Raw genomic sequence first — 71,603 nt, 5'->3', positions numbered from 1 at the left:
GCCAGGGGGGCTGTAAGGTGCCACAGACAGTCACTATTTATTGGGCTGGGGGGGGCTGTTTGTGCCTCTGGGTACTGGGAATGCCAGGGGGGCTGTAAGGTGCCACAGACAGTCACTATTTATTGGGCTGGGGGGGGGCTGTTTGTGCCTCTGGGTACTGGGAATGCCAGGGGGGCTGTAAGGTGCCACAGACAGTCACTATTTATTGGGCTGGGGGGGCTGTTTGTGCCTCTGGGTACTGGGAATGCCAGGGGGCTGTAAGGTGCCACAGACAGTCACTATTTATTGGGCTGGGGGGGGGGCTGTTTGTGCCTCTGGGTACTGGGAATGCCAGGGGGGCTGTAAGGTGCCACAGACAGTCACTATTTATTGGGCTGGGGGGGGGCTGTTTGTGCCTCTGGGTACTGGGAATGCCAGGGGGGCTGTAAGGTGCCACAGACAGTCACTATTTATTGGGCTGGGGGGGCTGTTTGTTGCTCTGGGTACTGGGAAAGCCGGGGGCTATATACACACACAGGTACTGTACATCCGGAAGCTGGGGGGGGGGCCGGGGGCAGTTAGGGGATGAATGGCCCAAACACAGAATGTGACAGAAGGAGGGAAGTACCGTATATACTCGAGTATAAGCCCAGGGTGGGAAATGACAGTAATTGGGGCATCAGTGGGGTATATGTTTTTAAACATTTATTTCAAAGAAAAACAGTAACCTAGCTCTGTAAGTGGAGGAGACAATATGGGTACTACCCCACGCTCACTGCACATTGGCACACTGGCAGCAGACCCGCTCCCGGAGGACACGTAAGGGGGAATAAGTATTGCTAGTGGGAGTGGGCCAGGGCACTGGGGGGTCTGGGTGCGGGGGGCCTAATTTGCACACAAAGTACAGAGGGTGCTAGTCTGGAGGGACCCATGGCCGAGGGTGAGTTTTTCAGCACATTTTGGGTGCTGAAAAACTAGGCTTATACTCGAGTATATACAGTATTTGCCCCTGGGATCTGCTCATCCCATGCCCTGTGCCCCTTATGTGGGGGGGGGGGTTGGACTGCAGCGAGGCCTCCTATACTGGCATTCAGTACTGGGTATAAGACCTCCCTATATCCTATGGCTGTGCCCCCTGCCCCACCCACCTCTTCTGCTTCATGCCCCGCCTCCTGCCACACTGTAAGGTCACTGCCCCCGGGGTGCATTTTGGGGCAAACTGCTCTGTGTGTTGCCCCCAGGCCGACACAATGACTCCGAGCGCAGACGCAGCAGTCGGATTTCCAGATTCTCAGCCTGCGGGTAAACACGTGGCAGTGCCCTCAGCTCTGTGCCACTTACTGACTGGCGGGGGGTGTGCAGTCTGTATGTTCAGTGTATTGTACAGCACTGCAGCCCCCCAGCCCCTCTGGGAGTTCCTCACACAGACAGGCAGCCCCCCAGCCCCTCTGGGAGTTCCTCACACAGACAGGCAGCCCCCCCCAGCCCCTCTGGGAGTTCCTCACACAGACAGGCAGCCCCCCCAGCCCCTCTGGGAGTTCCTCACACAGACAGGCAGCCCCCCCAGCCCCCTCTGGGAGTTCCTCACACAGACAGGCAGCCCCCCCAGCCCCTCTGGGAGTTCCTCACACAGACAGGCAGCCCCCCAGCCCCTCTGGGAGTTCCTCACACAGACAGGCAGCCCCAGCCCCCGGCCCCCCAGCCCCCCCTCTGGGAGTTCCTCACACAGACAGGCAGCCCCCCAGCCCCTCTGGGAGTTCCTCACACAGACAGGCAGCCCCCCAGCCCCTCTGGGAGTTCCTCACACAGACAGGCAGCCCCCCAGCCCCTCTGGGAGTTCCTCACACAGACAGCAGCCCCCCCAGCCCCTCTGGGAGTTCCTCACACAGACAGCAGCCCCCCAGCCCCTCTGGAGTTCCTCACACAGACAGGCAGCCCCCCAGCCCCTCTGGGAGTTCCTCACACAGACAGCAGGCCCCCCCCAGCCCCTCTGGGAGTTCCTCACACAGACAGGCAGCCCCCCAGCCCCTCTGGGAGTTCCTCACACAGACAGGCAGCCCCCCCAGCCCCTCTGGGAGTTTCCTCACACAGACAGGCAGCCCCCCAGCCCCTCTGGGAGTTCCTCACACAGACAGCAGCCCCCCAGCCCCTCTGGGAGTTCCTCACACAGACAGGCAGCCCCCCAGCCCCTCTGGGAGTTCCTCACACAGACAGCAGCCCCCCAGCCCCTGGGAGTTCTCACACAGACAGGCAGCCCCCCAGCCCTCTGGGAGTTCCTCACACAGACAGGCAGCCCCCCCAGCCCCTCTGGGAGTTCCTCACACAGACAGGCAGCCCCCCCCAGCCCCTCTGGGAGTTCCTCACACAGACAGGCAGCCCCCCCAGCCCTCTGGGAGTTCCTCACACAGACAGGCAGCCCCCCCCCAGCCCCTCTGGGAGTTCCTCACACAGACAGGCGCCCCCCAGCCCCCTGGGAGTTCCTCACACAGACAGGCAGCCCCCCAGCCCCTCTGGGAGTTCCTCACACAGACAGGCAGCCCCCCAGCCCCTCTGGGAGTTCCTCACACAGACAGGCAGCCCCCCCCAGCCCCTCTGGAGTTCCTCACACAGACAGGCAGCCCCCCAGCCCCTCTGGGAGTTCCTCACACAGACAGGCAGCCCCCCAGCCCCTCTGGGAGTTCCTCACACAGACAGGCAGCCCCCCAGCCCCTCTGGGAGTTCCTCACACAGACAGGCAGCCCCCCCAGCCCCTCTGGGAGTTCCTCACACAGACAGGCAGCCCCCCCCCAGCCCCTCTGGGAGTTCCTCACACAGACAGGCAGCCCCCCCCAGCCCCTCTGGGAGTTCCTCACACAGACAGGCAGCCCCCCCCCAGCCCCTCTGGGAGTTCCTCACACAGACAGGCAGCCCCCCAGCCCCTCTGGGAGTTCCTCACACAGACAGGCAGCCCCCCAGCCCCTCTGGGAGTTCCTCACACAGACAGGCAGCCCCCCAGCCCCTCTGGGAGTTCCTCACACAGACAAGCCAGCCCCCCAGCCCTCTGGGAGTTCCTCACACAGACAGGCAGCCCCCCAGCCCCTCTGGGAGTTCCTCACACAGACAGGCAGCGCCCCCCAGCCCCTCTGGGAGTTCCTCACACAGACAGGCAGCCCCCCAGCCCCTCTGGGAGTTCCTCACACAGACAGGCAGCCCCCCAGCCCCTCTGGGAGTTCCTCACACAGACAGGCAGCCCCCCGGCCCCTCTGGGAGTTCCTCACACAGACAGGCAGCCCCCCAGCCCCTCTGGGAGTTCCTCACACAGGACAGGCACCCCCCAGCCCCTCTGGGAGTTCCTCACACAGACAGGCAGCCCCCCCAGCCCCTCTCGGGAGTTCCTCACACAGACAGGCAGCCCCCCAGCCCCTCTGGGAGTTCCTCACACAGACGGCAGCCCCCCAGCCCCTCTGGGAGTTCCTCACACAGACAGGCAGCCCCCCAGCCCTCTGGGAGTTCCTCACACAGACAGGCAGCCCCCCCAGCCCCTCTGGAGTTCTACACAGACAGGCAGCCCCCCCAGCCCCTCTGGGAGTTCCTCACACAGACAGGCAGCCCCCCAGCCCTCTGGGAGTTCCTCACACAGACAGGCAGCCCCCCAGCCCCTCTGGGAGTTCCTCACACAGACAGGCAGCCCCCCCCAGCCCCTCTGGGAGTTCCTCACACAGACAGGCAGCCCCCAGCCCCTCTGGGAGTTCCTCACACAGACAGGCAGCCCCCCCAGCCCCTCTGGGAGTTCCTCACACAGACAGGCAGCCCCCCCAGCCCCTCTGGGAGTTCCTCACACAGACAGGCAGCCCCCCAGCCCCTCTGGGAGTTCCTCACACAGACAGGCAGCCCCCCAGCCCCTCTGGGAGTTCCTCACACAGACAGGCAGCCCCCAGCCCCTCTGGGAGTTCCTCACACAGACAGGCAGCCCCCCAGCCCCTCTGGGAGTTCCTCACACAGACAGGCAGGCCCCCCAGCCCTCTGGAGTTCCTCACACAGACAGGCAGCCCCCAGCCCCTCTGGGAGTTCCTCACACAGACAGGCAGCCCCCAGCCCCTCTGGGAGTTCCTCACACAGACAGGCAGCCCCCCAGCCCCTCTGGGAGTTCCTCACACAGACAGGCAGCCCCCCCCAGCCCCTCTGGGAGTTCCTCACACAGACAGGCAGCCCCCCAGCCCCTCTGGGAGTTCCTCACACAGACAGGCAGCCCCCCAGCCCCTCTGGGAGTTCCTCACACAGACAGGCAGCCCCCCCAGCCCCTCTGGGAGTTCCTCACACAGACAGGCAGCCCCCAGCCCCTCTGGGAGTTCCTCACACAGACAGGCAGCCCAGCCCCTCTGGGAGTTCCTCACACAGACAGGCAGCCCCCCCCCTCTGGGAGTTCCTCACACAGACAGCAGCCCCCCAAGCCCCTCTGGGAGTTCCTCACACAGACAGGCAGCCCCCAGCCCCTCTGGGAGTTCCTCACACAGACAGGCAGCCCCCCCAGCCTCTGGGAGTTCCTCACACAGACAGGCAGCCCCCCACCCCTCTGGGAGTTCCTCACACAGACAGGCAGCCCCCCAGCCCCTCTGGGAGTTCCTCACACAGACAGGCAGCCCCCAGCCCCTCTGGGAGTTCCTCACACAGACAGGCAGCCCCCAAGCCCCTCTGGGAGTTCCTCACACAGACAGGCACCCCCCCAGCCCCTCTGGGAGTTCCTCACACAGAGAGGCAGCCCCCCAGCCCCTCTGGGAGGCCAGGCAGCCCCCCAGCCCCTCTGGGAGTTCCTCACACAGAGAGGCAGCCCCCCAGCCCCTCTGGGAGTTCCTCACACAGACAGGCAGCCCCCCCAGCCCCTCTGGGAGTTCCTCACACAGACAGGCAGCCCAGCCCCCTCCTCACACAGACAGACAGCCCCCAGCCCCTCTGGAGTTCCTCACACAGACAGGCAGCCCCCCAGCCCCTCTGGGAGTTCCTCACACAGACAGGCAGCCCCCAGCCCCTCTGGGAGTTCCTCACACAGACAGGCAGCCTTCTTGCCCTGTGCCCCACTCTGAGAGTGACCATCTGAGTTATTGGGAGCCATCTTTATCCTGGGCAGGCGCCAATTCTGCCAGTAAGCTCGCCTCTGTAGTTTCAGGCTTATTTTCCACTTTATTACCATTAATGGAAAATGGTGGGTCACCTTTGAAAGAACCCTTTAAGGCAGCCTTATTGCCTATATCACTGGGATCTAACACATGTGTATCTATGGGAGTAGCCACACACACGTTCTCCTGCTTCTCATCCAATGGCCAGACTTGTACCCACACTGCCAGACACACACGCCGCACCTTCCTTGTCACAATCACACACACCCTGCATTTAACACTTAACCTCGGGTTCAAACCCTACCGCGTGCTTCTCCTCACCCTGCTACACTGGGTTGTTTAGCAAACGTTTGTGTTTAACTTAACAAGCTGTTGCTCCCCAGACGCCCCCCCCTGCCCTCGGGTAGCATTTGTCACTCGCACCCTGTGGCACTCGCACCCTGTTTCACACACTCAGTGTTCCTATCAGATACACATTTAGTCTCCCCGGTGTCCCCTTACTCTCCCAACTGCAGGCATTTGCCTCTCGAAGCTGGGCCGCTGCCTGCGCAACTGTCTGCAGTGTGACCTGGGGCATAGCCACAGCTGCACAGGTTCCCTTCCACACACAGTCTCCGACCAGACATACATGGTGCAGGGCTTGCCTTTCCCCTCACCTTTAAGGCCTGCCCTGTTTGAATCACAGTGACACCACAGGGAGACATTGTCACTTTGCATTAACCCTTTCCAGTCAGGACATTTTGCTCTCCAGCACATTATGGTCCCACTTGCACACAATTCCGCTCACAGGAGCCCAGTTCTGGGGCCGCCACATCCTCACCCACAGAATCAGGAGGCAGTTTTACCTTCTCCTCAGACACACCGTCTGGCTTACCCCCATTCACTGCCATGTTACCATTTTCCACGTCAGCATCTGTGTGCCTTACTGCCCCAGCACTCCCTATAGGCTTCTAGTGGCCCTTGTATTGCCCCATATACAGGGCAATTAGCAGTAACATGCCCGGTACCATAACAGTGGGTGCACCTTTCCCTTTAATTAGCTCAGCCAATCTAGCTATAGCAGTTGACAGAGATTGCTCATTAGTACACTCAGCCCCTTTAAGACCTTCAGGAGATGAGCTGCAGCCAGGCAACAAAGAGTTACTCTCAACGCATGGCTTTAACCCCTTGTTCACTGAAGAACTTGCACACACTCTGCTCAGCAGTTCTACATGCAGACTCTCACTTGCATCAGTTGCAACAAAGCTGCACAATCATTACCAGTCACACAGGTTACATTCTGTTCTGGTTTATCAGACTCCGAGCAGTTTACACTCCCTGCGTCAGTCACACCTGCTGGGGGCACAATTACACTGGGGGGCCCCCCTACTCCCTGTACCTCAGGTATAACGATCTCTAGGGGAACACTAATACCAGGGGTCACCCCTAAACTTTGTACCATGGGCGTTACCCCCCAGTCACACTCTCTAGGGGAACATTAATACCAGGGGTCACCCCTAAACTTTGTACCATGGGCATTACCCCACCCCCCCCAGTCACACTCTCTAGGGGAACACTAATACCAGGGGTCACCCCTAAACTTTGTACCATGGGTGTTACCCCCCAGTCACACTCTCTAGGGGAACACTAATACCAGGGGTCACCCCTAAACTTTGTACCATGGGCATTACCCCACCCCCCCAGTCACACTCTCTAGGGGAACACTAATACCAGGGGTCACCCCTAAACTTTGTACCATGGGCATTACCCCACCCCCCCAGTCACACTCTCTAGGGGAACACTAATACCAGGGGTCACCCCTAAACTTTGTACCATGGGCATTACCCCACCCCCCCCAGTCACACTCTCTAGGGGAACACTAATACCAGGGGTCACCCCTAAACTTTGTACCATGGGTGTTACCCCCAGTCACACTCTCTAGGGGAACACTAATACCAGGGGTCACCCCTAAACTTTGTACCATGGGCATTACCCCACCCCCCCAGTCACACTCTCTAGGGGAACACTAATACCAGGGGTCACCCCTAAACTTTGTACCATGGGCATTACCCCACCCCTCCAGTCACACTCTCTAGGGGAACATTAATACCAGGGGTCACCCCTACACTTTGTACCATGGGTGTTACCCCCCAGTCACACTCTCTAGGGGAACACTAATACCAGGGGTCACCCCTAAACTTTGTACCATGGGTGTTACCCCCCAGTCACACTCTCTCGGGGAACACTAATACCAGGGGTCACCCCTAAACTTTGTACCATGGGCGTTACCCCAAACCCCCCCAGTCACACTCTCTAGGGGAACACTAATACCAGGGGTCACCCCTAAACTTTGTACCATGGGCGTCACCCCACACCCCACAGTCACACTCTCTAGGGGAACACTAATACCAGGGGTCACCCCTACACTTTGTACCATGGGCGTTACCCCACACCCCCCAGTCACACTCTCTAGGGGAACATTAATACCAGGGGTCACCCCTACACTTTGTACCATGGGCGTTACCCCACCCCCCCAGTCACACTCTCTAGGGGAACACTAATACCAGGGGTCACCCCTACACTTTGTACCATGGGCGTTACCCCAAACCCCCCAGTCACACTCTCTAGGGGAACACTAATACCAGGGGTCACCCCTACACTTTGTACCATGGGCGTTACCCCAAACCCCCCAGTCACACTCTCTAGGGGAACACTAATACCAGGGGTCACCCCTACACTTTGTACCATGGGCGTTACCCCAAACCCCCCAGTCACACTCTCTAGGGGAACACTAATACCAGGGGTCACCCCTACACTTTGTACCATGGGCGTTACCCCACACCCCCCAGTCACACTCTCTAGGGGAACACTAATACCAGGGGTCACCCCCACACTTTGTACCATGGGCGTTACCCCACACCCCCCAGTCACACTCTCTAGGGGAACATTAATACCAGGGGTCACCCCTACACTTTGTACCATGGGCGTTACCCCACCCCCCCAGTCACACTCTCTAGGGGAACATTAATACCAGGGGTCACCCCTACACTTTGTACCATGGGCGTTACCCCACCCCCCCAGTCACACTCTCTAGGGGAACATTAATACCAGGGGTCACCCCTACACTTTGTACCATGGGAGTTACCCCACCCCCCCAGTCACACTCTCTAGGGGAACATTAATACCAGGGGTCACCCCTAAACTTTGTACCATGGGCGTTACCCCACCCCCCCAGTCACACTCTCTAGGGGAACATTAATACCAGGGGTCACCCCTACACTTTGTACCATGGGCGTTACCCCACCCCCCCAGTCACACTCTCTAGGGGAACATTAATACCAGGGGTCACCCCTACACTTTGTACCATGGGAGTTACCCCACACCCCCCAGTCACACTCTCTAGGGGAACATTAATACCAGGGGTCACCCCTACACTTTGTACCATGGGCGTTACCCCACCCCCCCAGTCACACTCTCTAGGGGAACATTAATACCAGGGGTCACCCCTACACTTTGTACCATGGGAGTTACCCCACCCCCCCAGTCACACTCTCTAGGGGAACATTAATACCAGGGGTCACCCCTAAACTTTGTACCATGGGCGTTACCCCACCCCCCCAGTCACACTCTCTAGGGGAACATTAATACCAGGGGTCACCCCTACACTTTGTACCATGGGCGTTACCCCACCCCCCCAGTCACACTCTCTAGGGGAACATTAATACCAGGGGTCACCCCTACACTTTGTACCATGGGAGTTACCCCACACCCCCCAGTCACACTCTCTAGGGGAACATTAATACCAGGGGTCACCCCTAAACTTTGTACCATGGGCGTTACCCCACCCCCCCAGTCACACTCTCTAGGGGAACACTAATACCAGGGGTCACCCCTACACTTTGTACCATGGGCGTTACCCCACCCCCACAGTCACACTCTCTAGGGGAACATTAATACCAGGGGTCACCCCTACACTTTGTACCATGGGCGTTACCCCACCCCCCAGTCACACTCTCTAGGGGAACATTAATACCAGGGGTCACCCCTACACTTTGTACCATGGGAGTTACCCCACACCCCCCAGTCACACTCTCTAGGGGAACATTAATACCAGGGGTCACCCCTACACTTTGTACCATGGGCGTTACCCCACCCCCCCAGTCACACTCTCTAGGGGAACACTAATACCAGGGGTCACCCCTACACTTTGTACCATGGGCGTTACCCCACCCCCCCAGTCACACTCTCTAGGGGAACACTAATACCAGGGGTCACCCCTACACTTTGTACCATGGGCGTTACCCCAAACCCCCCAGTCACACTCTCTAGGGGAACACTAATACCAGGGGTCACCCCTACACTTTGTACCATGGGCGTTACCCCAAACCCCCCAGTCACACTCTCTAGGGGAACACTAATACCAGGGGTCACCCCTACACTTTGTACCATGGGCGTTACCCCAAACCCCCCAGTCACACTCTCTAGGGGAACACTAATACCAGGGGTCACCCCTACACTTTGTACCATGGGCGTTACCCCAAACCCCCCAGTCACACTCTCTAGGGGAACACTAATACCAGGGGTCACCCCTACACTTTGTACCATGGGCGTTACCCCACACCCCCAGTCACACTCTCTAGGGGAACACTAATACCAGGGGTCACCCCCACACTTTGTACCATGGGCGTTACCCACACCCCCCAGTCACACTCTCTAGGGGAACATTAATACCAGGGGTCACCCCTACACTTTGTACCATGGGCGTTACCCCACCCCCCCAGTCACACTCTCTAGGGGAACATTAATACCAGGGGTCACCCCTACACTTTGTACCATGGGCGTTACCCCACCCCCCAGTCACACTCTCTAGGGGAACATTAATACCAGGGGTCACCCCTACACTTTGTACCATGGGCGTTACCCCACACCCCCCCAGTCACACTCTCTAGGGGAACACTAATACCAGGGGTCACCCCTACACTTTGTACCATGGGTTACCAACCCCCAGTACCGTGTTACCCCCACCCCAGTCACACTCTCTAGGGGAACACTAATACCAGGGGTCACCCCTACACTTTGTACCATGGGTGTTACCCCAAACCCCCCAGTCACACTCTCTAGGGGAACACTAATACCAGGGGTCACCCCTACACTTTGTACCATGGGCGTTACCCCAAACCCCCCAGTCACACTCTCTAGGGGAACACTAATACCAGGGGTCACCCCTACACTTTGTACCATGGGCGTTACCCCACACCCCCAGTCACACTCTCTAGGGGAACACTAATACCAGGGGTCACCCCTACACTTTGTACCATGGGCGTTACCCCACACCCCCAGTCACACTCTCTAGGGGAACACTAATACCAGGGGTCACCCCTACACTTTGTACCATGGGCATTACCCCACCCCCCCAGTCACACTCTCTAGGGGAACACTAATACCAGGGGTCATCCCTACACTTTGTACCATGGGTGTCACCCCCCAGTCACACTCTCTAGGGGAACACTAATACCAGGGGTCACCCCTACACTTTGTACCATGGGCGTTACCCCAAACCCCCCAGTCACACTCTCTAGGGGAACATTAATACCAGGGGTCACCCCTACACTTTGTACCATGGGCGTTACCCCAAACCCCCCCAGTCACACTCTCTAGGGGAACACTAATACCAGGGGTCACCCCTACACTTTGTACCATGGGCGTTACCCCACCCCCCAGTCACACTCTCTAGGGGAACATTAATACCAGGGGTCTCCCCTACACTTTGTACCATGGGCGTTACCCCACACCCCCCAGTCACACTCTCTAGGGGAACATTAATACCAGGGGTCACCCCTACACTTTGTACCATGGGCGTTACCCCACACCCCCCAGTCACACTCTCTAGGGGAACATTAATACCAGGGGTCTCCCCTACACTTTGTACCATGGGAGTTACCCCACACCCCCCAGTCACACTCTCTAGGGGAACATTAATACCAGGGGTCACCCCTACACTTTGTACCATGGGTGTTACCCCAAACCCCCCAGTCACACTCTCTAGGGGAACACTAATACCAGGGGTCACCCCTACACTTTGTACCATGGGAGTTACCCCACACCCCCCAGTCACACTCTCTAGGGGAACACTAATACCAGGGGTCACCCCTACACTTTGTACCATGGGTGTTACCCCACACCCCCCAGTCACACTCTCTAGGGGAACATTAATACCAGGGGTCACCCCTACACTTTGTACCATGGGCGTTACCCCAAACCCCCCAGTCACACTCTCTAGGGGAACACTAATACCAGGGGTCACCCCTACACTTTGTACCATGGGTGTTACCCCAAACCCCCCAGTCACACTCTCTAGGGGAACACTAATACCAGGGGTCACCCCTACACTTTGTACCATGGGCGTTACCCCAAACCCCCCAGTCACACTCTCTAGGGGAACATTAATACCAGGGGTCACCCCTACACTTTGTACCATGGGTGTTACCCCACACCCCCCAGTCACACTCTCATTACTCACAACAATTTCACAGCAAAATCGCCATTAACACTTTGCATGGAACAAACAGAATTAACCCATTGGTTTGATTGCCCCCCACGCAAAGCTTTGTCGCTCCCCCATAACTCCCAGAATAGGGGAAAGTCCATTCCCAGAATCATTTCCACATCAATAGTCACCCACAACCCCAAGTGAGCGGCCGACTGTCTCTTTTGTAGTTCCAGACGTCACACAGACAGTGGGTTGAGTAGAGACCTCTCGTATCTCTGGGACCTCCTGCCGGGGGGGGGGGACAAACACCAGCAGTTCCTGCAGCAGATACAGTTACCCCAATGCCCAGTGTGACCCTTAATGAGACCCCATTCACTTTTACTTCTATTAACTTTTCCACCGTCCCTTTAAGAGACACAGCGCACTCTGCCCAGGCATTTAACTCTCGCTGTACCTCAGCTCCCTGGACCTTGCCTTTAATTAAAGTGTCCCAGGCTTTTACCCCACCAGCATAATGTTCCCTTTCCACTGCCCCTTTAAGAACAGTCTTACCATCCCTGTAGGGTTACACTCTGGCCAACCTTCCTGCCCTGTGCCCCACTCTGAGAGACCCTCACTCAGTCACGGATCCAACTCTACCCCCCCCCCCCATGGGATCCCACAGCCCTTTTATTGCTCCCCTGCAGCCCAATCAGGCAGCTCCCTACAGCCGGCCAACTGACAATACTACATGGAATATGGAATGGGGGGGCCTAACCAATTAACCCTTCATTCACCCCAGGCACCTATTCATTTGGCTTCTCCTAAGCCAGTAATATAAACACATCATCACCTGCTTTTTACCTGGTGCTCCTTGTATCAAACAATGATCTTTCCCATTGTACCTCTCACACTCTCACTAAATATGGATTATTAAAGGACAAGGAAAGGCTAAGTCACTCGGGGGCGCCAAAATGTTAGGCACCCCCAAGTAACTTTTTTATTTTTTATAGTTTATCCTTTTATTGTTCTATATAACATACATAAAACAAAAACAACAATTAATAGGAAGGGAGATTATATACCACTGGTTACGGTATTGCGGTAACATATTAAACATGTTTCAGTTCTGTTATGACAAAAGTAATATAATCAAATAGACCCGGTTGGTACGACAAAGATTACAGTTGGACAGCGCCGGTCCGTTCAGTTATATTATACAGGTATAGGACCCATTATCCAGAATGCTTGGGACCAAGGGTATTCCGGATAAGGTGTCTTTCCGTAATTTGGATCTCAATACCTTAAGTCTACTAAAAAATCAATAAAACATTAAATAAACCCAATAGGGCTGTTCTGCCCCCAATAAGGGGTAATTATATCTTAGTTGGGATCAAGTACAGGTACTGTTTTATTATTACAGAGAAAAGGGAATCATTTAACCATGAAATAAACCCAATAGGGCTGTTCTGCCCCAATAAGGGGTAATTATATCTTAGTTGGGATCAAGTACAGGTACTGTTTTATTATTACAGAGAAAAGGGAATCATTTAACCATGAAATAAACCCAATAGGGCTGTTCTGCCCCAATAAGGGGTAATTATATCTTAGTTGGGATCAAGTACAGGTACTGTTTTATTATTACAGAGAAAAGGGAATCATTTAACCATGAAATAAACCCAATAGGGCTGTTCTGCCCCAATAAGGGGTAATTATATCTTAGTTGGGATCAAGTACAGGTACTGTTTTATTATTACAGAGAAAAGGGAATCATTTAACCATCAAATAAACCCAATAGGGCTGTTCTGCCCCAATAAGGGGTAATTATATCTTAGTTGGGATCAAGTACAGGTACTGTTTTATTATTACAGAGAAAAGGGAATCATTTAACCATTAAATAAACCCAATAGGCCTGTTCTGCCCCAATAAGGGGTAATTATATCTTAGTTGGGATCAAGTACAGGTACTGTTTTATTATTACAGAGAAAAGGGAATCATTTAACCATTAAATAAACCCAATAGGGCTGTTCTGCCCCAATAAGGGGTAATTATATCTTAGTTGGGATCAAGTACAGGTACTGTTTTATTATTACAGAGAAAAGGGAATCATTTAACCATTAAATAAACCCAATAGGGCTGTTCTGCCCCAATAAGGGGTAATTATATCTTAGTTGGGATCAAGTACAGGTACTGTTTTATTATTACAGAGAAAAGGGAATCATTTAACCATTAAATAAACCCAATAGGCCTGTTCTGCCCCAATAAGGGGTAATTATATCTTAGTTGGGATCAAGTACAGGTACTGTTTTATTATTACAGAGAAAAGGGAATCATTTAACCATTAAATAAACCCAATAGGGCTGTTCTGCCCCCAATAAGGGGTAATTATATCTTAGTTGGGATCAAGTACAGGTACTGTTTTATTATTACAGAGAAAAGGGAATCATTTAACCATTAAATAAACCCAATAGGGCTGTTCTGCCCCAATAAGGGGTAATTATATCTTAGTTGGGATCAAGTACAGGTACTGTTTTATTATTACAGAGAAAAGGGAATCATTTAACCATTAAATAAACCCAATAGGCCTGTTCTGCCCCAATAAGGGGTAATTATATCTTAGTTGGGATCAAGTACAGGTACTGTTTTATTATTACAGAGAAAAGGGAATCATTTAACCATGAAATAAACCCAATAGGGCTGTTCTGCCCCAATAAGGGGTAATTATATCTTAGTTGGGATCAAGTACAGGTACTGTTTTATTATTACAGAGAAAAGGGAATCATTTAACCATTAAATAAACCCAATAGGACTGTTCTGCCCCAATAAGGGGTAATTATATCTTAGTTGGGATCAAGTACAGGTACTGTTTTATTATTACAGAGAAAAGGGAATCATTTAACCATGAAATAAACCCAATAGGGCTGTTCTGCCCCAATAAGGGGTAATTATATCTTAGTTGGGATCAAGTACAGGTACTGTTTTATTATTACAGAGAAAAGGGAATCATTTAACCATGAAATAAACCCAATAGGGCTGTTCTGCCCCCAATAAGGGGTAATTATATCTTAGTTGGGATCAAGTACAGGTACTGTTTTATTATTACAGAGAAAAGGGAATCATTTAACCATGAAATAAACCCAATAGGGCTGTTCTGCCCCAATAAGGGGTAATTATATCTTAGTTGGAATCAATTACAAGGTTCTGTTTTATTATTACAGAGAAAAAGGAAATCAGTTTTAAAATTCTGAATTATTTGATTAAAATGGAGTCTATGGGAGAGGGGCATTCCGTAATTCGGAGCTTTCTGGATAATGGGTTTCCGGATAAGGGGTCCGATACCTGTACTATATATATATATGGGTTTTGCAGGTAGTGCGGACGTTTTTAAAGTGATTGTTGCATGAGGAGTTTAGTAGGGAATTAGGGTGGTCTGTAGGTGCAGATTGGGGTGTTGCATTTTATGTCAAGGTACCTTGTCCCCCTAGGCCCCCCTCCCACCATGGGCTCCAGATTTTCTCAAATTTCTTTTTGGAAGCTCTGGCTAGCAAAGTAATGAGGGGTAAAACTTGATTTACCAGGGTGATCCAGTAGGGATTCAGGTCCCATCCAGGCCATTGCAATGATTTTCCTTGCGTAGTGTAGGAGTGTCCTATATCTGGTTGTAGCATGGTTGGTGGTTATTAATTCATCCAGGATTCCCAGTATACACACCTGGGGGGGCCAGCATTTTGGGGAATTCTAGTTTGCCTGCTAGGACACACATAACCTCAGACCAAAATTTGGCTACCTGCGGGCACGACCAGGCCATGTGTAGGAAATTTGCCTCCTCCATCCCACATCTATGGCATCGTGCGTTGGGGTTGCGTCCCATGGACCTCAGTCGTGTAGGCGTGAGATAGAATTGGTGCAGCCATTTCAATTGGACAAGTTTGTCTCTTACTGAAAATAAATAATAATACCCTCTGTCTGCTGCTTCTCCCCAGTCTTCCTCTGTCAGGACTGGGACGTTGGACAACCATTTGCGGGGTGCTGTTTTGAACGGGGAGGGAGTTGTTTGTAGCAGAGTTTTATACAATGTTGATGTAGGTTTGGTTACAGTGGGGGACCAGAGTGCAGTTTCAAACTGTGGTTGGGAGGTTTGTATGTCAATTCCACCAGACTGTGGAATACCTGCCTAAACTGGAAGTATCGGAATTGGGAGAGAGTGGGTTCTGCAAGTTTCTCTTTAAAGAACTCATATGTTCCCACCCCCAAGTAACTTTAATCACTTACCTTGTACCCCAGGCTGGTGCCCCTGTTAGGAGAAAACTGCACCAGCCCGGGGTACCTGAAGCGAGCGCTTCCTCCTTCCATGTTTCTTCTGCCGGAGAAATCCCTGGGCTGGCACATGCGCACTAGAGTGAAAAGCCAACTTTGTTACTCTGCCTGCCCAACGCTGCCTGTGTGTGCCATACTCTACCTGCCCTATGCTGCCCGTGTGTGCCATACTCTGCCTGCCCTATGATGCCTGTGTGTGCCATACTCTGCCTGCCCTATGCTGCCTGTGTGTGCCATACTCTGCCTGCCCTATGCTGCCAGGCAGGGTAGACAGACAGGCACACACAGGCAGCATAGGGCAGGCAGAGTATGGCACACACAGGCATCATAGGGCAGGCAGAGTATGGCACACACAGGCATCATAGGGCAGGCAGAGTATGGCACACACAGGCAGGGTAGGGCAGGCAGAGTATGGCACACACAGGCAGCATAGGCAGGCAGAGTATGGCACACACAGGCAGCATAGGGCAGGCAGAGTATGGCACACACAGGCAGCATAGGGCACACAGAGTATGGAACACACAGGCAGCATAGGGCAGGCAGAGTATGGCACACACAGGCAGCATAGGGCAGACAGAGTATGGAACACACAGGCAGCATAGGGCAGGCAGAGTATGGCACACACAGGCAGCATAGGTCAGGCAGAGTATGGCACACACAGGCAGCATAGGGCAGGCAGAGTATGGCACACACAGGCAGCATAGGGCAGGCAGAGTATGGCACACACAGGCAGGGTAGGGCAGGCAGAGTATGGCACACACAGGCAGCATATATCAGGCAGAGTATGGCACACACAGGCAGCATAGGGCAGGCAGAGTATGGCACACACAGGCAGGGTAGGGCAGGCAGAGTATGGCACATACAGGCAGCATATGTCAGGCAGAGTATGGCACACACAGGCAGCATAGGGCAGGCAGAGTATGGCACACACAGGCAGCATAGGTCAGGCAGAGTATGGCACACAGAGGCAGCATAGGGCAGGCAGAGTATGGCACACACAGGCAGCATAGGCAGGCAGAGTATGGCACACACAGGCAGCATAGGGCAGGCAGAGTATGGCACACAGAGCACTCAGAGCAGGCAGGGAGTTTGTTAGCATTTGGAAATAGTCATTATATGGTCCCTAAGGTGTGTAATTATATGCTGGGGGTTGCTATCCACAGGGGAGGAGCATCCATATGGTGCAATTGGTCATTTGCAGTTGGTCATCATTTTTTTTATTATCTGTATTTTTCCAGTTATTTATCTTTTTGCTGAGCAGCTCTCCAGTTTGAAATTGCAGCAGCTACCTGGTTGCTAGGGTCTTGTTTACATAAGCAACCAGGCGGTGGTTTGAATGAGAGATTGGAATATAGTCCATCACTGATTGCCACGTCATAACCCCACCCACATGATGTCACAACTCCCAACCCTGTGACATCACTGCCCCTCCCCGTGACATCACTCCCAGTCTGGAGATAGGAACAGCCGAAGGTGGTGACCCTATATCCCCTCCAGACAGTGGCTTATCTGCCGTGTGAGTCATGTGACAGAATTGACATCACTAAGCTCCAATTATAACTGATGACATCACTAAGCACTGTTTATAAGGATCATTGGCTGATACTTGACACAACTCATCCCAATTTGCTATTGGTCTTCATTTTTTTATTTTTTGTGGTTTTTCAATTATTTAACTTTGTGTTCAGCAGCTCTCCAGTTTGGCATTTTCCTAGCTATCTCGTTGCTAGGGTCTTGTTTACCTTAGCAACCAGACAGTGGGTTACATGAAAGGCTGGCATATGAATAGGGGCTGAATATTAATATAAGTAATAAGAAGTAACAATAACAATAAAACTGAAGCCTCACAGAGCAATAGGGTTTGGCTGCCGGGGTCACAGAGCCCCTCAGTGACTGCTAATATCCTTATCATTTACAGTAGGGGGTACATTATCCCTTATAATACATGAGTGATACTCAGAGTTCCCTGTATAACTCAGCCTGCAGCCTTGTGCCTTTATATGGGGGGCACAGAACCCCTCAGTGACTGCTAATATCCTTATCATTTACAGTAGGGGGTACATTATCCCTTATAATACATGAGTGATACTCAGAGTTCCCTGTATAACTCAGCCTGCAGCCTTGTGCCTTTATATGGGGGGCACAGAACCCCTCAGTGACTGCTAATATCCTTATCATTTACAGTAGGGGGTACATTATCCCTTATAATACATGAGTGATACTCAGAGTTCCCTGTATAACTCAGCCTGCAGCCTTGTGCCTTTATATGGGGGGCACAGAACCCCTCAGTGACTGCTAATATCCTTATCATTTACAGTAGGGGGTACATTATCCCTTATAATACATGAGTGATACTCAGAGTTCCCTGTATAACTCAGCCTGCAGCCTTGTGCCTTTATATGGGGGGCACAGAACCCCTCAGTGACTGCTAATATCCTTATCATTTACAGTAGGGGGTACATTATCCCTTATAATACATGAGTGATACTCAGAGTTCCCTGTATAACTCAGCCTGCAGCCTTGTGCCTTTATATGGGGGGCACAGAACCCCTCAGTGACTGCTAATATCCTTATCATTTACAGTAGGGGGTACATTATCCCTTATAATACATGAGTGATACTCAGAGTTCCCTGTATAACTCAGCCTGCAGCCTTGTGCCTTTATATGGGGGGCACAGAACCCCTCAGTGACTGCTAATATCCTTATCATTTACAGTAGGGGGTACATTATCCCTTATAATACATGAGTGATACTCAGAGTTCCCTGTATAACTCAGCCTGCAGCCTTGTGCCTTTATATGGGGGGCACAGAACCCCTCAGTGACTGCTAATATCCTTATCATTTACAGTAGGGGGTACATTATCCCTTATAATACATGAGTGATACTCAGAGTTCCCTGTATAACTCAGCCTGCAGCCTTGTGCCTTTATATGGGGGGCACAGAACCCCTCAGTGACTGCTAATATCCTTATCATTTACAGTAGGGGGTACATTATCCCTTATAATACATGAGTGATACTCAGAGTTCCCTGTATAACTCAGCCTGCAGCCTTGTGCCTTTATATGGGGGGCACAGAACCCCTCAGTGACTGCTAATATCCTTATCATTTACAGTAGGGGGTACATAATCCCGTATAATACATGAGTGATACTGTATAAGAGACTGCTTTTCCCTGACTGTCTATTCTTTATTTTCAGGAATCTCTCAGTGAGTAGAGAAACACACAAACCCCGGGAATGGGTCGATTCTGAGTTGATTTTGCGGCTGCGGAACCGTCGCTGAGTTCCAGATATGAATATTTTCCTGCCGTTACGGGGTCCCGGCGCCGTTTCCTTGCCCGGCCGGTACATTGGCCAATACCCTGAGGGGCACATTGGCGGCCATTGAAGGTTTCAGGCTTTACATGGCGCAAGAAAGGGGGAAAATGCCAAAATCTTTTGGGGGGGCAGCAGAGTCGGGGAGAATGTGGCGCGGTTCTTGCTGCTCTACAATGTAATTTCTGCCAATAACCCCCCCACACACACTGACAAGGATTTGCTGACAATGGGACTGGCCCATGATAGAGACCCCCCCTATTCATAGGTTTCCCAGCGCTGAATGAGCCCCTCACAAAACCCCCCGTTGCCGGAGATGCTTTTTACTTCCATTTCGGGCTGAGAAGCCAATAAATATCTCAGAAGATTCTTTCGGATCATTTGGATTGTTCGGAAAACTTGGAAATTTACAAATCAAGGACAAACATGTCAGAAGGGGTTCCGCGTCTGCGGTTCTGGATCCAAACTCAGCTTGGAACCTTGTACTGAGAACTTTCTCCTGTAGTAACTGCTGCCCGGGGGCAAAACTCGCTTCGAGAATGGAAACCTACGGTCAGGATTTCTGCTCTTCCACTAATGTGGCCCCCCCTGTTGGACCCCATTAGAACTCCTCTCCATGATGTGCGGATGACAGGATCCAACATCTGCCGGAGTGGATTTATAGAAAGTTCTGGGGGGTAAAAAGGGGATAAAAGAACTGAAGGACTGAAAATTCCATTAAATGCTGATGCCGCACAGAAAGGGAAAGTCTGGGGGAGAAGCCACTCCAGTGAGTGCTGTAAAGGTGAGGGGCTGTGTACCCCTGAACTACAGCGGGGTGACTGTTACCCCAATGTTTCTATATATCTGTAACCTTGTTATGGGCTAAGGGGGCCCAGCCTGAAGGCCAGTTAGGGGGGGATTTGGGGTGAGTGCTTATTTGTGCCCTGGGTACCCCTGGAACTATAGCGGGGTGACTGTTACCCCAATGTTTCTATATATCTGTAACCTTGTTATGGGCTAAGGGGGCCCAGCCTGAAGGGCAGTTAGGGGGGATTTGGGGTGAGTGCTTATTTGTGCCCTGGGTACCCCTGGAACTATAGCGGGGTGACTGTTACCCCAATGTTCCTATATATCTGTAACCTTGTTATGGGCTAAGGGGGCCCAGCCTGAAGGCCAGTTAGGGGGGGATTTGGGGTGAGTGCTTATTTGTGCCCTGGGTACCCCTGGAACTATAGCGGGGTGACTGTTACCCCAATGTTTCTATATATCTGTAACCTTGTTATGGGCTAAGGGGGCCCAGCCTGAAGGCCAGTTAGGGGGGGATTTGGGGTGAGTGCTTATTTGTGCCCTGGGTACCCCTGGAACTATAGCGGGGTGACTGTTACCCCAATGTTTCTATATATCTGTAACCTTGTTATGGGCTAAGGGGGCCCAGCCTGAAGGCCAGTTAGGGGGGGATTTGGGGTGAGTGCTTATTTGTGCCCTGGGTACCCCTGGAACTATAGCGGGGTGACTGTTACCCCAATGTTTCTATATATCTGTAACCTTGTTATGGGCTAAGGGGGCCCAGCCTGAAGGCCAGTTAGGGGGGGATTTGGGGTGCTTATTTGTGCCCTGGGTACCCCTGGAACTATAGCGGGGTGACTGTTACCCCAATGTTTCTATATATCTGTAACCTTGTTATGGGCTAAGGGGGCCCAGCCTGAAGGCCAGTTAGGGGGGGATTTGGGGTCAATGTTAGAGCAAGGTGGGGGGTAGATGAAGTTTGAACCTAAAAATTCTAAAAACATTTGTTAAATATGTCACTGTCATTATATTTAACATTTTGTCCTTTATTGGAATGTTCCTTTTACTCCCATATTGTTCTATTTACTGTGCAGTACCCACTTCAAAGGGGGTCTAGTGTTGAGACTCCAGAAGATGACCTCTGGTTCCTCTGACCTGGTAACCATTCTTGGGGTTGAGAAGAACGGAGCCATGAATCTCCTGTATAGAAAGAGTAGAGTGGAGTGGAGGCAGAAAGACGAGGAGACAAAAAAGAGGTGAAAGGGAATGATTTGGGGTTCATCTGAGTTACATAAAGGAGGATCATGGGATTGAAATGAAGAGGGAAATGTGGGATCCAAGATGGGGCAAGATATAGGGGTTGGGTCTATACCAGTTATGGCAGACATAGAGACCTATGGGATGGGAAACAGGAGAAAATATAGAATGGGAGAAATCGAGGGAGATACAGTGGGTGTAGGTGGAAGAGTTTGGATGGGACAGAGGAATATGGAAGACAGAGGGGACATATAGGATTGGAGACATGGAGGTGGGACAGATGGAGATTTTCAGCTGGGTATATAGTGAAAACATTGCATGGGAAACCATAGTCACTTGGGCCGAGATACCTGGAGATCATTGTTGGGACCTGTGTTTTGACCCCTGTTCTCCTTTTGTCCTCAGCAATACAGGGAAGGTCCGGGACATGGCCTCGTTCCGCCGCCACTTCCGAATGGGATTCATGACCATGCCGGCCTCGCAGGAACGAGACCCTCTACCATGTGGGAACGCCATGGCCCCACGCTCCCTGTCCTGCCATTCTGTTGGCAGCGCTCCAGAAGAGAGTGGAGGAGAAGGTGGACCCACGGGGAGGAGACCCCCAGCCAAGCCGAAGAGGAATCCCAGCACCAAACTCAGCTTTGCCGGGGAGGGGAGAGTTCAGGATGAACGAAGGATACGGAAGGAAGGAGGTGAGAGCCCCAATGTCTCTTGGTTCCCCTGGAGGTTCCTCTCACTGATGAACCTGCCTGGAGGTTCCAGAGACGGTGCCCTATGCGTATATACTATACTGTGTTGCTTGAGATTCCCATAGACCTGGATTAGCCCCAAAAAATTGCCACCACTCAAGGCCAATTGACTATTATGTCATATTTGTCTCTTAAAACCTCTTAAGGGTTCCATCCTGCCAATTGGTACATCTGTACCGAGTCTACCCAACCCATTCCATTCGTGTATCAGAGAGAAACACAATGACTCTACTATCAGTCTCCGTATATAATCTTCTGCTATTTTTTATTCCAGGGTCCCTCAAAAGTGCCTCTGAGTCCCGCCGCATGCCCCCCCAGAAGCCGCAGCGGAGCCCCCATACACACCTTTCAGCCTCCTTTGATGAGACCTATGCCAGGCGACCAGCCTCCACCTCTGCCATCCAGCCTTCCACTACATGCCCTTCCTCACACTCCCCAGAAGAACCCGTCTACATTGAAATGGTGGGAAATGTTTCAAGAGGGCTCCCCCCACCTTCGACCCCAGCTCCACCAGATGAAGATTCAGATGGAGAAGAAGAGGCCATTTACGAGGAGATGAAATATCCGGTACATGAAGAACATCCATCTCATCTAAGGCATCCTCAGCGCCGCCACGCTCCTCCACTCAGGACACCTGAAGTGGACATCCCCCCTCCGTTCCCAAATTTGCTGCAGCATCGTCCTCCATTACTGGGAGCCCCTTCAGGCAAGGGCAATAAAGTCACAAAACCTATTCCCCCAGTGTCTTCTAAGCTGCCAGTTCCTCACAAGGAGTTGCCACCCTCAGTTGCAACCTCTTCCATTCATCTTCCTCCTTCTGGCCGTGCTCGTAGCCATTCGACTCCATTGCCCCCACAGACTTCAGTCCAGCATAGGCCAGAATCTGTAACCCCACTTTCTCGAGGCTCAGGCTGCACGCAGGAGAAAGGGACATCCATGCTTCCCATTCCACATGGGCAATCCCGAGACAAAGCCCTCTCTTACACAATGGTCTACTCTTCAGTGAAGGTGACACATTCCCTACTTCCAGCCTCACAGGTGGAAGAGAAGACAGAACGGGAGATCTCAGTGCTATCCGGACTCATCTGTCCAGCATCCCGTGTGGCGGGGACACAGTTGCCCAGCCGCCCACCCTCAACCCAGCCTCACCAGGGGCAAGGGGAACAGTCTTCCCCTGCTGTCTGGACTTATCCTGCAGGCAGGAGGCCGCCAGCATATGAAAATAGCATGAAGGGCTCCAGAGGAACACAGGCCACAGATCCTCGAGGAGGGACGGTGGAGGAGGAAAGGGCCGGTACAGTGTGGGACTTACAGAGAAGGATGTCCTGTGGACGAAGAAGCCAAATGGGTGAACGTAAGTAAATGTTTGTGTGACTCAACTGGGGGAAGAAAGAAAAATAACAAGAGAGGAATTAGTCCCCCCAGTACCTTTTCTACATGTAGGGCTGGAAATCAGTGAAGCACCTGGTTTGGTCTGCCAACCTCTACTGTTGGGTTTGGGCTTCCAATCTCTACTGTTGGGTTTGGGCTTCCAACCTCTACTGTTGGGTTTGGGCTTCCAACTTCTACTGTTGGTTTTGGGCTTCCAACTTCTACTGTTGGTTTTGGGCATCCAACCTCTACTGTTGGGTTTGGGCTGCTAACCTCTACTGTTGTGTTTGGGCTGCTAACCTCTACTGTTGGGTTTGGGCTTCCAACCTCTACTGTTGTGTTTGGGCTTCCAACCTCTACTGTTGGGTTTGGGCTTCCAACTTCTACTGTTGGGTTTGGGCTTCCAACTTCTACTGTTGGTTTTGGGCTTCCAACCTCTACTGTTGTGTTTGGGCTTCCAACCTCTACTGTTGGGTTTGGGCTTCCAACTTCTACTGTTGGTTTTGGGCTTCCAACTTCTACTGTTGGTTTTGGGCTTCCAACCTCTACTGTTGTGTTTGGGCTTCCAACCTCTACTGTTGTGTTTGGGCTTCCAACCTCTACTGTTGGTTTTGGGCTTCCAACTTCTACTGTTGGTTTTGGGCATCCAACCTCTACTGTTGGTTTTGGGCTGCTAACCTCTACTGTTGTGTTTGGGCTGCTAACCTCTACTGTTGGGTTTGGGCTGCTAACCTCTACTGTTGTGTTTGGGCTTCCAACCTCTACTGTTGTGTTTGGGCTTCCAACTTCTACTGTTGGGTTTGGGCTTCCAACCTCTACTGTTGGGTTTGGGCTTCCAACCTCTACTGTTGGGTTTGGGCTTCCAACCTCTACTGTTGGGTTTGGGCTTCCAACCTCTACTGTTGTATTTGGGCTTCCAACCTCTACGGTTGGGTTTGGGCTTCCATCCTCTACTGTTGGGTTTGGGCTGCCAACCTCTACTGTTGGGTCCAGATTACCCTAGCAACCAGGCAGTTGTTTGAACAGGAGATGGGAATATGAACAAGAGAGGACATGAATGGAAAGATAAGTAATAAAATCTAACAAGAGCAATAAAACTGGAGCCTCACAGAGCAATAGGTTTTGGTTGCCGGGGTCAGTGACCCCCATTTGAAAGCTGGAAAGAGGCAGAAGAGAAAGGCAAATCATTCAAAAACTATAAAAAATAAATAATGAAAACCGATTGCAAATTTGCAAGGAAAAGGTCATTCTCAAGGGGAAGTTAATCCCATCATTGTTTCTATTTCACACATTTTTAAGGGGAAGTTAATGACACACTTTCAAGGGGAAGTTTGAGAATTGACAATATATTCTCGTAAATTGTATTAGGGCTGATGCTATAAATGAATATGTCTCCCCATAGCACTGGCAGATGGATCCCGGGTTTGGAATGGGAATCCAGTGAGGCCGGAGAAGGGGAGTCAGGGGACTGGGGGTTCAGGAATCCCAGTGAGAACTCAGCAGAGCCTGGACGGTGCCGTTGGGCGCGGAGCAAGTAGGACGGGGCTACCGGTTCCATGTCAAACCTTCCCATCTTGCCACCGGACCACAGGTGAGTGATATTGTCCCTCTCCCCATGAACCCACGTTTTTCCGCTCCCCTTTTCCACATTCCTGCTCTGTATTGGCCATCGTTCTTCCTTTCTCTGCAGACCTTGGGGGGATTTACCGTCTTGGTCGCTCTGCCTCAACCTCGGGGGTACGTCAAGCGTCGACACAGCGGCAGAGCCAGGTAGGTCCATTCCATCTGAGAACTAGAAGAAGATCCACCAGTTCCTTCCTACATTTTCTCCTGCCCCTCGTTCCCCCTCTGATGGTTCCCGTTTCCCACAGGCCATGCTGCCCAGTACACCCCCAGTTCCTTCGTCCAATAGGGAGAGAGATGGGAAGCTCCAGGAGGTCATCGAACGCAAGCGATTCCTGTGCCACGAGATTAAATCCCGGCAGCCAAGAGTGGAGCGGGGATTATGCAAGCAGGAGAGTCTGCCCATTCTGCCCAGCTGGCGTCGGGGCCCCGAGGGGCGCAAAGGGGGTACCCCACCGTGCCATCGGCAGCAAGCTGTGGTGTGGGACACTGCCATTTGAGTTCATCTGCCCAACTTCAACCTGAGGTCTCTCCCGGGGACGCTGGCCGGAACCCTGAAGAGAAAGCCAGGGGTGGAGACAAGATGTGGTTTGGAAATGGAGATACTTGGAGGATACAATATGATTTGCATGTATTAAGGTATTAGTAAGGGAGAGGGTTGGAGTATTGTGTGAGTAGAGCCAAGATGGAAGGATGTGGGGGTGTCCCCTTAGGGAAAAGTATTATATGTATATACAGGTTACCCTGCAAGGGAGAGGTGAGGAGGCGCCCGTTGTGTCTTGGGTTGGTGAGGGATGGTCTCCACTGAGGAGTAACGTGAGGGACGCTTGGTTGTGGAAACGTTGAAACCAACCTTGCATTTGAGAGTGACCCTAAGGGAATGGGCCATGGGAATGGGGGCAGGAAGGGGGTGTTGAGGTGCCATGCCCTGTTCTGGAGAGATAATATGATGGTGGGAAGGTTGGGAGGCTTCGTTGGCAAAGAGCAGATGACAAATGGTAAATTTCCCAAATGTCCCAAAGTAATAAGCAATGGGCAGTAGTAATGTGCCAAACTAGGAGATATGCCTACGGGAGGGCACATTGGTAGGAGATGTGAGATGGACCCTGGAACCATGATGGCAGCAAAGCCATACCCTAGGGAGGCTGCCCTGGACAGTAGGTCACCATGCCAAGACCCCACAACAGCGCAACAATGAGGCTCTTAGACATCTTCTTAAGTGTTGTCCAAGACTGCAACACAAATACCCCACAAAAGGCCCAACCCTGAGGTCCTAGATACGTCTTGATGTTCAAGACTGCAGCCTACTGCCCCGGCCTACAAACCCCATGGTCATTTGATGCAAACTGGTGCCTTCAAATGGTCATGGGATTTGTAGAGCAACAGTCTGGTCACTATGGCTGGTAGGCAAACTGCTGGAGAAAAGGGACTCAAGGGTCAGTGGGGGTATTTAGATTGGACACACTCTGAGTGTTGCCCAGATAGCAAGGGTGCCCAGTATAAAGGGCGGGTGAGGCATTGTGGGAAGGATAATGTGGGATTGTATGGCCAAGTGAGTCCATGATGATGGGACATTGCCTGGGCAGATACCAACCAAGAGTCCAAAGCATTCAGATACACTCCTCTATCATCAGTGGGAGCTTCTGGAGGTTGGACCTCCGAACCAGAACTCTCAGGGTTCTCTGACAGTCATTGGCTGTGGGAGGGCCCTAAAAGCTGTATTTTAGCCAGTCTTGGAAGAGCCCAGGTTGCCAGGCATATCTGACCCCTTCCTTGTCTAACTACCCCATCACTTAGTCCCAACAACTGCCCCACCCGGCAAGGCAGCTTTAGGGAACTGCCCCCTCGGAACCTGTCACATTCTGCTCCAGTTTTTGGGACACACGCTTTTTTTACAGGGACTTTTTTTGGGGTGGGAGGGGCTAATAGAAAATACCGTCAGAATTCCTACGAATACATAATCATATTACGTTTTCGCTTTTTCGTATCATTTTTTCTGAAACTGTAAAAAGTTTTTCGACTATCTATCCATGTATATAGGCAGTAAAACGACAAACATTTTTGTACAGAGGAGGAACTGAAGGGTTAAAAAGATTGTAACATCGATTCCGTTTGCCTCTTTAAACCCCACGTCTGCCAAATTGTGTTGCTTATTGTCGCTCTCTCTATGGCATTTCATTGGCCAATTCCTTTCCTATTGGAATCCAAGAAATGTGATGAAACGATTGGTTGAATGTATTTCCTGGCTCCGTTGGGCCATTTCTTTATATTAACCCTGTATTTCCTTATTTATTTCTTTATATTAACCCTTTATTTCCTTACTATTTCCTTATTTATTTATTTCTTCCCTTATTTATTTCTTTATATTAACCCTGTATTTCCTTATTTATTTCTTTATTCCCTTATTTATTTCTTTATATTAACCCTTTATTTCCTTACTATTTCCTTATTTATTTCCTTATTCCCTTATTTATTTCTTTATATTAACCCTTTATTTCCTTACTATTTCCTTATTTATTCCCTTATTCCCTTCTTTATATTAACCCTGTATTTCCTTATTTATTCCCTTATTCCCTTATTTATTTCTTTATATTAACCCTGTATTTCCTTACTATTTCCTTATTTATTTCTTTATTCCCTTCTTTATTTTTTTATATTAACCCTTTATTTCCTTACTATTTCCTTATTTATTCCCTTATTTATTTCTTTATATAAACCCTTTATTTCATTACTATTTCCTTATTTATTTCTTTATTCCCTTATTTATTTCTTTATATTAACCCTGTATTTCCTTATTTATTCCCTTATTCCCTTATTTATTTCTTTATATTAACCCTGTATTTCCTTACTATTTCCTTATTTATTTCTTTATTCCTTTATTTATTTTTTTATATTAACCCTTTATTTCCTTACTATTTCCTTATTTATTTCCTTATTCCCTTATTTATTTCTTTATATTAACCCTTTATTTCCTTACTATTTCCTTATTTATTTCTTTATATTAACCCTTTATTTCCTTACTATTTCCTTATTTATTTCTTTATATTAACCCTGTATTTCCTTATTTATTCCCTTATTACCTTATTTATTTATTTATATAAACCCTTTATTTCCTTACTTTTTCCTTATTTATTTCTTTATTCCCTTATTTATTTCTTTATATTAACCCTTTATTTCCTTACTGCCTTATTTATTTCCTTATTTATTCTCTTATTTAATTCCTTATTTATTTCCTTATTTCTTTATTTATTTCCTTATTTTCTTATTTATTTCCTTATTTATTTCCTTATTTCGTTCTTTATTTCTTATTCCCTTGTTTATTTCCTTATTTCTTTATTTATTTCCTTAATTATTTCCTTATTTTTTCCCTTATTTATTTATTTCCTTATTTATTGCCATATTTATTTCTTTATTTCCTTATTTATTTCCTTATTTATTCCCTTATTTATTTCTTTATTTCCTTATTTATTTCTTTATTTATCATTCCATTTTTATGGAATTTTCTGTTTCAAAAACGAAGCTTTTTGGGATCTAAATGATTGATCTTTTTGTATATTTGCGTTTGTTATTTATGGGGGACGAATTTAGCAAAACTCAAACTGGGGTTTTCAATGGGATTCAAAAAAATCATAGCAAACGTCTTGTTCATTTTTGAGTATTTTTGCATTTGAGTTTAAACTTGAAAAATTTTTAAATCTATCAAAAACAATTTGAAAAATTTGAAAATTGCAAAAAATTTTGAAAAAAATCGGCAGCTAAAGGGGCCATGTACCAAGCGTCGATTTTTTTTTTCCTGGTTTAGATTTTTAGAGCTAAAAGTCACTTGCTAAAAAGTTGCGACTTTTATTAATATTTACTATGAGTCCAAATAGCTAAAATTCTGAATTTGACAATTCACCGGCTAAAACTTTCTGAGATCGTGTAGATGCCAATGAGAGACGAACTTTAGAGGTTTTGAATTTTTTACGCTGGGTTTTGTGCGACAATACGAAAAATTCTAATTCTCGGGGCAACAATTTCTGCAACTTTTTCCCGCTCTGACTTTTTCAGTTTGGATTTTTCTGTAAATGTCGGACATTTGTGGAAATGAGTTTAGTCGAATGTTTCAAAATATGAGAAATGTTTTAGTAAATCTGCCCCTAAAACTCGTCGAGCGGCGGGAGGCGCGGATTTAACATACGAGACATTTTTCTTTTCAAGTTTTTAAACATTCTTTGTAGAAATGATTGACAGATTGTGAGTTTCGTGACAATTACTTTCATTTTCCCCACAAATTTACGAGATTTACGAGTTTTTCCAGTTTCAAAGAAAAACAAATCTTTGAATTCAGAAACGAGTTCATGGACCCGCGTGTGTTTCTAACTCCTCGTACGACTCTATTATTAGTAGCGAGGCCTAAAGGACAAATTCAAGTTTTTTTTTATTGAAAAAAGAACAGTTTTTGAATAAAATCACTTGAGGTTTGCACATTTACGAAAAAACTTGAATGAGAAAAAAAATCACAAATCCCAGTGTTAAAATTAAAAATTCGCTTGAATGTTGACCTCCCATCGACTTGTATAGGAACACTTTTTAAATTCTTACATTTTTGTTTGATAAATCTCAAAAATTCAAGTTCAGGAAACTCAAATTCAAAAAAATATTCAAAATCACAACGTTCCTTTTTTTTTTTCAAATCAGGAATAAAAATGGAACTGGAAATTCAATAAATCAAACCCTTGGGGGAGGGGGATTTACTAACACTCAGATTTCTTTTTTTTTTTTACAGTTTGGATTTTTTAGTCCCAAAACTTGAAAAATTCAAGAAAATAACGGTGAAACAATTTGAAAAAGTTGCAGTTTCTCGACTTTTTTGCAACTTTTTCCCGCACTGATTTTTCAGTTCAGATTTAGTTAACTTAGTAAATGTCAGAAATTCATAGAATTGAATTTATTCAAGTTTTTAAAAAGAAAAAAAAAATGAGAAATGTTAGAGTTTTAGTAAATCTGCCCCTTGAGATCTGTTATCCAGAAACCTATTATCTGACATACTTGATGTTAAGCAGAAATTCTGAGATAAATTGCAGTTGGTCATTATTTTTATATGTCCTGATTTAGGGGCTCATTTACTAACTGTTGATTTTTCTTATTTTAAACTCGATTTGGATTAAAAAAAAAAATTAATAAAAACCCAAACCCAAAACCCAAATCCAATAATTTTCCCAGTTAAACCTGCCGACTTCATGTAGAAGCCAATGGCAGAGGCCCCTCCCCTTTCCTTAAAGTTTTTGCTTTTTTTTTTTCAAAACTTTTTGAGATTTCCTTGGGTTTTGTCCAAAACCTCGACTTTTTCGAACTGCTGCAGCGATTCGATACAGAGGGAATTTTCACGCCGACAATTCGGAAAAGTTGACTTATCTACAAGCGACTTTTCCTTGCAACTTTTTTTAGTAAATATCAGACATTCGGGAAAATGAATTTAGTCGAATTTGAAAATAAAAAAAAGAGAAATGATGGAGTTTTAGTAAATCTGCCCCTTAATGTTCAGTTTTTAGTTTTGCTTCGGTCCAACTCTCCCCTATTAATGTTCTATTCGTTTCAGCCGTCTGGTTGCTATGGCCAATGGGATCCCTAGCAACCACATATGAAACCCAGAATGCCATTAGAATCCCATTGTTGTTGCTTTCCCTGCGGTTGCCAGGGGGATATAGGGACATTTCGTGCTTTTCGCGCCTGATTTCTGCGTTTTTTCGAGACGTTTCATTTGCGGAATTTAATGAATGTATTTTCGCACTTTGCTCCATCTGATCTGAACTATGAATGTAACTTTTGTAAATCTCGTTTATTGTTTATTTCCAGACTTTCTCATCGTTTTCTAATATTCCAATGTTTTCTATGATTCTTTGTTTTTCTCACCTCATTGGACTGCACCGGCGCCGCCCGACTCCCTGCATTTACTGCGCCGGAGATTCTGCCCCCCCCCCCCCCGTGCACTTTATTTCTCATTATTTCAATGTATTTTGACTTTTACTTTCTGATGTTTTGAAAGAAGGAAACAAAAATGTGCTGTTTGCGGCCAAAATGAATGAACCTGTTTACAGAATAGAGAATAAAGTTCAGTTACGCGGAGAAAACATCGTCTGTTTCTATTCACTTACCCACAATCCTCCTTCCCCTTCCCCCCAATATTGGGGCACAGAACCCCTCAGTGACTGCTAATATCCTTATCATTTACAGTAGGGGGTACATTATCCCTTATAATACATGAGTGATACTCAGAGTTCCCTGTATAACTCAGCCTGCAGCCTTGTGCCTTTATATGGGGGGCACAGAACCCCTCAGTGACTGCTAATATCCTTATCATTTACAGTAGGGGGTACATTATCCCTTATAATACATGAGTGATACTCAGAGTTCCCTGTATAACTCAGCCTGCAGCCTTGTGCCTTTATATGGGGGGCACAGAACCCCTCAGTGACTGCTAATATCCTTATCATTTACAGTAGGGGGTACATTATCCCTTATAATACATGAGTGATACTCAGAGTTCCCTGTATAACTCAGCCTGCAGCCTTGTGCCTTTATATGGGGGCACAGAACCCCTCAGTGACTGCTAATATCCTTATCATTTACAGTAGGGGGTACATTATCCCTTATAATACATGAGTGATACTCAGAGTTCCCTGTATAACTCAGCCTGCAGCCTTGTGCCTTTATATGGGGGGCACAGAACCCCTCAGTGACTGCTAATATCCTTATCATTTACAGTAGGGGGTACATTATCCCTTATAATACATGAGTGATACTCAGAGTTCCCTGTATAACTCAGCCTGCAGCCTTGTGCCTTTATATGGGGGCACAGAACCCCTCAGTGACTGCTAATATCCTTATCATTTACAGTAGGGGGTACAGTATCCCTTATAATACATGAGTGATACTCAGAGTTCCCTGTATAACTCAGCCTGCAGCCTTGTGCCTTTATATGGGGGCACAGAACCCCTCAGTGACTGCTAATATCCTTATCATTTACAGTAGGGGGTACATTACCCCTTATAATACATGAGTGATACTCAGAGTTCCCTGTATAACTCAGCCTGCAGCCTTGTGCCTTTATATGGGGGGCACAGAACCCCTCAGTGACTGCTAATATCCTTATCATTTACAGTAGGGGGTACATTATCCCTTATAATACATGAGTGATACTCAGAGTTCCCTGTATAACTCAGCCTGCAGCCTTGTGCCTTTATATGGGGGGCACAGAGCCCCTCAGTGACTGCTAATATCCTTATCATTTACAGTAGGGGGTACATTATCCCTTATAATACATGAGTGATACTCAGAGTTCCCTGTATAACTCAGCCTGCAGCCTTGTGCCTTTATATGGGGGGCACAGAACCCCTCAGTGACTGCTAATATCCTTATCATTTACAGTAGGGGGTACATTATCCCTTATAATACATGAGTGATACTTAGAGTTCCCTGTATAACTCAGCCTGCAGCCTTGTGCCTTTATATGGGGGGCACAGAACCCCTCAGTGACTGCTAATATCCTTATCATTTACAGTAGGGGGTACATTATCCCTTATAATACATGAGTGATACTCAGAGTTCCCTGTATAACTCAGCCTGCAGCCTTGTGCCTTTATATGGGGGGCACAGAACCCCTCAGTGACTGCTAATATCCTTATCATTTACAGTAGGGGGTACATTATCCCTTATAATACATGAGTGATACTCAGAGTTCCCTGTATAACTCAGCCTGCAGCCTTGTGCCTTTATATGGGGGCACAGAACCCCTCAGTGACTGCTAATATCCTTATCATTTACAGTAGGGGGTACATTATCCCTTATAATACATGAGTGATACTCAGAGTTCCCTGTATAACTCAGCCTGCAGCCTTGTGCCTTTATATGGGGGGCACAGAACCCCTCAGTGACTGCTAATATCCTTATCATTTACAGTAGGGGGTACATTTTTGCAAATAAATGGACACAAATTTGGCTCGTTCCTTGCTCCCCTGTCTGATTGGCTTTACAGAAATGGCGCTGATGTTATTGCTGGTTATGGGCTCAGTGACAGAAGCCAGTAATTAATCAGATGGCGGCCTCTATAGTTAATTACCAGTTGCAGAACGAGCTCTCTGGGCTTTAATAGAAAGGAAAGAGAAAACAGCAAATACACTTCCCAGAAGGCAGATCTGCCCCACGCTGCCCCCCGCAGGCACAGAGGGGAAGTCTCGGCGGGTCTCTGGCGCATTAACGGTTAAACAGCCGCACAAATAAATATTCCCGCATGTGATGGAGTCACTTGTTACCATGGTTACCAGCGCACGCTGGGATGTCACTTTTTCTAATAACTATAATGTCTAGTGAGACCGGCGGCATTTCTACCCAGCGCCGGTACCGGTACCAGTACAGCCAGCAGCGCCCCCCCCCCCATCCAAGGTATGTGAGATATGTGTGTGTGTGTGTGTGTGTGTGTTATACACAGGGTTGTGTTTGCCCAAAATACTCCCACTGATACAGTCTTGTTTATACACAATAAGGGGAACGTTCCCTGGTGACCCCAATGTTTCTATATATCTGTAACCTTGTTATGGGCTAAGGGGGCCCAGCCTGAAGGCCAGTTAGGGGGGGATTTGGGGTGAGTGCTTATTTGTGCCCTGGGTACCCCTGGAACTATAGCGGGGTGACTGTTACCCCAATGTTTCTATATATCTGTAACCTTGTTATGGGCTAAGGGGGCCCAGCCTGAAGGCCAGTTAGGGGGGGATTTGGGGTGAGTGCTTATTTGTGCCCTGGGTACCCCTGGAACTATAGCGGGGTGACTGTTACCCCAATGTTTCTATATATCTGTAACCTTGTTATGGGCTAAGGGGGCCCAGCCTGAAGGCCAGTTAGGGGGGCATTTGGGGTGAGTGCTTATTTGTGCCCTGGGTACCCCTGGAACTATAGCGGGGTGACTGTTACCCCAATGTTTCTATATATCTGTAACCTTGTTATGGGCTAAGGGGGCCCAGCCTGAAGGCCAGTTAGGGGGGATTTGGGGTGAGTGCTTATTTGTGCCCTGGGTACCCCTGGAACTATAGCGGGGTGACTGTTACCCCCAATGTTTCTATATATCTGTAACCTTGTTATGGGCTAAGGGGGCCCAGCCTGAAGGCCAGTTAGGGGGGGATTTGGGGTGAGTGCTTATTTGTGCCCTGGGTACCCCTGGAACTATAGCGGGGTGACTGTTACCCCAATGTTTCTATATATCTGTAACCTTGTTATGGGCTAAGGGGGCCCAGCCTGAAGGCCAGTTAGGGGGGGATTTGGGGTGAGTGCTTATTTGTGCCCTGGGTACCCCTGGAACTATAGCGGGGTGACTGTTACCCCAATGTTTCTATATATCTGTAACCTTGTTATGGGCTAAGGGGGCCCAGCCTGAAGGCCAGTTAGGGGGGGATTTGGGGTGAGTGCTTATTTGTGCCCTGGGTACCCCTGGAACTATAGCAGGGTGACTGTTACCCCAATGTTTCTATATATCTGTAACCTTGTTATGGGCTAAGGGGGCCCAGCCTGAAGGCCAGTTAGGGGGGATTTGGGGTGAGTGCTTATTTGTGCCCTGGGTACCCCTGGAACTATAGCAGGGTGACTGTTACCCCAATGTTTCTATATATCTGTAACCTTGTTATGGGCTAAGGGGGCCCAGCCTGAAGGCCAGTTAGGGGGGGATTTGGGGTGAGTGCTTATTTGTGCCCTGGGTACCCCTGGAACTATAGCGGGGTGACTGTTACCCCAATGTTTCTATATATCTGTAACCTTGTTATGGGCTAAGGGGGCCCAGCCTGAAGGCCAGTTACGGGGGGGATTTGGGGTGAGTGCTTATTTGTGCCCTGGGTACCCCTGGAACTATAGCGGGGTGACTGTTACCCCAATGTTTCTATATATCTGTAACCTTGTTATGGGCTAAGGGGGCCCAGCCTGAAGGCCAGTTAGGGGGGGATTTGGGGTGAGTGCTTATTTGTGCCCTGGGTACCCCTGGAACTATAGCGGGGTGACTGTTACCCCAATGTTTCTATATATCTGTAACCTTGTTATGGGCTAAGGGGGCCCAGCCTGAAGGCCAGTTACGGGGGGGATTTGGGGTGAGTGTTTATTTGTGCCCTGGGTACCCCTGGAACTATAGCGGGGTGACTGTTACCCCAATGTTTCTATATATCTGTAACCTTGTTATGGGCTAAGGGGGCCCAGCCTGAAGGCCAGTTAGGGGGGGATTTGGGGTGAGTGCTTATTTGTGCCCTGGGTACCCCTGGAACTATAGCGGGGTGACTGTTACCCCAATGTTTCTATATATCTGTAACCTTGTTATGGGCTAAGGGGGCCCAGCCTGAAGGCCAGTTAGGGGGGGATTTGGGGTGAGTGCTTATTTGTGCCCCGGGTACCCCTGGAACTATAGCAGGGTGACTGTTACCCCAATGTTTCTATATATCTGTAACCTTGTTATGGGCTAAGGGGGCCCAGCCTGAAGGCCAGTTAGGGGGGGATTTGGGGTGAGTGGGTATTTGTGCCCTGGGTACCCCTGGAACTATAGCGGGGTGACTGTTACCCCAATGTCTCTATATATCTGTAACCTTGTTATTACTGCCCCCCCTTATATATTTATATATAGTGACCCCCCCCCCTTAACTGCCCCTTCCCCAGTGTAACCAATCCCAACTGGGCCAGCCTTTCCCCATAACTGAGCCCATTCCCTTTATCAGCTTAGTCGCTCTTCCCTGTACTTTCTCTATTTCATTACTGCCCCCCCCTTATATATTTATATATAGTGACCCCCCCTTAACTGCCCCCCCCCCCAGTGTAACCAATCCCAACTGGGCCAGCCTTTCCCCATAACTGAGCCCATTCCCTTTATCAGCTTAGTCGCTCTTCCCTGTACTTTCTCTATTTCATTACTGCCCCCCCTTATATATTTATATATAGTGACCCCCCCCTTAACTGCCCCTTCCCCAGTGTAACCAATCCCAACTGGGCCAGCCTTTCCCCATAACTGAGCCCATTCCCTTTATCAGCTTAGTCGCTCTTCCCTGTACTTTCTCTATTTCATTACTATTTCATTCATTACTCCCCCCATGGCACAACCCCCCCCCCCGTGGCACAAACTCCCCCCCCCCCCCGTGGCACAACCCCCCCCGTGGCACAAGCCGTTGAGGTTACAGGAGACAAAAGCCTGAAGGTTACGGGAGTTGTTGGCTCGGGGCAATTCCGTGGGTAATTCTAGTCCGTGTGTAGCTGAGAAAACAAGGAGATGATTATTTACACAGCAGAGCGGGGCAGATAAGGTGGGTGGGGGGGAAACACCCTTATCTGTTGCACAGGAGTAACAAGGGGCACCCATCCGCGGGGGGTCATTTGGGTGCAAGTGTGACTGACACCGTTATGGGTTAAACAGAGTCAGCGCTGGGGCCTGCCCCTCGGCATCCTGGTACCGCCCGGCATTGGCCCACGGCTAGTGAGGGACTCAGCACATAAACTGTTTTACTGTACTATACACTTACTATACACTCTTACTATATACACTTACTATACACACTTACTATATACACTTACTATACACTCTTACTATATACACTTACTATACACACTTACTATATACACTTACTATACACTCTTACTATATACACTTACTATACGCTCTTACTATATACACTTACTATACACACTTACTATATACACTTACTATACACTCTTACTATATACACTTACTATACGCTCTTACTATATACACTTACTATACACACTTACTATACACTCTTACTATATACACTTACTATACACTCTTACTATACACACTTACTATACACTCTTACTATATACACTTACTATGTACACTTACTATATACACTTACTATACGCTCTTACTATATACACTTACTATACCCACTTACTATATACACTTACTGTACGCTCTTACTATACACACTTACTATACACTCTTACTATATACACTTACTATGTACACTTACTATATACACTTACTATACCCACTTACTATATACACTTACTATACGCTCTTACTATATACACTTACTATACCCACTTACTATATACACTTACTATACGCTCTTACTATATACACTTACTATACCCACTTACTATATACACTTACTATATACACTTACTATACGCTCTTACTATATACACTTACTATACCCACTTACTATATACACTTACTATACGCTCTTACTATATACACTTACTATACCCACTTACTATATACACTTACTATATACACTTACTATACCCACTTACTATATACACTTACTATATACACTTACTATACGCACTTACTATATACACTTACTATACGCACTTACTATACACACTTACTATATGCACTTACTATGTACACTTACTATATACACTTACTATACGCACTTACTATATACACTTACTATACGCACTTACTATATACACTTACTATACGCACTTACTATATACACTTACTATACGTACTTACTATATACACTTACTATACGCTCTTACTATATACACTTACTATACCCACTTACTATATACACTTACTATACGCTCTTACTATATACACTTACTATACCCACTTACTATATACACTTACTATATACACTTACTATACGCTCTTACTATATACACTTACTATACCCACTTACTATATACACTTACTATACGCTCTTACTATATACACTTACTATATACACTTACTATATACACTTACTATACGCACTTACTATATACACTTACTATACCCACTTACTATATACACTTACTATATACACTTACTATACGCACTTACTATATACACTTACTATACGCACTTACTATATACACTTACTATACGCACTTACTATATACACTTACTATACCCACTTACTATATACACTTACTATATACACTTACTATACGCACTTACTATATACACTTACTATACGCACTTACTATATGCACTTACTATGTACACTTACTATATACACTTACTATATACACTTACTATACCCACTTACTATATACACTTACTATACGCACTTACTATATACACTTACTGTACGCTCTTACTATACACACTTACTATACACTCTTACTATATACACTTACTATGTACACTTACTATATACACTTACTATACCCACTTACTATACACTTACTATACGCTCTTACTATACACTTACTATACCCCTTACTATATACACTTACTTACGCTCTTACTATATACACTTACTATACCCACTTACTATATACACTTACTATATACACTTACTATACCGCTCTTACTATATACACTTACTATACCCACTTACTATATACACTTACTATACGCACTTACTATATACACTTACTATACCCACTTACTATATACACTTACTATATACACTTACTATACGCACTTACTATATACACTTACTATACCCACTTACTATATACACTTACTATATACACTTACTATACGCACTTACTATATACACTTACTATACGCACTTACTATACACACTTACTATATGCACTTACTATGTACACTTACTATATACACTTACTATACGCACTTACTATATACACTTACTATACGCACTTACTATATACACTTACTATACGCACTTACTATATACACTTACTATACGTACTTACTATATACACTTACTATACGCTCTTCTATATACACTTACTATACCACTTACTATACACTTACTATACGCTCTTACTATATACACTTACTATACCCACTTACTATATACACTTACTATATACACTTACTATACGCTCTTACTATATACACTTACTATACCCACTTACTATATACACTTACTATACGCTCTTACTATATACACTTACTATATACACTTACTATATACACTTACTATACGCACTTACTATATACACTTACTATACCCACTTACTATATACACTTACTATATACACTTACTATACGCACTTACTATATACACTTACTATACGCACTTACTATATACACTTACTATACCCACTTACTATATACACTTACTATATACACTTACTATACGCACTTACTATATACACTTACTATACGCACTTACTATACACACTTACTATATGCACTTACTATGTACACTTACTATATACACTTACTATATACACTTACTATACCCACTTACTATATACACTTACTATACGCACTTACTATATACACTTACTATACGCACTTACTATATACACTTACTATACGCACTTACTATATACACTTACTATACGTACTTACTATATACACTTACTATATACACTTACTATATGCACTTACTATATACACTTACTATACGCACTTACTATATACACTTACTATACGCACTTACTATATACACTTACTATACACACTTACTATATACACTTACTATACACACTTACTATATACACTTACTCAGAATATTCAGAATATTACTCTCTATATCATACTAAAAGTTAACTCAAAGGTGAACAGCCCCTTTCAGCCATATTGTGGGACCATGTTAATGGGCCCCATGACTGCCAGGACCCTCTGACCCCCCATTACTAGTGCCCGGCCTCTCTGAGGTAAGTACAAGTAAGTGGCAGTGAGCCGGGTACTAAGGAGGGGCTAGAGGCTCGGGCCCCACTAGGGATGCTGGGAGTTGTAGTTGAGCAGTATATGTAGGTGAGGCACCACTCTCTGTGGGTTCCAGTGGCCCCGGGCAAGCGCTTCCCAGGATCTAGGGGCCAACAGTGGGCACCCCGGGGGGGAGAAGCCTGGCACGGAAAGCCAAACCTTCCTGGAAGGGCGTGGGGAGCCGAGAGGAACTGCCAGAACCACAGGATTCCAGGGAGGGCGGAACCTCTGGGCCGGAGGCACCGCATGTTTGTGGGGTTCCATGCCAACGCTCCGTGCTGCCCGCTGTGCCAGGGCCTCTGTGTATCTGGGCACCATGTTGGGCATTGGCACATACCGACGGGCAGCAGCACTCTGGGTGCAGTGTAACCTGGGGGGGTGGCAGAGATCAGTGGCTGATGTACGACTTGCCCCTAAGTGCCCGGGTATTGGGGGGCATCATCTCAATACACCCATGTGTGGGTGGCAGGGGCCCCTGGGGTGGCAGCCCCTAGTCCAACCCCGGTTATATTCCTTCCATTGGGAGGGTCTGTAGGGCCACACTGTTATACAAAGTAGGGCATTCTGCACCCCATTGTGCCCGCTGTGCCACCGTAGCGCCAGCGCTGAGCTCACACTGGGGGCAACTTGGCCAAAAGGGGCTATTGGTGCACTTTATTCTCTCAGGGTCCTGGAATATCTTCTGCTGTTCCCAGAATCCGCCAGTAGGTGCTGCCCTTATCTATCATGGCCGATATCGTGCGGTTGCCCAGTGCCCGGGGATTAGAGCCGCAGCTGCCAGGACTCAGGGGCCGGTGATCTGGGTTTCTTAGTACTGATCCATTTATGGAACCTGCACCTACCCCCCCCCCATGTGTCCTCCCAGGAATACCCCCCTATAATCCCATCCCATATCCCCCCTAATCCATATAAACTCCCAGGAATACCCCCCTATAATCCCATCCCATATCCCCCCAAATCCATATAAACTCCCAGGAATACCCCCCTATAATCCCATATCCCCCCTAATCCATATAAACTCCCAGAAATACCCCCCCTATAATCCCATCCCATATCCCCCCTAATCCATATAAACTCCCAGGAATACCCCCTATAATCCCATCCCATATCCCCCCTAATCCATATAAACTCCCAGGAATACCCCCCTATAATCCCATCCCATATCCCCCCTAATCCATATAAACTCCCAGAAATATCCCCCCTTAATCCCAAATACATACCCCCCCTATAATCCCAAATACATACCCCCCTATAATCCCAAATACATACCCCCCTATAATCCAAAATACATACCCCCCTATAATCCCAAATACTAACCCCCTATAATCCCAGATACATACCCCCCTATAATCCCAAATACATACCCCCCTATAATCCAAAATACATACCCCCCTATAATCCCAAATACATACCCCCCTATAATCCCAAATACTAACCCCCTATAATCCCAGATACATACCCCCCTATACATACCCCCTATAATCCCAGATACATACCCCCCTATAATCCCAAATACATACCCCCCTATAATCCCAGATACATACCCCCCTATAATCCCAGATACATACCCCCCTATAATCCCAAATACATACCCCCCTATAATCCCAGATACATACCCCCCTATAATCCCAGATACATACCCCCCTATAATCCCAGATACATACCCCCCTATAATCCCAAATACATACCCCCTATAATCCCAATACATACCCCCTATAATCCCAGATACATACCCCCCTATAATCCCAGATACATACCCCCCTATAATCCCAGATACATACCCCCCTATAATCCCAGATACATACCCCCCTATAATCCCAGATACATACCCCCCTATAATCCCAGATACAAACCCCCTATAATCCCAGAAACATACCCCCCTATAATCCCAGATACATACCCCCCTATAATCCCAGATACAAACCCCCCTATAATCCCAGAAACATACCCCCCCCCCCCCCCGGGTCTCTGTCCTGAGGGAGCGGCTCGGTGCCCGGGGGTTTCTCTGGCGCTGCAGTTCCCGGGGCCGCCGCTGGGGGCGCAGGGAGGAGAAGGCGGCGGTAGGACCCGGCGGTGCGGGAAGGTCTCGCCATGGGAGGAGATCGAAGAAAACAAGTTTAGTTGGAGCCGCTGCCCCCTCCCTACTGCCCCCCCCTTACTGCCCATTCACCGGGCACTGCCCCCCCCCAGCCCTCCGCCTGTACCCGCCGGGCCCGCACTGCGCTCGGCACATGGACTCTCCTGGCCGCATCCTGGCGCACACGGTACCGGGGCCGCTACACTGGGGGGGGGGATACTGGGGGGGGGGATACTGGGGGGGGGGCGGTAGGACTAACGGAGCTGCTTGGGCCGCGCTATACGGCTCTGCTGTTACAGCTGGGGGGGGGCAGTTAGGGGCTGGGGGGGCAAAGTAAGCGCTGGAGGTCGGGGGTAGGTTACAGGCTGCACAGGAAGCATGGGGGGGCACTGAGCATTGCAGTGTATTGGGGGGTGCAGGATTGGGGGGTGCAGGATTGGGGGGTGCGGAATACAATAATTGTGGCTCAGGTTCAGGGGTGCAGAGGGGGGGTCTGAAGTTTGGGGGGGTTGCAGAAAGTATTGAGGGTAAGTACATAAAGGGCTGCAGGATTTGGGGGGCAAAGTGAGCATTGCAGTGTATTGGGGGGTGCAGAATACACATAATTGTGCCTTAGGTTCAGGGGTGCAGAGAAAGTATTGTAATTAAAGGGGGGCTGGAGTTTGGGGGGGGTTGCAGAAGTATTGAGGGTAAGTAGATGAAGGGATTTGGGGGTGCAACCTGAGCAGTGCAGGATTGGGGGGCTCAATACAATAATTGTGCCATAGGTTCAGGGGTGCAGAGGAACTATTGTAATTAAAGGGGGGCTGAAATGGGGGAGGTGCAGAAAGCATTGAGGGTAAGTAGATGAAGGGATCCAGGATTTGGGGGTGCACAGAAAAGCTTTTGAGACGCAGCAAGCAGTGATTGTCGGGGGTCCAGGCTTTGGGGGGCACAGGCAAGCCTGCATGTAATGTAAATCTTAGTTTTTAGGGTGCACAGAATTGATTAAATTCCAGGGGGGCAGAACTACTCATTTACCTATTTAGGGGTTCCTTGTAGAGAAGGTAAGTATCTGGGGGCCCCCTGACCCCCCCAGTAACTGTGCCCCACCTTTCTCAGATATTGCTGAGTGACCCCCCCCCCCAGTAACTGTACCCCACCTTTCTCAGATATTGCTGAGTGCCCCCCCAGTAACTGTACCCCACCTTTCTCAGATGTTGCTGAGTGACCCCCCCCCAGTAACTGTACCCCACCTTTCTCAGATATTGCTGAGTGACCCCCCCCAGTAACTGTGCCCCACCTTTCTCAGATATTGCTGAGTGCCCCCCCAGTAACTGTACCCCACCTTTCTCAGATGTTGCTGAGTGACCCCCCCCCCAGTAACTGTACCCCACCTTTCTCAGATATTGCTGAGTGACCCCCCCCCAGTAACTGTACCCCACCTTTCTCAGATATTGCTGAGTGCCCCCCCCAGTAACTGTACCCCACCTTTCTCAGATGTTGCTGAGTGACCCCCCCCCCAGTAACTGTACCCCACCTTTCTCAGATATTGCTGAGTGACCCCCCAGTAACTGTACCCCACCCTTTCTCAGGTATTGCTGAGTGACCCCCCCCCAGTAACTGTACCCCACCTTTCTCAGATATTGCTGAGTGCCCCCCCAGTAACTGTACCCCCACCTTTCTCAGATGTTGCTGAGTGACCCCCCCCCCAGTAACTGTACCCCACCTTTCTCAGATATTGCTGAGTGCCCCCCCAGTAACTGTACCCCACCTTTCTCAGATGTTGCTGAGTGACCCCCCCCCAGTAACTGTACCCAACCTTTCTCAGATATTGCTGAGTGACCCCCCCAGTAACTGTACCCCACCTTTCTCAGATATTGCTGAGTGACCCCCCCCAGTAACTGTACCCCACCTTTCTCAGATATTGCTGAGTGACCCCCCAGTAACTGTACCCCACCTTTCTCAGATATAGCTGAGTGACCCCCCCCAGTAACTGTACCCCACCTTTCTCAGATATTGCTGAGTGACCCCCCCAGTAACTGTACCCCACCTTTCTCAGATATAGCTGAGTGACCCCCCCCAGTAACTGTACCCCACCTTTCTCAGATATTGCTGAGTGACCCCCCCAGTAACTGTACCCCACCTTTCTCAGATATTGCTGAGTGACCCCCCCAGTAACTGTACCCCACCTTTCTCAGATATAGCTGAGTGACCCCCCCAGTAACTGTACCCCACCTTTCTCAGATATATTTTTCCGGTAACTGGCTTTTTATTTGCCAGTAATTCTCGGTATTTTATTTGCCCCCGGGGCAGTCTGGCCGCGTTGCTATTCCCCCCCCCCCCCGGCCCCAGTGAGAGAACTTTCCCTCTGTGCCGCTCTCGCCCCCCCCGGCCCCCATACGTGCACATTCTCAGGGTAAATGCACATTTGGCGGAACAACGAGCCCTTACACTTGCCCTTAATCAGCTGCTTGTGTGCTGAGCCCCCCCCCCCCGGGTGTTGGGGGGCCACTTTCCTTCTCTGCAAATTTCTGCTTTTGCCTCAGATTTGGTGCAATTTGATTTTATTTGGGGATTTTTTTTTCTAAATCTATAAGTAAAGGCAAAGTATTCCTCTGTATTGCACACCTGCCCCCCCCAAGGCATTCTGGGAAGGGGCCCCCGGCAGTGTTTTATGGAATTTATTCACATTTATAGAAGGATTTGCTTGTAGCAATCAGATTTGTCAGATTTGGGACTTTTTTGCTTAGTAAAGACATTTTTTAATATCTACTATTTTTTTTCTTTTTCATTTATTTTATTTATTTATTTTTTGCAGGGGGGCTGGGAGTTGATAGGCTGGTGGGTTATACCTAGCAGGGGGGCTGGGAGTTGATAGGCTGGTGGGATATACCTAGCAGGGGGGCTGGGAGTTGATAGGCTGGTGGGATATACCTAGCAGGGGGGCTGGGAGTTGATAGGCTGGTGGGTTATACCTAGCAGGGGGGCTGGGAGTTGATAGGCTGGTGGGTTATACCTAGCAGGGGGGCTGGGAGTTGATAGGCCGGTGGGTTATACCTAGCAGGGGGGCTGGGAGTTGATAGGCTGGTGGGTTATACCTAGCAGGGGGGCTGGGAGTTGATAGGCCGGTGGGTTATACCTAGCAGGGGGGCTGGGAGTTGATAGGCTGGTGGGTTATACCTAGCAGGGGGGCTGGAGTTGATAGGCCGGTGGTTATACTAGCAGGGGGGCTGGAGTTAGTGTGGATAGGGGCTGGGTGAGGGTGGATATACCTAGCAGGGGGGCTGGGAGTTGATAGGCTGGTGGGATATACCTAGCAGGGGGGCTGGGAGTTGATAGGCTGGTGGGATATACCTAGCAGGGGGGCTGGGAGTTGATAGGCTGGTGGGTTATACCTAGCAGGGGGGCTGGGAGTTGATAGGCTGGTGGGTTATACCTAGCAGGGGGGCTGGGAGTTGATAGGCTGGTGGGTTATACCTAGCAGGGGGGCTGGGAGTTGATAGGCTGGTGGGTTATACCTAGCAGGGGGGCTGGGAGTTGATAGGCTGGTGGGTTATACCTAGCAGGGGGGCTGGGGAGTTGATAGGCTGGTGGGTTATACCTAGCAGGGGGGCTGGGAGTTGATAGGCTGGTGGGTTATACCTAGCAGGGGGGCTGGGAGTTGATAGGCTGGTGGGATTATACCTAGCAGGGGGGCTGGGAGTTGATAGGCTGGTGGGATATACCTAGCAGGGGGGCTGGGAGTTGATAGGCTGGTGGATATACCTAGCAGGGGGGCTGGGAGTTGATAGGCTGGTGGGATATACCTAGCAGGGGGGGCTGGGAGTTGATAGGCTGGTGGGATATACCTAGCAGGGGGGGCTGGGAGTTGATAGGCTGGTGGGATATACCTAGCAGGGGGGCTGGGAGTTGATAGGCTGGTGGGTTATACCTAGCAGGGGGGCTGGGAGTTGATAGGCTGGTGGGTTATACCTAGCAGGGGGGCTGGGAGTTGATAGGCTGGTGGGTTATACCTAGCAGGGGGGCTGGGAGTTGATAGGCTGGTGGGTTATACCTAGCAGGGGGGCTGGGAGTTGATAGGCTGGTGGGTTATACCTAGCAGGGGGGCTGGGAGTTGATAGGCTGGTGGGATACCTAGAGGGATATACCTAGCAGGGGGGCTGGGAGTTGATAGGCTGGTGGGATATACCTAGCAGGGGGGCTGGAGTTGATAGGCTGGTGGGATATACCTAGCAGGGGGGCTGGAGTTGATAGGCTGGTGGGTTATACCTAGCAGGGGGGCTGGGAGTTGATAGGCTGGTGGGTTATACCTAGCAGGGGGGCTGGGAGTTGATAGGCCGGTGGGATATACCTAGCAGGGGGGCTGGGAGTTGATAGGCTGGTGGGTTATACCTAGCAGGGGGGCTGGGAGTTGATAGGCCGGTGGGTTATACTAGCAGGGGGGCTGGGAGTTGATAGGCTGGTGGGTTATACCTAGCAGGAGGGCTGGGAGTTGATAGGCCGGTGGGTTATACCTAGCAGGGGGGCTGGGAGTTGATAGGCTGGTGGGATATACCTAGCAGGGGGGCTGGGAGTTGATAGGCTGGTGGGATATACCTAGCAGGGGGGCTGGGAGTTGATAGGCTGGTGGGATATACCTAGCAGGGGGGCTGGGAGTTGATAGGCCGGTGGGTTATACCTAGCAGGGGGGCTGGGAGTTGATAGGCTGGTGGTTATACCTAGCAGGGGGGCTGGGAGTTGATTAGGCCGGTGGGATATACCTAGCAGGGGGGGCTGGGAGTTGATAGGCTGGTGGGTTATACCTAGCAGGGGGGCTGGGAGTTGATAGGCCGGTGGGATATACCTAGCAGGGGGGCTGGGAGTTGATAGGCTGGTGGGTTATACCTAGCAGGGGGGCTGGGAGTTGATAGGCTGGTGGTTATACCTAGCAGGGGGGCTGGGAGTTGATAGGCTGGTGGGATATACCTAGCAGGGGGGCTGGGAGTTGATAGGCTGGTGGATATACCTAGCAGGGGGGCTGGGAGTTGATAGGCTGTGGGTTATATCTAGCAGGGGGGCTGGGAGTTGATAGGCTGGTGGGTTATACCTAGCAGGGGGGCTGGGAGTTGATAGGCTGGTGGGTTATACCTAGCAGGGGGGCTGGGAGTTGATAGGCTGGTGGGATATACCTAGCAGGGGGCTGGGAGTTGATAGGCTGGTGGGATATACCTAGCAGGGAGGCTGGGAGTTGATAGGCTGGTGGGATATACCTAGCAGGGGGGCGGGGAGTTGATAGGCTGGTGGGATATACCTAGCAGGGGGGCTGGGAGTTGATAGGCTGGTGGGTTATACCTAGCAGGGGGGCTGGGAGTTGATAGGCTGGTGGGATATACCTAGCAGGGGGGCTGGGAGTTGATAGGCCGGTGGGTTATACCTAGCAGGGGGGCTGGGAGTTGATAGGCTGGTGGGTTATACCTAGCAGGGGGGCTGGGAGTTGATAGGCTGGTGGGATATACCTAGCAGGAGGGCTGGGAGTTGATAGGCTGGTGGGTTATACCTAGCAGGGGGGCTGGGAGTTGATAGGCTGGTGGGTTATACCTAGCAGGGGGGCTGGGAGTTGATAGGCTGGTGGGATATACCTAGCAGGGGGGCTGGGAGTTGATAGGCTGGTGGGATATACCTAGCAGGGAGGCTGGGAGTTGATAGGCTGGTGGGTTTATACCTAGCAGGGGGGCTGGGAGTTGATAGGCTGGTGGGATATACCTAGCAGGGGGGCTGGGAGTTGATAGGCTGGTGGGATATACCTAGCAGGGGGGCTGGGAGTTGATAGGCTGGTGGGATATACCTAGCAGGGGGGGCTGGGAGTTGATAGGCTGGTGGGATATACCTAGCAGGGAGGCTGGGAGTTGATAGGCTGGTGGGATATACCTAGCAGGGAGGCTGGGAGTTGATAGGCTGGTGGGATATACCTAGCAGGGGGGCTGGGAGTTGATAGGCTGGTGGGTTATACCTAGCAGGGAGGCTGGGAGTTGATAGGCTGGTGGGATATACCTAGCAGGGAGGCTGGGAGTTGATAGGCCGGTGGGTTATACCTAGCAGGGGGGCTGGGAGTTGATAGGCTGGTGGGATATACCTAGCAGGAGGGCTGGGAGTTGATAGGCCGGTGGGTTATACCTAGCAGGAGGGCTGGGAGTTGATAGGCCGTGGGTTATACCTAGCAGGGGGGCTGGGAGTTGATAGGCTGGTGGGATATACCTAGCGGGGGGGCTGGGAGTTGATAGGCTGGTGGGATATACCTAGCAGGGGGGCTGGGAGTTGATAGGCTGGTGGGATATACCGTAGCGGGGGGCTGGGAGTTGATAGGCTGGTGGGATTATACCTAGCGGGGGGCTGGGAGTTGATAGGCTGGTGGGTTATACCTAGGCGGGGGGGCTGGGAGTTGATAGGCTTGGTGGGTTATACCTAGCAGGGGGGCTGGGAGTTGATAGGCTGGTGGGATATACCTAGCAGGGAGGCTGGGAGTTGATAGGCCGGTGGGTTATACCTAGCAGGGGGCTGGGAGTTGATAGGCTGGTGGGATATACCTAGCGGGGGGCTGGGAGTTGATAGGCTGGTGGGATATACCTAGCGGGGGGGCTGGGAGTTGATAGGCCGGTGGGTTATACCTAGCAGGGGGGCTGGGAGTTGATAGGCTGGGTGGGTTATACCTAGCAGGGGGGCTGGGAGTTGATAGGCTGGTGGTTAACCTAGCAGGGGGGCTGGGAGTTGATAGGCTGGTGGGATATACCTAGCGGGGGCTGGGAGTTGATAGGCTGGTGGGATATACCTAGCAGGGGGGCTGGGAGTTGATAGGCTGGTGGGATATACCTAGCGGGGGGCTGGGAGTTGATAGGCTGGTGGGTTATACCTAGCGGGGGGGCTGGGAGTTGATAGGCTGGTGGGTTATACCTAGCGGGGGGGCTGGGAGTTGATAGGCCGGTGGGTTATACCTAGCAGGGGGGCTGGGAGTTGATAGGCTGGTGGGATATACCTAGCGGGGGGGCTGGGAGTTGATAGGCTGGTGGGATATACCTAGCGGGGGGGCTGGGAGTTGATAGGCCGGTGGTTATACCTAGCAGGGGGCTGGGGAGTTGATAGGCTGGTGGGGCGGGGGGCTGGGAGTTGATAGGCCGGTGGGTGGCTGGAGTTGATAGGCGGGGGTGCTAGCAGGGGGGCTGGGATTGATAGGCTGGTGGGATATACCTAGCAGGGGGGCTGGGAGTTGATAGGCTGGTGGGTTATCTAGCAGGGGGGCTGGGAGTTGATAGGCTGGTGGTTATACCTAGCAGGGGGCTGGGAGTTGATAGGCTGGTGGGTTATAGGCTAGCGGGGGGGCTGGGAGTTGATAGGCTGATGGGATTTTGCTGAATATTAATATTGACCAATCACAGACTCTTGGGGGCGGAGTCGCTCAATATCTGTGGAAATTCTGAAACTGTTTATTTTTTATTCCCAGGAAATATCTGGGATTGTGTTTAGTGTTCATGGCAAGATCCAGCGTGAGCGCTGCGCGGGGGCGTCGCCATTAGATCCGACCAATCACAGGCCATGGAGGACATCAAGAAGTGCGGCTACCTGCGCAAGCAGAAATCCATGCGCAAAAGGTACTTCGTCCTGCGCTGCCCCGGAACCCGCGGCCCGGCCCGCCTGGAATACTACGAGAACGAGAAGAAGTTCCGAGTGGCGGAAGGATCGGGCGGCCCGCGGGGGGTGCTCAACCTGGAGGAGGCGTTTGGCGTCAACAAGAGGTCAGATGCCAAGAAGCGGCACCTACTGGTGATCTACACGCGGGACGGGGGGCTGGGCGTGTCCGCCGACGGGGAGGAGGAGCAGGACGAGTGGTACCAAGCCATCCTGGAGGTGCAGGCACAGGGTAACTATCCGCTCCCGGGGGCACGTGGGGGGGCAGGGGGGGCACAGAGGGATCTCCATAAGGTAGAACCAGACGGCTAGTCCTGTTGGGGTTGGGGGTAAGGTAGAACCAGACGGCTAGTCCTGTTGGGGTTGGGGGTAAGGTAGAACCAGATGGCTACTCCTGTTGGGTTGGGGGTAAGGTAGAACCAGATGGCTACTCCTGTTGGGGTTGGGGGTAAGGTAGAACCAGACAGTCCTGTTGGGGTTGGGGGTAAGGTAGAACCAGACGGCCAGTCCTGTTGGGGTTGGGGGTAAGGTAGAACCAGATGGCTACTCCTGTTGGGGTTGGGGGTAAGGTAGAACCAGACGGCCAGTCCTGTTGGGGTTGGGGGTAAGGTAGAACCAGACGGCCAGTCCTGTTGGGGTTGGGGGTAAGGTAGAACCAGACGGCCAGTCCTGTTGGGGTTGGGGGTAAGGTAGAACCAGACGGCCAGTCCTGTTGGGGTTGGGGGTAAGGTAGAACCAGACGGCCAGTCCTGTTGGGGTTGGGGTAAGGTAGAACCAGACGGCCAGTCCTGTTGGGTGAGGGGGTAAGGTAGAACCAGACGGCCAGTCCTGTTGGGGTTGGGGGTAAGGTAGAACCAGACGGCCAGTCCTGTTGGGGTTGGGGGTAAGGTAGAACCAGACGGCCAGTCCTGTTTCGGTATCGGGACACTGGGATATGTTTGTGCATGAAACTGCCTTTTTGTAACTTTCTGCCCTTGAGAGCTGACAGTCATTGTGTACTAAGCCCCAAAACCTGCCGGCCAGTTGCCACGGTAACAGGCTCCACATGGTAATGGTGGGTTGCTATGGACATGATGGCGTCACTATCCTTGTTATTGCAGCATCCTCCCTTAACCCCTGCCTGCGCCCCACGCTGCCTCCCAGTCGTACGATTGCCAGCTCATCCCTTTAATTAGTGGCCCTTAAGGGAGCGGGGGGCGGGGCCAAACCAGTGAGGCCTTGGACTGGGAATTTTCAGAAACACCAGTAATTAAAGGGGAGAATTGGCTGCTGCTCAGTCTGCAGAGAGTCGCTGTCATTAACCCCTTCTTGGTGCCTCCCTTCTCACAGTCATGTGGTATTAATATTAACCCCTTACCTCCAGTGACACATAATTCATCCATATATTAACCCATTAGCAACCAGTTTTATGTGATCCCCATCTTACACACCATGAGATGAACCCCCAAACTAACCCCTTATGTCCCAGAGCCATGTGATGCGCCCAGACAGCTCACTCTGGGAAACCCGCGCCATCTTATCTCTCCTTGTACCAATGCCGTGGCACTGCCCTATTGTGCCCAGGAGGGAGATTTTGTTTTTGGTGTGGGGTTGGGTGGTTGGTTGTACAGCTACGTGGCCACGGCTGTAGTGGGAAGAAGTGGTTGGCATCAGATAAGGTGGTTGGGTGTGGAGTTGGGTGGCTGTGGTTGGCATTGGATAAGGTGGTTGGGTTTAGAGTTGGGTGGCTGTGGTTGGCATTGGATAAGGTGGTTGGGTTTAGAGTTGGGTGGCTGTGGTTGGTGTCGGATAAGGTGGTTGGGTTTAGAGTTGGGTGGCTGTGGTTGGCGTCGGATAAGGTGGTTGGGTGGCTGTGGTTGGCGTCAGTTAAGATGATTGGGTGTGGAGTTGGGTGGCTGTGGTTGGCGTCGGATAAGATGATTGAGTGTGGAGTTTGGTGGCTGTTGTTGGCGTCGGATAAGGTGGTTGGGTGGCTGTGGTTGGCGTCGGATAAGGTGGTTGGGTGTAGAGTTGGGTGGCTGTGGTTGGTGTCGGATAAGGTGGTTGGGTGTAGAGTTGGGTAGCTGTGGTTGGCATTGGATAAGATGATTGAGCGTGGAGTTTGGTGGCTGTTGTTGGCGTCGGATAAGGTGGTTGGGTTGCTGTGGTTGGCGTCGGATAAGGTGGTTGGGTTGCTGTGGTTGGCGATCGATATAGGTGGTTGGGTGTAGAGTTGGGTGGCTGTGGTTGGGGTCGGATAAGGTGGTTGGGTGTAGAGTTGGGTGGCTGTGGTTGGCGTCGGATAAGATGATTGAGTGTGGAGTTGGGTGGCTGTGGTTGGCGTCGGATAAGGTGGTTGGGTGTAGAGTTGGGTGGCTGTGGTTGGCGTCGGTTAAGATTATTGCGTGTGGAGTTGGGTGAATGTGGTTGGCGTCAGATAAGATGATTGGGTGTGGAGTTGTTAGGCTGTGGTTGGCGTCGGATAAGATGATTGAGTGTGGAGTTGGGTGGCTGTGGTTGGCGTCGGATAAGGTGGTTGGGTGTGAGTTGGGTGGCTGTGGTTGGCGTCGGATAAGATGATTGAGTGTGGAGTTGGGTGGCTGTGGTTGGCGTCGGATAAGATGATTGAGTGTGGAGTTGGGTGGCTGTGGTCTGGATAGGTGGTTGGGTGTAGAGTTGAGTGGCTGTGGTTGGTGTTGGATAAGATGATTGAGTGTGGAGTTGGGTGGCTGTGGTTGGCGTCGGATAAGGTGGTTGGGTGTAGAGTTGAGTGGCTGTGGTTGGTGTCGGATAAGATGATTGAGTGTGGAGTTGGGTGGCTGTGGTTGGCGTCGGATAAGATGATTGGGTGTGGAGTTGTTAGGCTGTGGTTGGCGTCGGATAAGATGATTGAGTGTGGAGTTGGGTGGCTGTGGTTGGTGTCGGATAAGATGATTGGGTGTGGAGTTGGGTGGCTGTGGTTGGCGTCGGATAAGATGATTGGGTGTGGAGTTGGGTGGCTGTGGTTGGCGTCGGATAAGATGATTGGGTGTGGAGTTGGGTGGCTGTGGTTGGCGTCGGATAAGATGATTGGGTGTGGAGTTGGGTGGCTGTGGTTGGCGTCGAATAAGATGATTGAGTGTGGAGTTGGGTGGCTGTGGTTGGCGTCTGATAAGATGATTGGGTGTGGAGTTGGGTGGCTGTGGTTGGCGTCGGATAAGATGATTGGGTGTGGAGTTGTTTGGCTGTGGTTGGCATGGGATAGAGCGAGTAGGTGTGGAGCCACATGGCTGTGGTTGGTGTTGGGTAAATTAGGGAGGTATAGATTTGTGCTACCAGTATAGCTTGGGGCATGGGTGGGTGGGAGATGGTTTTGGTGGGTCCTTAATGCCCATTGTGTAGTGAAGGACATATTGTCAGTATTGGGACTAATGTTGTCCTGTTGGTCTGTCTCCTCAGCCCGAGCACTCTCCTCATCTCCAGATGCTCCTGCCTGGCCCGGCCCGGCATTCAGAGAAGTCTGGCAGGTCAGTGTCCGCCCACGAGGCCTGGGCCAAACGCGCAATCTCTCCGGCATCTACCGGCTCTGCCTGGCAGAACGGACCCTAGGCCTCCTCCGCTTACGTTCTGAAAATCCTTCCGTCACCCTACAGCTCATGAATGTCCGGCGCTGCGGTCACTCCGACAACTACTTCTTTGTGGAAGTCGGACGCTCGGCTGTGACAGGTCCAGGAGAACTCTGGATGCAGGTACCTACATATGTAATTTGGTCTCCTTGTTTAATCCCATGTTGGTCCACATTCACTCATGTTGGCCACTCAATCATATTGGCCAATTCTAACTCCAGCTCTTAGGAGCTCCTTAGTGATGGTGGAGCTCTTTCAACCTTAACCTCCCTTGGGCTGGTAGGACATATAGTTCAATGAGGTTGCAAGGCTCCCTTTTGTCCTAGACTGGGATGACCTACTTTAGAAGGGGGGGATAGATACAACCATTGCCCCCCCAACAGGGGCAGTGGGACAAATGTAGAGATTACTGAAGACAAAACTAAAAGATTGACCAACCAAGACCTTAGGGCTTTGGGTGGTTTAGACGTTGGAGTAGATCTACCTCAACCCTACCTGATGTCATTAACCGCGGACATCAATTAAATCCTAGGTGGAAGACTCGGTGGTCGCTCAGAACATGCACGAGACCATCCTTGAGGCGATGAAGTCTCTGAGTGAGGAATTTCGTCCGAGGACCAAGAGCCAGTCCCTCTCATCCACCCCCATCTCTGTCCCATCTCGACGTCACCACCCAAACCCTCCTCCCCCGAGCCAAGTGGGCATTTCTCGTCGCTCGAGGGCCGAGACGCCAATTGAAAACTCTCCGGTCCCCAAACCCCACTCTTTGTCCAAGGACTATAGTGTCCAATCGCCTGAAGAGGAGGAAGAGGAGAAAGGTGCACGGGTGGAAACCAATGAGTCTTCAGCTGACTACGGCTCTGCTTCTTCTGATGAATATGGTTCTAGTCCCGGTGTGTTGGAAGCCCCGGTGTTCCTACCTCCATCTCCTGGACCAAGAGAAACCAATTACATCTCCATGGCGCTGTATGGGAGAAGATCACTGGTGATGGAGCCGATTTCTACCAATGCCAACGTGCCGGCGGAAGAGGGTAGTAGATTAACTCTATTTCAGGAAGAAGATAATTATGCCATGATGGGCCAACGTGAGCCGCGCCAGGAGACTGGTTACATGCCCATGCTGCCCGGCAGTAACAGGTCCCAGGATTACATGCCCATGACGCCCACCAGCATCTCGCCACCTGCCCCCGTGGAAATGGCCGGTTATGTCATGATGTCACCCCTGGGCAGTTGTTCTCCGGAGATTGAGAGGTTGAGTTGGCCACCGTCCCAGGAGGTATCTGCTGGTAGTTCTGATAGCCACGCCTCTGACTATATGAACATGTGGTCACTGAGCCGCTCCGCCTCCAGCACCCCACCCCCACAGGAGGCTTTTCTGTCCTCACCCGGCGGGCCCTGCAGGGTGCCGGCTTCATACCGTTCTTTGCCTCGTTCATACAAGATGGAGCCGCAGCCATCTGCCCGTGCCTCTTGCTCCTCCTCCTCTGACAGCTTGGAAGAGGTGAATGCTGGGAAGAACCGCAGACCTCTTAGCATCTCCATTGACTCGTGGAACACAGGAACCTTGTCCGGCAACTACCGTCGGCCCCCCAGTCCCGGAGAATACGTCAGCATCCATTTCAGGGCCCCCCAGAAGAAGACCTCAGGGAAGGAAGCCATCGATGCCCCAAGAGAGTCCGTTTCCATGGAGGAGCAGCCCTCGGCGATGCCCAACGGGGACTACACGGAAATGGACTTTGTGCCTCACAGAACTTTACAACCTCATGTAAAAACGAACGAGGAACGGGGAACGAACGGGGAAAATGCCTTCAAACCTGTGGGGAAATTACTGCCGGCCTTGGAGAAGACTTCCTCGGAGAAGGACTCCTGGGCTGTAGATAAAGCCTTGTGGCCAACGACTCTGAGAGAGGCCACAGGGATCCCCATAGAAAGTGATTTAGGGCGCCCCGAAAAGGTTCTGGCACCCAAGCCTTCGGCCGAAGAACCCGAACTGAAGAGCTTGGTGTCTGCGGTGACCGGCTGCAGCCTCAACATGGGGCAGGATCCCCCGATGCGGTTAGACCCCTCCACCCGGAAAAGGCACTGCTCCGAAAGCGTCCGTCCCCCCGCCCCCTGCAACGGAACCCGGGCTGCGGCACTCGAGCCCGGGCTGAACTACATTGACTTGGATCTGTCCAAGGACGCAGCGGGCGGAGTTCCCCCGGCAGTGTTGGTTGGGCAAGGTGGGGCACCGCCCCCCAAGATTGGTTCTCTGGGAGCTCCGCCCAACATCAACACCTACGCCAGCATTGACTTTCAGATGTGTGGGGAGCTGCGCCGGGGCAGCAAGGATGGGACAGGTAATATCCGCTCGTATTAACTTTCCCTTCAATCTCTCTGCCCCATTGCATTGTGGTCTTGCGCTTCCGGTTTAGATGTTGTGTTTGTAATTCTGTCTTGGGCTCCCGGCCCTCTCACCCCCCCACTCTCCCCTCCCCATAGGGCCCCTCTCACCCCCCCCCACTCCCCATAGGGCCCCTCTCACCCCCCCACTCTCCCCTCCCATAGGGCCCCTCTCACCCCCCCCACTCCCATAGGGCCCCCTCTCACCCCCACTCCCCATAGGGCCCCTCTCACCCCCCCCACTCCCCATAGGGCCCCTCTCACCCCCCCACTCCCCATAGGGCCCCTCTCACCCCCCACTCCCATAGGGCCCCTCTCACCCCCCCCCACTCCCCATAGGGCCCCTCGTCACCCCCTCATCTCCCCTCCCATAGGGCCCCTCTCACCCCCCCCCCACTCCCCATAGGGCCCCCTTCCACCCCGCACTCTCCCATCCCCATAGGGCCCCTCTCAACCCCCCCGCCCAACTCCCATAGGGGCCCTTGCACCCCCGGAACCACTCCCCATAGGGCCCCTCTCACGCCCCCCCACTCCCATAGGCCCCTCTCACCCCCCCCCACTCCCCATAGGGCCCCTCTCACCCCCACTCTCTCCCTCTCCTAGGGCCCCTCTCACCCCCCCCCCCCCACTCTCCATAGGGCCCGCCTTCTCACCCCCCACTCGTCACCCTCCCCATAGGGCCCCCACCTCCCCCGCACTCCCCATAGGGCCGCTCTCATCCCCCCACTCCCCCCTCCCCATAGGGCCCCCTCATACCCCCCGCCACCTCCCCCCTCACCCCTCCCCATAGGGCCCCTCTCACCCCCCCGCACTCCCCCCTCCCATAGGGCCTCCTCTCACCCCCCACTTCCCATAGGGCCACTCTCACCCCCCACTCCCCCTCCCCATAGGGCCCCTCTCACCCCCCACTCCCATAGCCCCTCTCACCCCCCACCTCTCCCCTCCCATAGGGGCGCCCTCTCAACCCCCCCACTCCCCATAGGCCCCTCTCACACCCCCCCCACTCCCCATAGGGCCCCTCTCACTCCCCGCCACCCCCATAAGGGCCCCTCTCACCCCCACCTCCCCATAGGGCCCCTCCACACCCCCACGTCCCCATAGGGCGCCCTCTCACCCCCACCTCTCCCCTCCCCATAGGGCCCCCTCTCACCCCCGCCACTCCCCATCAGGGCCCTCTCACCCCCCCACTCCCCCATATGGGCCCCTCTCACCCCGCACTCCCCCCTCCCCATAGGCCCCTTTCACCTTCCACTCCCCATAGGGCCCTCTCACCCCCTCCCCCACTCCATAGGGCCCCTCTATCACCCCCCACTCCCCCATAGGGCCCCTCTTCACCCCCCCACTCCCCATAGGGCCCCTCCACCCCCATCTCCCCCTCCCCATAGGGCCCTCTCACCCCCCCCACTCCCCAAAAGGGCCCTCTCACCCCCCCCACCTCCCCCTCCCCATAGGGCCGCTTTCCACGCCTTCCACTCCCCATAGGGCCCCTCTCACCCCCCCCCCCCCACCCCATAGGGCCCCTCTCACCCCCGCCACTCCCCATAGGCCTCCCTCTCACCCCACCCACTCCCCCCTCCCCATAGGGCCCATCTCACCCCCCACTCCCCACTAGGAGCCGCCTCTCACCCCCCCACTCCCCATAGGGCCCCTCTCAACCCCCCCCACTCCCATAGGGCCACCCTCTCACCCCCCCCCCCCACTCCCATAGGGCCACCTCTCACCCCCACCCCCTCTCACTCCCATAGGGCCCCTCTCCCCCCCCACTCCGCCAACCATAGGGCCCCTCTCACCCCCCCCCACTCGCCCTTAGGGCCCCTCTCACCCCCCCACCCGCCATAGGGCCCCTCTCACCCCCCCACTCCCTTAGGGCCCCCTCTCCCCCCCCACCCCACCCCATAGGGCCCCTCTCACCCCCCCCACATCCCCATAGGCCCCTCTCACCGCCCCCCCACACTCCCCATAAAGGGCCCCTCTCCATCCCCCCCCCCACTCCCTTAGGGCCCCTCTCACCCCCCACCCCCTTATGGGCCCTTCTCACCCCCCCACTCCCCCTCCCCATAGGGGCCAGCTCTCACCCCCCCCACTCCCCATGAAGGCCCCTCCACTCACCCCCCCCACTCCCCATAGGGCCCTCTCACCCCCCACTTCCCTAGGCCCTCTCACCCCCCACTCCCCCTTCCCCATAGGGCCATCTCACCCCCCACTCGCCCATAAAGGCCTCCTCTCACCCCCCCCCCCAACACTCCCCATAGGCCCTCTCACCCCCCCACTCCCCAATAGGCCCTCTCACCCCCCCACTCCCCCCCTCCCCATAGGGCCCCTCTCACCCCCCCACTCCCATAGGGCCCCTCTCACCCCCCACTCCTCCATAGGGCCCTCTCACCCCCCCCACCCCATAGGGCCCGCTCTCCCACGCAACTCCCCATAGGGCGCCCTCTCCACCCCCCCCCACTCCCCATAGGGCCCCTCTCACCCCCCCCCCACTCCCCATAGGGCCCCTCTCACCCCCCCCCCCACTCCCCATTAGGGCCCCTCTCACCCCCCCACTCCCCTTAGGGCCCCTCTCACCCCCCACTCCCCTAGGGCCCTCTCACCCCCCCCCCCTCCCCATAGGCCACCTTCACCCCCCCCACTCCCCATAAGGCCCCCTCTCACCCCCCCACTCCCATAGGGCCCCTCTCACCCCCCCCCCACTCCCCATAGGCCCCTCTCACCCCCCCACTCCCCATAAGGCCCCCTCTCACACCCCCCCACTCCCCATAGGGCCTCTCTCACCCCCCCACTCCCATAGGCCCTCTCACCCCCCCACTCCCCATAGGGCCCCTCTCACCCCCACTCCCCATAGGGCCCCTCTCACCCCCCCCACTCCCCATAGGGCCCCTCTCACCCCCCACTCCCATAGGGCCCTCTCCCCCTCCCCATAGGGCCCCTCTCACCCCCCCCCCACTCCCATAGGGCCCCTCTCACCCCCCCCCCCACTCCCATAGGCCCCTCTCACCCCCCCCCCCACTCCCCATAGGGCCCCTCTCACCCCCCCCACTCCCCATTAGGGCCCCTCTCACCCCCCACTCCCCATAGGGCCCCTCTCACCCCCTCCCCCCACTCCCCATAGGGCCCCTCTCACCCCCCCCCACCCACTCCCCCATAGGGCCCCTCTCACCCCCCCCCACTCCCCATAGGGCCCCTCTCACCCCCCCCACTCCCCATAGGGCCCCTCTCACCCCCCCCCACTCCCCATAGGGCCCCTCTCACCCCCCCACTCCCCATAGGCCCCTCTCACCCCCCCCACTCCCCATAGGCCCCTCTCACCCCCCCACCCCCTAGGGCCCCTCTCACCCCCCCCACTCCCCATAGGGCCCTCCCCCCCACTCCCCATAGGGCCCTCTCACCCCCCCCCCACTCCCCATAGGGCCCCTCTCACCCCCCCCCCACTCCCCATAGGGCCCCTCTCACCCCCCCCACTCCCCATAGGGCCCCTTTCACCCCCCCCCCCCACTCCCCATAGGGCCCCTTCACCCCCCCCCCCACTCCCCATAGGGCCCCTCTCCCCCCACTCTCCATAGGGCCCCTCTCACCCCCCCCCACTCCCAATAGGGCCCCTCTCACCCCCCCCCCACTCCCCATAGGGCCCCTTTCACCCCCCCCCACTCCCCATAGGGCCCCCTTTCACCCACCCCCCCACTCCCATAGGGCCCTCTCCCCCCCCCACTCTCCATAGGGCCCCTCTCACCCCCCCCCCACTCCCAATAGGGCCCCCCGTATTATCCTCTCTGTCTCCCCCCCCATATTGTCCTGTCTCCCCCGTATCATCCAGATATAAAACATTGGTTATCAGCCCCCTGTACTTGCGGTGCTGCCCGGGGGGGGGGCAGTTTAATAATCAGCGTGGGTTCCCAGGTGGGGGGGGGGGGCAGAATGTTCCGCACACACTATGGGCTTTGTCCCGGCCTCTCTGTAGGGCAGAAATGAAAGCGGACCCGGGGTATAAATAGAAGGGCTGGATCCCCCGTAAGGCGATTGGCCGAGAGCTGCAGGAATTCCTAGACAGTCGGAGGGTTCCAGTTGCCCCCCCCCCCCTGAGGCTAATTATACCCCTGCCGCTGCCCTGTCATTCTATTCAGCCCCAGTTTGTTGGTGTGTGTGGCCCTAAGGGGCTCCATGGGGCCCGACCCCCCAATGCACGTCTCACACAGATACATTGCTCTGGGCTTTACTTGCCCTTTAACTGGCTCGGGGCCCTGTCACTGCAGCAAAGGAGCCAGGCCCCCCCCCCCTATTGCACGGCACGTGGGTAATTAATTATGGCTATTATTGCCAAACTCAGTGTATACAGGGAATGGAAACCACACCCACATGAAGACAACCAATAGAAACGCACTTTACAGCTACATTAATTTAAAGGGCAAGTAAACATGTCATTGCTGCAGTCGTATCTGCTACAGTTTTGGGGCCCAATATCTGTCATATTAAAAATAATCACAACCTCTGGGGGGGCTGGGGCCCCCAGGCCCATACAACACATCTGGCATGTGCCCCCCCCCCCAGTAGCCCCTCGGGCCCATTTCTCGCCTGGGATTATTTATGGCCGGACAGATGGGCAGAGAAGCACAGACAGCTGGGAGTTGCCGGGCTTTGTACAGAGCTGGGGGGCTGCCATCTCCCCCCATTGCTCTCACCCAAATGACCGCACCCCCTCCCAGGGAAACACCCCCATTCCTGCCCCAGGCTGCCATTCTCTCTCCCTTCCTGAGAAAATAACCTTTCCTCTCATTCCTGCCCCCCCCCCTCCCCACTGATAACATAGAGCTCTTTGTAACGGCAACCGCTACATTTATATTTCTATCCACATATACTTCCCCCTATACATATCTCTCCCCATCATACGGGGGTCCCGGGGGGCTAAATCACTTGCACAGCAGAACCTTTAGCTCGGAAAGGCTCCATATATACATAGTAACTGCTATAGTAGGGAGAGATGTGCCTATAGTAGGGGGGATAATAGCCTCTGGGAAGGGACTGGGGCTGTGGGATAGCAGGTATAGTAGGGAGAGATGGTGCCTATAGTAGCAGTGGGGGGATAATAGCCTCTGGGAAGGGACTGGGGCTGTGGGATAGCAGGTATAGTAGGGAGAGATGTGCCTATAGTAGGGGGGATAATAGCCTCTGGGAAGGGACTGGGGCTGTGGGATAGCAGGTATAGTAGGGAGAGATGGTGCCTATAGTAGCAGTGGGGGGATAATAGCCTCTGGGAAGGGACTGGGGCTGTGGGATAGCAGGTATAGTAGGGAGAGATGTGCCTATAGTAGGGGGATAATAGCCTCTGGGAAGGGACTGGGGCTGTGGGATAGCAGGTATAGTAGGGAGAGATGGTGCCTATAGTAGCAGTGGGGGGATAATAGCCTCTGGGAAGGGACTGGGGCTGTGGGATAGCAGGTATAGTAGGGAGAGATGTGCCTATAGTAGGGGGGATAATAGCCTCTGGGAAGGGACTGGGGCTGTGGGATAGCAGGTATAGTAGGGAGAGATGGTGCCTATAGTAGCAGTGGGGGGATAATAGCCTCTGGGAAGGGACTGGGGCTGTGGGATAGCAGGTATAGTAGGGAGAGATGGTGCCTATAGTAGCAGTGGGGGGATAATAGCCTCTGGGAAGGGACTGGGGCTGTGGGATAGCAGGTATAGTAGGGAGAGATGGTGCCTATAGTAGCAGTGGGGGGATAATAGCCTCTGGAAGGGACTGGGGCTGTGGATAGCAGTATAGTAGGGAGAGATGGTGCCTATAGTAGCAGTGGGATAATAGCCTCTGGAAGGGACTGGGGCTGTGGGATAGCAGGTATAGTAGGGAGAGATGGTGCCGTATAGTAGCAGTGGGGGATAATAGCCTCTGGGAAGGGACTGGGGCTGTGGGATAGCAGGTATAGTAGGGAGAGATGGTGCTATAGTAGCAGTGGGATAATAGCCTCTGGGAAGGGACTGGGGCTGTGGGATAGCAGGTATAGTAGGGAGAGATGGTGCCTATAGTAGCAGTGGGGGATAATAGCCTCTGGAAGGGACTGGGGCTGTGGGATAGCAGGTATAGTAGGGGAGATGGTGCCTATAGTAGCAGTGGGGGGATAATAGTCTCTGGAAGGGACTGGGGCTGTGGGATAGCAGGTATAGTAGGGAGAGATGGTGCCTATAGTAGCAGTGGGATAATAGCCTCTGGGAAGGGACTGGGGCTGTGGGATAGCAGGTATAGTAGGGAGAGATGGTGCCTATAGTAGCAGTGGGATAATAGCCTCTGGGAAGGGACTGGGGCTGTGGGATAGCAGGTATAGTAGGGAGAGATAGTGCCTATAGTAGCAGTGGGGGGATAATAGCCTCTGGGAAGGGACTGGGCTGTGGGATACGTAAGGGAGTATTAGTTGGGCAGTAGGAGTAGTAGTTGGGCAGTAGGAGTAGTAGTTGGGCAGTAGGAGTAGGAGTTGGGCAGTAGGAGTAGTAATTGGGCAGTAGGAGTAGTCGTTGGGCAGTAGGAGTAGTCGTTGGGCAGTAGGAGTAGTCGTTGGGCAGTAGGAGTAGTAATTGGGCAGTAGGAGTAGTAGTTGGGCAGTAGGAGTTGGGCAGTAGGAGTAGGAGTTGGGCAGTAGGAGTAGTAGTTGGGCAGTAGGAGTAGTAGTTGGGCAGTAGGAGTAGTAGTTGGGCAGTAAGAGTAGTAGTTGGGCAGTAGGAGTAGTAGTTGGGCAGTAGGAGTAGTCGTTGGGCAGTAGGAGTAGTAGTTGGGCAGTAGTAGTTGGGCAGTAGGAGTAGGAGTTGGGCAGTAGGAGTAGGAGTTGGGCAGTAGGAGTAGTCGTTGAGCAGTAGGAGTAGGAGTTGGGCAGTAGGAGTAGGAGTTGGGCAGTAGGAGTAGTCGTTGGGCAGTAGGAGTAGGAGTTGGGCAGTAGGAGTAGTCGTTGAGCAGTAGGAGTTGGGCAGTAGGAGTAGGAGTTGGGCAGTAGGAGTAGTCGTTGGGCAGTAGGAGTAGGAGTTGGGCAGTAGGAGTAGTCGTTGGGCAGTAGGAGTAGTCGTTGGGCAGTAGGAGTAGGAGTTGGGCAGTAGGAGTAGTAGTTGGGCAGTAGGAGTAGTCGTTGGGCAGTAGGAGTAGTCGTTGGGCAGTAGGAGTAGTCGTTGGGCAGTAGGAGTAGTAGTTGGGCAGTAGGAGTAGGAGTTGGGCAGTAGGAGTAGTCGTTGAGCAGTAGGAGTAGTCGTTGAGCAGTAGGAGTAGGAGTTGGGCAGTAGGAGTAGGAGTTGGGCAGTAGGAGTAGTCGTTGGGCAGTAGGAGTAGTCGTTGGGCAGTAGGAGTAGGAGTTGGGCAGTAGGAGTAGTCGTTGAGCAGTAGGAGTAGGAGTTGGGCAGTAGGAGTAGGAGTTGGGCAGTAGGAGTAGGAGTTGGGCAGTAGGAGTAGTCGTTGGGCAGTAGGAGTAGTCGTTGGGCAGTAGGAGTAGGAGTTGGGCAGTAGGAGTAGTCGTTGAGCAGTAGGAGTAGGAGTTGGGCAGTAGGAGTAGGAGTTGGGCAGTAGGAGTAGGAGTTGGGCAGTAGGAGTAGTCGTTGGGCAGTAGGAGTAGGAGTTGGGCAGTAGGAGTAGGAGTTGGGCAGTAGGAGTAGTCGTTGGGCAGTAGGAGTAGGAGTTGGGCAGTAGGAGTAGTCGTTGAGCAGTAGGAGTAGGAGTTGGGCAGTAGGAGTAGGAGTTGGGCAGTAGGAGTAGGAGTTGGGCAGTAGGAGTAGTCGTTGAGCAGTAGGAGTAGGAGTTGGGCAGTAGGAGTAGGAGTTGGGCAGTAGGAGTAGGAGTTGGGCAGTAGGAGTAGTAGTTGGGCAGTAGGAGTAGTAGTTGGGCAGTAGGAGTAGGAGTTGGGGAGTAGGAGTTGGGCAGTAGGAGTAGTCGTTGGGCAGTAGGAGTAGGAGTTGGGCAGTAGGAGTAGGAGTTGGGCAGTAGGAGTAGTCATTGGGCAGTAGGAGTAGGAGTTGGGCAGTAGGAGTAGGAGTTGGGCAGTAGGAGTAGTCATTGGGCAGTAGGAGTAGGAGTTGGGCAGTAGGAGTAGGAGTTGGGCAGTAGGAGTAGGAGTTGGGCAGTAGGAGTAGTAGTTGGGCAGTAGGAGTAGGAGTTGGGGAGTAGGAGTTGGGCAGTAGGAGTAGTAGTTGGGCAGTAGGAGTAGGAGTTGGGGAGTAGGAGTTGGGCAGTAGGAGTAGGAGTTGGGCAGTAGGAGTATAGGGAGTGAGGAGCAGGAGGGCCCCATTGAACTCTCTCTCTCTCCACAGAATGCTGAGAAACCGAAGCGACGCCCCCGTAGCCACGCCCCCCGGATCACAGCGGCCGGAGGAACGGGAGGATCGGCGCAGGGGGCGGGGCCGGGGGGGGAATATTTTTGCACTTCTGTATCGTTAATGTTTGCAACGTGTCCGTGTTGTTGTTCTGTCGTTACGCAGGTGCCTTGTGTTACGCAGGAAACGCCATTGTGCCAGCCTTACCCCCCAGCGCCCTGGCACCGCCCACAGCGCCCTGGCACCGCCCACAGCTACAGGGAATGGGGCCCCAGGGCCCCTGCAAAGGGAATTCATGCCAAATGTCATTATTTTCTCTGCTCTGTGATAGGTGCGTTGGCGCTAGCGGGCATGGGGGGGCGCTCATACCCATGGAACATAGGAACCGGGGTGCCACGTATGGGGGGACACTATGCACCCCTCTCAGGGGGAAGGGTTAAGCTGCCAAATTACCCAGAATGCCACTGGGGTGCTTACTGATAGCGATGGGTACAAGGGGGCGGGGCTGTAGCCTCACAGTGGGACATGGTGCTTTATTATTTGGGGGGGGGGGGGGGGGTCGTGCTTAAAGGTACAGAGACTTGTGGCACCTTAAGGAGCTTTCTGGGTCAGGTGAAACCGACAGCGAATCAGAAAGTTCTTGCAGGCGTTTCGCCAAAAAATAAATGGAAACTTGAATGTGGGGCGGGGCTTCCCGGAGAGATCCGGCCTCCAGTTCTGATACCAAATAATAATAATAATAACGAGATATAAAGTTGTGTTTATGGAATTGAGATATAATATATGGCTAAATAGCGAGAGAGGGAGGAGCCACGGTGCCGCCGGGGGCGGGGCACAGGTACCGGCGCCAATTAAAGCCAAAGTAGAGACTAAAGACTTGAACTAAGAGTTGGTGCTCCCCTCACCCCCCCGTGTTTGTGAATGAATGGAACATTCCAGTAGCGATAGGGGGGTGGGGCCGCAATCTGAGCCAATGAGGATGCTTCTATAAAATAAGCCTGTGATAGGGCAATGGTACAGCCGTTGCCATGGTACCGACCACCCTTTCACTGAGGCAACGGCCGCTGCACACAATGTTGGGGGGTCCTCAATGAAAAGAGGTTTATTGTCCTGAATAAGCTAGAACCCCAACAATAAAGCCTTTCAACCCAGTCTCCCCTCCTTATTGTGTCGCTCACTCCGGAACGGCCTGCGGCGGGATGTTCCTGCTGAATTGTGCTTAGTACAGGGGAATCCCTATGTGCCATAGTTTTATGGTATCTCTCTGTACAGGCTATGAGCAAACTTAGGGGGCTGTTCCTGCTGAATTGTGCTTAGTACAGGGGAATCCCTATGTGCCATAGTTTTATGGTATCTCTCTGTACAGGCTATGGGCAAACTTAGGGGGCTGTTCCTGCTGAATTGTGCTTAGTACAGGGGAATCCCTATGTGTCATAGTTTTATGGTATCTCTCTGTACAGGCTATGTGCAAACTTAGGGGGCTGTTCCTGCTGAATTGTGCTTAGTACAGGGGAATCCCTATGTGTCATAGTTTTATGGTATCTCTCTGTACAGGAGCGGTTCCCTCAGTAGCGCAGACAGTAGCCTTACAATAGGAAGGCAGGAGCCCCCGTATGAGAGCGGTTGGGTATTTGATCAGTAGATAATGAGGCCTTTATTTGCTTCCCCTGAGCAAACGGTGTAACCAGGCAACTCCCCAGAACCAGACGCTCGTTCTCTTCTCATTGTTGCCTTTAATTTCTGCCCCTGCACTAACCCGCAGGTGGGGTGGGCACAGCTGGCGAGGAGATGCCAGTGTGTGGGGGAAACTGTATATTGCGTGTAGGTGACGGGACCCCTAGCCCTTCTGCACAGCACCCGTGGGTGGGGGTTCCTGCTACACCCCCAGGTGGCATTCACTTTCAGTGTCTTCACAATCACTGTTACCTGCAGTACCGAGTTCTGCCTGTTCCCAGCTCCATAGCGAATAGTGGGACAGCGCCCCCCCAGTAACATACACAGGACACCAAAACATAACAAATCAGTTACCTGCAGTACCAAGTTCTGCCTGTTCCCAGCTCCATAGAGAATAGTGAGACAGCGCCCCCCAGTGACAGATACACAGGACACTATCACATAGCAAATCAGTTACCTGCAGTACCGAGTTCCGCCTGTTCCCAGCTCCATAGAGAATAGTGACACAGCGCCCCCAGTGACATACGCAGAGTTGCCAGCAATACCGAGGTCCGCCTGTTCCTTGCTCCATAGAGAATAGTGAGACAGCGCCCCCAGTGACATACGCAGAGTTACCAGCAATTCCGCCTGTTCCTTGCTCCATAGAGAATAGTGAGACAGCGCCCCCCAGTAACAGATACACAGGACACTATCACATAGCAAATCAGTTACCTGCAGTGCCTGTTCCCAGCTCCATAGAGAACAGTGAGACAGCCCCCCTCCAGTGACAGATACACAGAACACTAACAAAAAGCAAATCAGTTACCTGCAGTACCAAGTTTTGCCTGTTCCCAGCTCCATAGAGAATAGTGAGACAGCGCCCCCAGTGACATACGCAGAGTTACCGGCAATACCGAGTTCAGCTTGTTCCCAGCTCCATAGAGAATAGTGAGACAGCGCCCCCAATGACAGATACACAGGACACCAACACATGGCAAATCAGTTACCTGCAGTACAAAGTTCCGCCTGTTCCCAGCTCCATACAGAATAGTGAGACAGCGCCCCCAGTTTGTAATCAGCTTGAAAAAGGAACTAGAATGTTCTGAAAGCTTGCTATGGTTATCTTAGTTAGCCAATAAAGGTATCACCTTTATACCACTTTTGTTATTTTTTATTTCAAACGGGTTACCCTGTAAACAGATACACAGGACACATGGCAAATCAGTTACCTGCAGTACCAAGTTCCGCCTGTTCCCAGCTCCATAGAGAATAGTGAGACAGCGCCTCCAATGAATGGATATAGAGGACACCAACACATGGCAAATCAGTTAACTGCAGTACCGAGTTCCGCCTGTTCCCAGCTCCATAGAGAATAGTGGGACAGCGCTCCCAATGATAAATACACAGTTACCTGTAGTACCAAGTTCTGCCTCTTCCCAGCTCCATAGAGAATATTGGGACAGCGCCCCCAATGACAAATACACAGTTACCTGTAGTACCAAATTCTGCCTGTTCCCAGCTCCATAGAGAATAGTGGGACAGTGCTCCCAATGACAAATACACAGTTACCTGTAGTACCAAGTTCTGCCTGTTCCCAGCTCCATAGAGAATAGTGGGACAGCGCTCCCAATGACAAATACACAGTTACCTGTAGTACCAAATTCTGCCTGTTCCCAGCTCCATAGAGAATAGTGGGACAGCGCTCCCAATGATAAATACACAGTTACCTGTAGTACCAAGTTCTGCCTCTTCCCAGCTCCATAGAGAATATTGGGACAGCGCCCCCAATGACAAATACACAGTTACCTGTAGTACCAAATTCTGCCTGTTCCCAGCTCCATAGAGAATAGTGGGACAGTGCTCCCAATGACAAATACACAGTTACCTGTAGTACCAAGTTCTGCCTGTTCCCAGCTCCATAGAGAATAGTGGGACAGCGCTCCCAATGACAAATACACAGTTACCTGTAGTACCAAATTCTGCCTGTTCCCAGCTCCATAGAGAATAGTGGGACAGCGCTCCCAATGACAAATACACAGTTACCTGTAGTACCAAATTCTGCCTGTTCCCAGCTCCATAGAGAATAGTGGGACAGCGCTCCCAATGACAAATACACAGTTACCTGTAGTACCAAGTTCTGCCTGTTCCCAGCTCCATAGAGAATAGTGGGACAGCGCTCCCAATGACAAATACACAGTTACCTGTAGTACCAAATTCTGCCTGTTCCCAGCTCCATAGAGAATAGTGGGACAGCGCTCCCAATGACAAATACACAGTTACCTGTAGTACCAAGTTCTGCCTGTTCCCAGCTCCATAGAGAATAGTGGGACAGCGCTCCCAATGACAAATACACAGTTACCTGTAGTACCAAATTCTGCCTGTTCCCAGCTCCATAGAGAATAGTGGGACAGCGCCCCCAATGACAAATACACAGTTACCTGTAGTACCAAGTTCTGCCTGTTCCCAGCTCCATAGAGAATAGTGGGACAGCGCTCCCAATGACAAATACACAGTTACCTGTAGTACCAAGTTCTGCCTGTTCCCAGCTCCATAGAGAATAATGAGACAGCGCCCCCATTGACAGATACACAGTTACCTGTAGTACCAAGTTCTGCCTGTTCCCAGCTCCATAGAGAATAGTGAGACCGTGCCCCCAATGACAGATACACAGTTACCTGTAGTACCGAGTTCTGCCTGTTCCCAGCTCCATAGAGAATAGTGAGACAGCGCCCCCATTGACAGATACACAGTTACCTGTAGTACCAAGTTCCGCCTGTTCCCAGCTCCATAGAGAATAGTGAGACAGCGCCCCCAGTGACAGATACACAATCCTGCCCTGCTTTATGGCTGAGATTCTAGGCATCTAGATAAGATTCCTTGCTGCAGCCCGGAGCCATAGGCCATGTCAGCTATTTATTCTCATGCCTCCCCCATGAATCATCCTATACTGGGGCATTACCCCAGCCCGGGGCACAGGGCGTGGAGCAATCACATCCCTCATTAAAAATACTCATGTCTGCGGCGTAACCCGTAAATCTACATGATATCACTTAGTGTGTATGAGACCTACCACCCCTGCTGGAAGGCTGTTCTCTGTATCTGGAGATAGATATGTGGTTGTGCTAAACATGAGCCCTGGGAGGGGCAAACAGCTTTAAAGGCAAAGCTAAGCCATTATGCCATGTTCCTGGGGCCCCAAGGGGGAAGCATTAAGGCTCCGGGGCCAAACTGCATTCTCATTGGCTTTAATAGAAAGTAAAAAACAAAAACTGTTCCAACTGACACAAAGGGAAACTTCAGAGCAATAAAAATATAAAAATAAACTTTAACAGCCCCACGGGGGGGGGGGCATAATCCTCAGTCTTTGGGGCCCCATTACTGCCCAGAACGTGGGGGGCAGGCCCCTGAAAGGGATAATAAGGCACAGACAGCGTCCGCCTCACTGGGGGAGCACTTGGGGAAAGTAGAAACGGCGCCCCCCGGGGGGAAGGGGGATTCAGGCACTTGGTTTTCCACCTCCTTCATCTTGTACTGAGGACTCAGGCATCTTGTGTCTGTGTGGGAGGAGCCAGCCAGCGCAAGGGGTGGAGCTGAAGGACTCGCTTTGGGGGCGGCCAGGTACTCACAGGGAGCCATGATAGGAGCAGGGGTGTTTAGGGAGAAACAGCTGAATATCTGGGGAAAAAGAAAGAACATTTGCCCTTTAATCTGTATAGAAAGCCCCGCCCCCTGTAGGGTGTCACTCACTTCCTGGGTCCCAGGAGACAGGCAGTTGTAGGTGCGGTGCCCGGGGCTCATTAACGGGTCACTGTAGAAATAATCTGCGCAGTTGAGGGTAAATCCTGGGGGTGAATGAGAGGAAGGGGCATTAGGGCAAGGGGGCAATTCAACCCTGGAGGCCGGGGGCTAAGTGGGTACAACACTTCCCTTATACTGACTGGGCAAAGGGACGGTGCCCCCCGGTGGTGCGGGCAGTGCCACATTAACCCCCACGTTAGGGAGGAATCAGGGATAAAGCGCAGATGGAACTTCCATTTCCTCCTTCTGCCGTTATTATTATTAATACGTTTCCACGGCAACCGGCACGTCAGCCGACGCACGGCCAGGGACATTCAGCAGCCGAGTCACTGCCGGCCAGGAAGGAGCCACGTGCGCCCCCAACCCGTGTACCAATGGGCTCCGTGGCTTTAAAGGGCAACTAACACCTCTACATTACAATATCAATATATGAGTGAGATACAGATCATTATCCCCAAGGTTTGGGGGTGCAGGAGTATAGGGGGGCCAGTGGGGTCCCTGACTGATGTACAATATATGTGTGAGATACAGATCATTATCCCCAAGGTTTGGGGGTGCAGGAGTATAGGGGGGCCAGTGGGGTCCCTGACTGATGTACAATATATTGTGTGAGATACAGATCATTATCCCCAAGGTTTGGGGGTGCAGGAGTATAGGGGGGCCAGTGGGGTCCCTGACTGATGTACAATATATGTGTGAGATACAGATCATTATCCCCAAGGTTTGGGGGTGCAGGAGTATAGGGGGGCCAGTGGGGTCCCTGACTGATGTACAATATATGTGTGAGATACAGATCATTATCCCCAAGGTTTGGGGGTGCAGGAGTATAGGGGGGCCAGTGGGGTCCCTGACTGATGTACAATATATGTGTGAGATACAGATCATTATCCCCAAGGTTTGGGGGTGCAGGAGTATAGGGGGGCCAGTGGGGTCCCTGACTGATGTACAATATATGTGTGAGATACAGATCATTATCCCCAAGGGTTTGGGGGTGCAGGAGTATAGGGGGCCAGTGGGGTCCCTGACTGATGTACAATATATGTGTGAGATACAGATCATTATCCCAAGGTTTGGGGGTGCAGGAGTATAGGGGGGCCAGTGGGGTCCCTGACTGATGTACAATATATGTGTGAGATACAGATCATTATCCCCAAGGTTTGGGGGTGCAGGAGTATAGGGGGGCCAGTGGGGTCCTGACTGATGTACAATATATGTGTGAGATACAGATCATTATCCCCAAGGTTTGGGGGTGCAGGAGTATAGGGGGGCCAGTGGGGTTCCTGACTGATGTACAATATATGTGTGAGATACAGATCATTATCCCCAAGGTTTGGGGTGCAGGAGTATAGGGGGGCCCAGTGGGGTTCCCTGACTGATGTACAATAATATGTGTGAGATACAGATCATTAATCCCCAAGGTTTGGGGGTGCAGGAGTATAGGGGGGCCAGTGGGGCCCTGACTGATGTACAAATATATGTGTGAGATACAGATCATTATCCCCAAGGTTTGGGGGTGCAGGAGTATAGGGGGGCCAGTGGGGTCCCTGACTGATGTACAATATATGTGTGAGATACAGATCATTATCCCCAAGGTTTGGGGGTGCAGGAGTATAGGGGGGCCAGTGGGGTCCCTGACTGATGTACAATATATGTGTGAGATACAGATCATTATCCCCAAGGTTTGGGGTGCAGGAGTATAGGGGGGCCAGTGGGGTCCCCTGACTGATGTACAATATATGTGTGAGATACAGATCATTATCCCCAAGGTTTGGGGGTGCAGGAGTATAGGGGGGCCAGTGGGGTCCCTGACTGATGTACAATATATGTGTGAGATACAGATCATTATCCCAAGGTTTGGGGGTGCAGGAGTATAGGGGGGCCAGTGGGGTCCCTGACTGATGTACAATATATGTGTGAGATACAGATCATTATCCCCAAGGTTTGGGGGTGCAGGAGTATAGGGGGGCCAGTGGGGCCCCTGACTGATGTACAATATATGTGTGAGATACAGATCATTATCCCCAAGGTTTGGGGGTGCAGGAGTATAGGGGGGCAGTGGGGGTCCCTGACTGATGTACAATATATGTGTGAGATACAGATCATTATCCCCAAGGTTTGGGGGTGCAGGAGTATAGGGGGGCCAGTGGGGGTCCCTGACTGATGTACAATATATGTTGTGAGATACAGATCATTATCCCCAAGGTTTGGGGGTGCAGGAGTATAGGGGGCCAGTGGGGTCCCTGACTGATGTACAATATATGTGTGAGATACAGATCATTATCCCCAAGGTTTGGGGGTGCAGGAGTATAGGGGGGCCAGTGGGGCATAGTTTGGGGGGGTGGGATTACTGGGGACACCAGTCAGGTTTGGGGGTTCGGGGGGGCAGTATATATTTACCCCACAGTGAATCAGTTGCTGAACAGCTGGTTCCGACTCCACGTCAGACCTTTCCCTCGGCTGAACTCGGGGACTTTGGACCCCCCCCCCCCGCGCCGCTATGGGGTGATGTCTGGCTGCTGTCAGTGCCCAGTCTGAAGGGGCATTACTGGAATTTGCCCCCCCCCCCCCCACCATACAATACCCCCCCCCGGCACCTCACCTTCTTTCTTCCTGTTCTGCATGGGGAGGGTGAGCGCCCCCTGGCGCAGGGCGACGGCGGCACAGAAGGCCTGGAAGGAGGGGTGGT

General features: G+C 51.6%; 3 protein-coding genes across 13 annotated transcripts in view; 2 read left to right on the top strand and 1 right to left on the bottom strand.

Moving 5' to 3' along the window:
- nyap1 (neuronal tyrosine-phosphorylated phosphoinositide-3-kinase adaptor 1) overlaps positions 1-27,250 on the top strand; it is a 29,316-nt gene extending 2,066 nt beyond the window's left edge. Inside the window, exons 2-8 of one of the 2 annotated variants that reach the window (XM_031899601.1) lie at positions 19,037-19,922; positions 21,016-21,177; positions 21,584-21,870; positions 22,202-23,281; positions 24,701-24,889; positions 24,989-25,068; positions 25,170-27,250. In XM_031899601.1, the coding sequence (XP_031755461.1) occupies positions 21,056-21,177; positions 21,584-21,870; positions 22,202-23,281; positions 24,701-24,889; positions 24,989-25,068; positions 25,170-25,421 (2,010 nt within the window). In that variant the 5' untranslated portion in view covers positions 19,037-19,922; positions 21,016-21,055 and the 3' untranslated portion in view covers positions 25,422-27,250. Of the gene's footprint in view, positions 1-19,036; positions 19,938-21,015; positions 21,178-21,583; positions 21,871-22,201; positions 23,282-24,700; positions 24,890-24,988; positions 25,069-25,169 lie in introns of both variants that reach the window. The other variant, XM_031899600.1, reaches the window with a different exon arrangement.
- A 14,354-nt stretch (positions 27,251-41,604) lies between these two features.
- Positions 41,605-64,622, top strand: irs2 (insulin receptor substrate 2). The gene is made up of 5 exons (XM_031899599.1): positions 41,605-41,772; positions 49,042-49,458; positions 52,644-52,933; positions 53,343-55,149; positions 63,464-64,622. The coding sequence occupies exons 2-5, from the start codon at positions 49,134-49,136 to the stop codon at positions 63,469-63,471; spliced, it is 2,430 nt and encodes an 809-aa protein (XP_031755459.1). The 5' UTR covers positions 41,605-41,772; positions 49,042-49,133; the 3' UTR covers positions 63,472-64,622.
- Positions 64,623-68,119: 3,497 nt separating this feature from the next.
- The window catches only part of LOC116409849 (histone deacetylase complex subunit SAP25-like), a 6,381-nt gene continuing 2,897 nt past the window's right edge, over positions 68,120-71,603 (bottom strand). For 8 of the 10 annotated variants that reach the window (XM_031899589.1, XM_031899590.1, XM_031899596.1 and 5 more), the window contains 3 exons: positions 71,517-71,603; positions 68,867-68,961; positions 68,120-68,794 (listed from right to left, as the gene is read on the bottom strand). The exon at positions 71,517-71,603 is cut by the window's right edge and continues 36 nt beyond it. In XM_031899589.1, the coding sequence (XP_031755449.1) occupies positions 68,495-68,794; positions 68,867-68,961; positions 71,517-71,603 (482 nt within the window). In that variant the 3' untranslated portion in view covers positions 68,120-68,494. The remainder of the gene's footprint in view (positions 68,795-68,866; positions 68,962-71,516) is intronic. The other 2 variants (XM_031899593.1, XM_031899594.1) reach the window with 1 other exon arrangement.

Source organism: Xenopus tropicalis, chromosome 3 (assembly GCF_000004195.4).
Source record: "Xenopus tropicalis strain Nigerian chromosome 3, UCB_Xtro_10.0, whole genome shotgun sequence".
In the NCBI taxonomy this organism is placed as follows: Eukaryota; Metazoa; Chordata; class Amphibia; order Anura; family Pipidae; genus Xenopus; species Xenopus tropicalis.
The sequence above is the reverse complement of the archived record's forward strand: the minus strand, read 5'-3'. Positions and strand labels throughout refer to the sequence as shown.

What these genes read in the sequence shown, in the direction of transcription:
- irs2 (XM_031899599.1), top strand. Translation starts at nt 49,134, where the DNA reads ATGGAGGACATCAAGAAGTGCGGCTACCTGCGCAAGCAGAAATCCATG. An exon ending in CCTGGAGGTGCAGGCACAGG is followed by an intron (nt 49,459 to 52,643) that starts GTAACTATCCGC and finishes CTGTCTCCTCAG; the next exon opens with CCCGAGCACTCTCCTCATCT. An exon ending in CAGGAGAACTCTGGATGCAG is followed by an intron (nt 52,934 to 53,342) that starts GTACCTACATAT and finishes ATTAAATCCTAG; the next exon opens with GTGGAAGACTCGGTGGTCGC.